Below are 60,948 nucleotides of genomic sequence, written 5' to 3'. Positions count from 1 at the left end.
GATTGGGGGGCAGTAGGGGGAATGTGGGGAAGGGAGGGGGAAGGAGGCAGTTGGGGGACGTGGGGAGGGGAGGGGGAAGGAGGCAGTAGGGGAATGTGGGGAGGGGAGGGGGAAGGAGGCAGTGGGGGAATGTGGGGAGGGAGGGGGAAGGAGGCAGTAGGGGAATGTGGGGAGGGGGAAGGAGACAGTAGTGGGACTGTGAGGAGGGGACAGAGGCAGTAGGGGGAATGTGGGGGAGGGTGAAGGAGGTAGTAGGGGGAATGTGGGGGAGGGTGAAGGAGGTAGTAGGGGGAATGTGGGGAGGGTGAAGGAGGTAGTAGGGGGAATGTGGGGAGGGGAGGTGGAATGTGGGCAGGGGAGGGGGAAGGAGGCAGTAGGGGAATGTGGGGGAGGGGGGAAGGAGGTAGTAGGGGGAATGTGGGGGAGGGTGAAGGAGGTAGTAGGGGGAATGTGGGGAGGGTGAAGGAGGTAGTAGGGGGAATGTGGGGAGGGGAGGTGGAATGTGGGCAGGGGAGGGGGAAGGAGGCAGTAGGGGAATGTGGGGGAGGGGGGAAGGAGACAGTAGTGGAACTGTGAGGAGGGGAGGGGAAGGAGCAGTAGGGGGAATGTGGGGGAGGGTGAAGGAGGTAGTAGGGGGAATGTGGGGAGGGGGAAGGAGGCAGTCGGGGGAATGTGGGGAGGGGGAAGGAGGTGGTAGGGGGAATGTGGGGAGGGAGGGGGAAGGAGGCGGTCGGGGGAATGTGGGGAGGGGGAAGGAGACAGTAGGGGGAATGTGGGGAGGGAGGGGGAAGGAGGCGGTTGGGGGAATGTGGGGAGGGGGAAGGAGGCGGTTGGGGGAATGTGTGGAGGGGGAAGGAGGCAGTGGGGGACTGTGGGGGGAGGTGATTGGGGGGCAGTAGGGGGAATGTGAGAGGGTGGTGATTGGGGGGCAGTAGGGGGAATGTGGGGGAGGGAGGGGGAAGGAGGCAGTTGGGGGAACGTGGGGAGGGGAGGGGGAAGGAGGCAGTAGGGGAATGTGGGGAGGGGAGGGGGAAGGAGGCAGTGGGGGAATGTGGGGAGGGGAGAGGGAAGGAGGCAGTGGGGGAATGTGGGGAGGGGAGGGGGAAGGAGGCAGTGGGGGAATGTGGGGAGGGGAGGGGGAAGGAGGCAGTGGGGGAATGTGGGGAGGGGAGAGGGAAGGTGGCAGTCGGGGAATGTGGGGAGGGGAAAGGAGACAGTAGTGGGACTGTGAGGAGGGGAAAGAGGCAGTAGGGGAATGTGGGGGAGGGGGGAAGGAGACAGTAGTGGAACTGTGAGGAGGGGAGGGGAAGGAGCAGTAGGGGGAATGTGGGGGAGGGTGAAGGAGGTAGTAGGGGGAATGTGGGGGAGGGTGAAGGAGGTAGTCGGGGGAATGTGGGGAGGGGAGGGGGAATGTGGGCAGGGGAGGGGGAAGGAGGCAGTAGGGGAATGTGGGGGAGGGGGGAAGGAGACAGTAGTGGAACTGTGAGGAGGGGAGGGGAAGGAGCAGTAGGGGGAATGTGGGGGAGGGTGAAGGAGGTAGTAGGGGGAATGTGGGGAGGGGGGAAGGAGACAGTAGTGGAGCTGTGAGGAGGGGAAGGAGCAGTAGGGGGAATGTGGGGAGGGGGGAAGGAGACAGTAGTGGAACTGTGAGGAGGGGAGGGGAAGGAGCAGTAGGGGGAATGTGGGGGAGGGTGAAGGAGGTAGTAGGGGGAATGTGGGGGAGGGGAAGGAGGCAGTGGGGGAATATTGGGGAGGGAGAGGGAAGGAGATGGTAGAAGGACAGTAGGGGAGGGAGGAGGAAGGAGCACAGTAGAGGAACTGTGGGGGGTGGGGGAGGAAGCAGTAGGGTGACTGTAAGGGGAGGAGAGGAAAGGAGTACTGGTTGTTTACTGAATTAACTGACGCCAATAGACCTGGGGACTGTGCCAGATAATGAGCTTGGCAGTTTCAAGATGGAAAATATCTTCCCAGTGGATGTACGCTGTGCTGACCGTTCTGACTTCCAGAGAATAGGCAGATTTCCAAGTCCAACTACAGATTTACACAAGAATACACACAGTGGAACCACACAGTAGCAACAATTTCATCCCAATGCAAGGGGTTCAGCGGAAATCTGAAAAGTTGAAATCAGGAATAATTATATTCACTGGTCGGTTAGTCGCTAACTAGAGGACACACATTTAGCTTCATCACCAAAAGAACAAAGGGAAAGGTCAGGAGTGTGTTTTAATACAGTAGGTCGTTAGAACATGCAGTCCCCTATCAGAAACAGTGGTAGAAGTATAATCCATCACGGCCATTAGGAACACAGGAGCAGGCGTAGGCCATTCAGCCCCTCGAGCCTGTTCTGCCATTCAATGAGATCATGGCTTAAAAGGCAAGTGGATAAATATTTGAGGAAGAAGCATTTGAAAGGGTACAGGGAGAGGGCAGGGGAGTGGGACTGATTGGATCGTTCTCTCAGAGAGCCGGCACAGGCGCGATGGGCCGAATGGTCTCCTTCTGTGCCTTAAAATTCTGTCATTCTATATCTGAAATAAAGTGCAGCCGGGAACTCTCAAATATGGAGAAGGTGAATATCGTTGAAGGAGCTAATAGATTAACGGGTACAGTGGTGTAATGATTATGTTACTACAGCTAAGAATGTACCTCCCTCTACGGAGATAATGGCACATCTCACTGATAGTCGAGGGGGTCATTCATGATTTAAGTTGTGCAACATTCCTCTCAACGCTGGGACTCGTCAACCAGAACTTGCTCCTGACCCGACGTCACACACGACAATTCCTGAACTTTGGAATCTCATCTGCCGCAGAAGTTTTCCGAAATGCCGATCGGGAGACACTATTACGGCACAAATACGTTCGCAAGTGATGGTTTGGTGTACGAGGTCCACACCAGGGGGCCATAAATTCACCGTCAACATATCCCAGCATAAACGTTGGGATCCCATAGGCATGAATCTGGGATCCTCATCGGCGACCCCGCCAAAGTTCACGGGGTCAGAGGGCAGTCCCTTCATTTCAATGCCACCGGCGGATGCCTGCGCCACAGGGGTGCAGCTAGGGCGGCCCGCCTTGCTCTAGAAGCTGCAAACTGCGGCAGATGAGTGGTCAACTGGGGGTGGGGGGAGGGGTCCCACTCCAGAGACTGAGCACATGACCTAGGACAACACTTCAATGCAGTACTGAGGGAGTGCTGCATTGTCGGAGGTGCCGTCTTTCGGATGAGACGTTAAACCGAGGCCCCGTCTGCCCTCTCAGGCGGACGTAAAAGATCCCACGCCCGCTATTTCGAAGAAGAGCAGGGGAGTTCTCCCCGGCGTCCTGGTCAATATTTATCCCTCAACCAACATCACGAAAAATCAGATTATCTGATCATTATTGCCATTGCTGTTTGTGGGATCTTGCTGTGCGCAAATTGGTAGAGGTGTTTCTCTACATTACAACAGTGACTACACTTCAAAAACAAGTACTTCATTGGCTGTAAAGCGCTTTGGGAGGTCATGAGATCGTCAAATCCAGTGTCATTCTGGTGAATCTGTGTTGCACCCTCTCCAAGGCCTTTCTGAGGTGCGGTGCCCAGAACTGAAGGCAGTACTCCAGATGGGATTTGACCAAGGCTCTGTACAACTGAAGCATAATCTTACTCCCTTGTGATTCAGTTGAGATGAGTTGGCCTGCCTGCAGCACATACTGTACCGTCTTTGTTACTGCCTATACCATAATATTCATATTCATTGCCCGGGCCTCCTCCCCGCTGATGTCATCCCAAGCTCCGCCTCCTTGTAATCAAGGCCCACCCTGCTTTCCAGGCTTGTTTTGCTAATTGTGAGACCGAGACTCCCTACTGTTAAAAGCATTCTCTCCGCATTCCCCTTTGCTGCTTTGCCTCACACACCAGCTAGGGTTGTCAACTCTGGTTGGACATATTCCTGGAGGTGTCATCACATGACCCTCCCGCCTCCGGCTGCCCCGCCCCCACACTCCTCTTATTGGTCGCCCGACATGCCCATTCTCCCAGCGCACCACCTTCCAACGGCCAATTGGACAGCGAAACGACTCTTCATTACCCGATTGGATGATTCTTGACTGTCAATCAAACTGCCTTTTCTCCCCATGTCCGAAATTTTTATAACTAATAAACAAAAGCGTTCAAAGACAATTTAAAAATAAACACAATTTTTAACCGCCCCTATGATTTTTCTCCCTAGGGTGCTTTGCTCACAGCAGTGTCCTGGAGATTGGTCTTTAATTCCTGGAGACTCCAGGGCAATCCTGGAGGGTTGGCAACCCAAACACCACCCACAGTCAGGAGCCGGGCATCCCACTCCCAGGACTTGGTGAGCAGTTTTGGAGCGGGCCGGGAGGAGGGAAGGAGAGATGGGGGGAGGGGAGCAGAGGTGGGGGGAGGGGGGAGGAGAGACCCAACGTTACTCTCACTCACTGCAAAGGAAACACTCGGCCTCTATTTTGTGCCAGGGAGCTCTGGGGGTGGACGGTTTTTGGTGCGACTGTGCTGCCCTCTGACACGGTGCAGTGCAATCATTAGCAGAGATTACGCACACACAGGAACAAAAGGAGGCCATTCAGCCCCTCGGGCCTGTTCCGCCATTCAATCAGATCCCGGCTGACCTGCACCTCAACTCCATTTTCCCACCTTTGCTCCATATCCCTAGAGACCCAACAAAAATCTAACAACCTCAGTCCTGAAAGCTCCAATTGACCCTCAGTATCCACAGCCTTTTTGCGGAGGTGGGGGGGAGAGAGTCCCAGATTTCCACTACCCTTTGTGTGAAGGAGTGCCTCCTGATTTCGCTCCTGAAGGGCCTGGCTCTAATTTTAAGATTATGTCCCCCCTCCCACCAGAGGGAACAGGAGGAGGAGATCCCCCCTTCACTGTAGTAATGGGAAGCAGTAATTTTAAAAATAAAGACCAATAAGTAGCTTACAAAGGACGCAATTCTACATTTAGACCCGGTAAGCAGACTGTAAGGAGGGTGATTTTAACTCCCAAGAACGGGTGGGTTGGGGGGCGGGTGAGAGTTGAAAATAATTGTTTTTTTTGGGTCGCAACTGCAAAATTTTCGGATTTTGCATTCCCGGTGGGAAGCCTGTACTTTTACGCACCCAAGTTACACCCGGAAATAAAGCCGGGTTGCGGCCGCGACCCAAAAAAACAATTATTTTCAACTCCCACCTGCCCCCAACCCACCCATTCTTGGGGGTTAAAATCACCCCGAGAGTGAGATTGGAAACGGGCGGGATCACAAAATGGGCAGCATCACATCACTCGCCCATTCTACACCCGGCTCGATATTCAATCCCGCCGACTTCAATATCGGTGTTTGTGGTTTCGTCTCTCCGCCCCCCCCGTGCAATTTCAGCCCCCAAAGTCTGTGAGTTTCCCGCTCTAACTGTAACCCCAGTTACGACTGATCCATCACATGATGTTCATTTCCAGTCGTGTTGGTTTGAGTGGCAGGATGCTGCTCTCCCCCCCTCACTATGTTGAGGTTGTATGTGGCTGGAATTAGTGGGTTAACACTTTGTACAATCTGTGCGTTGAGCAGGTCCGTGTTCTTGTGTCTGCGCTGCCTGTACCACGCTCGGAGCTGGGAGTGATACTTAAATGACGATTAAACACGTTGGTCAGGGTTTTGACTCGGAGCCGGGAAGGGGGCGGAGAGGGGTCGAATCGCGGACGAGAAACCCGGAAGTGCGGGTTTCCCGGATGTCCTTACGATTTTGACGTAAAAGACCTCTTTTATTTTTTTTTGTCGGACTGACCGGCCTGATTTACAGGCTGGTCTCAGTCGGACAGGAGCAGAGCAAGGAATAGGACATGAAGGGGTAAGTCTTAGATTGTATGGGTGGCATGGGGGGGGCATGGGGGCATCGATGGCATAGGGGCTCCAATGTGCATGGGGGCACCGATAGGCATGGGGGCACTGGGGGGCATGGGGGCACCAGGGGGCATGGGGGCATTCATGGGCAAGGGGGTCAAGGGAGGGATGATCGGTCATTGGTCTACCCCACAAGGGGAAACATCCTCTCTACATCGACCCTATCAAACCCCTTCATAATTTTAAAGACCTCGATGAGGTCACCCCTCAGTCTTCTCTTTCTAGAGAAAAAAGCCCCAGCCTGTTCAATCTTTCCTAATAGTTATATCTGTAGAAATGCATAAAGAGATACTTGACCATAGTTTCAACATATCCTCTCAGCTCTGGTATCACCCTAGTAAATCTTTTTTGCACTCTCTCCGGTGCCTCTACATCCTTTCTATAATATGGAAACCAGAGCTGTTCACAGCACTCGAAGGCAGATGGGGTTTGAGCTAATCCCTGGCCTCTGCCAAGGCCTGTTAACCAGTTACTAGGAGACAGTTGAGAGTTGTCCCTGTTGATGCTTCCACTGAGCTCCATCCGACAGCCTAACCCGGTGAAGTCATGAATGCGGCGGCTGATACAAGGGGCAGCCATTGCTCAGTGACCCCGCCCCCCTTTTTAGAATTTACTGACTTCATCAAAACAGGGTTGATAGAATCTCTGTAAAATGAATGAGAGCAGTTTTACCAGTTAAAGGGGCAGTGTCACCTCAAAAGAGAGCTGTCAGATAGGCCCCACATTTACCAGTTAAAGGGGCAGTGTCACCTCAAAAGAGAGCTGTCAGATAGGCCCCACATTTACCAGTTAAAGGGGCAGTGTCACCTCAAAAGAGAGCTGTCAGATAGGCCCCACATTTACCAGTTAAAGGGGCAGTGTCACCTCAAAAGGGAACTGTCAGATAGGCCCCACATTTACCAGTTAAAGGGGCAGTGTCATCTCATCAGGGAGCTGTCAGATAGGCCCCACATTTACCAGTTAAAGGGGCAGTGTGACCTCATTAGGGAGCTGTCAGATAGGCCCTGCGTTTACCAGCTAAAGGGGCAGTATCACCTCAAAAATGAACTTTCAGACAGGCTCAACTTTTACCAGTTAAAGGGGCAGGGTCACCTCATCAGGGAACTTTGAGGTAGGCCCGGATCTCTGAGCAGACCATTGCAAAAATTCAACCACGAAACTGCCAGGTTGACCACCAGATACAGTCAGCACCGAGGGGCCTCAATCAGCAGAAGCATTCCATCAGGCACTGGGCACCTCATTGATGCTGGAGGGACATTACTGCTCTCAAGACGGCTGCTGTGTTTGCTTACATCACAAGAAAGGCAGTGTTTCACAGCAATTTATTGTATGCGAAGGCACTTTGTGATGTGTTCATGAAGTTCTCATGCCGGGGAAACAGCAAGAATGACCTTGCTACATCCATCTATATATTAAAAACACAGGGGGATAATTGTATCTTTCGGTGACAGTGTAAAACGGGCAATATCAGATCAGCCGCCCATTGTCACATCACCCGATTTTCATTTCCGTTGAAGTCAATAGAAAGGAAAATCAGACGAGGTTTATAACAGGCAGCTGACCCAATATCGTCCGTTTTACACTGCCGCCGAAAGTTAAAATTTCCCCGTGTTTACATGGGCTTCCTGTTGTCGCAATTTTTAGTCGTCAACAACTTGCATTTATATAGCGCCTTTCACTTAGGAAAACATCCTTTCACAGGAGTGCTTTTAAGGTAACATTTAATGTTAAAACTGCCTATGTAAACATTTAGAATGTTTACAAACAGTTGCCTGTGACGGTGTGATTTCAGGCTTCGGCCAGTAGGCGACGGTGTGGAGCCAGTTTCTGAACTCTCCTTGCCCTCCTGTATGTAGGAAAAACCTTTTATCCATTGAGTGACCACAAGCAATACCATGGGCAGTTTATTAGTCACGCTGTCAATGTGATAAGTACCTTAGAGGGACGCTCTGTGGAAATGTTATCCCCTTCAATTCTTAGTTACATAGGAACATAGGAACAGGAGTAGCCCTCGAGCCCGTTCCGCCATTCAATGAGATCATGGCTGACCTGTGACCTAACTCCGTACACCCGCCTTAGCCCGATATCCCTTAATACCTTTGGTTAACAAAAATCTATCAATCTCAGATTTACAATTAACAATCGAGCTAGCATCAACTGCCATTTGGGGAAGAGAGTTCCAAACTTCTATCCCCCTTTGCGTGTAGAAGTGTTTCCTGACTTCACTCCTGAAAGTCCTGGCTCTAATTTTTAGTCTATGTCCCCTAGTCCTAGACTCCCAACCAGCGGAAATAGTTTCTCTCTATCTACCCTTTCAGTTCACCTCAATACCTTGAAAATTTCTATCAAATCACCCATTAATCTTCTAAATGCCAGGGAATACTACCCTAGTTTGTATAATCTCTTCTTGTAAATTAATCCTTGGAGTCCAGGTATCTTTCTAGTAAATCTACACTGCTGTCCTTCCTAAGGTGTGGTGCCCAGAACTGAACACAGTACTCCAGGTGTGGTCTAACCAGGGCTTTGTATAGCTGTAGCATAACTTCTACCCCCTTGTATTCTAGTCCTCTACATATAAAGGCCAGCATTCCATTAGCCGTTTTGATTATTTTCTGTACCTGTCCATGACATTTTAATGATCTTCTGTCCACCCCTTCTCTCCTGTCCACCCCTCCCCCGCATCCTGGCGCATAGTTCAGTGAACCCATCCCTGTATCCCAGCAAGTAGCCACCCTGTGTATATGAACCCAGATAGTGTCAGCAAGATACTGAACCATGGGGGAGAGGCATCACACCTAGTTCTGTCATTGGTCAAGATCTGTACACAGGCAGACCACTGGATGGCTCCCTTCCTCGCTCAAGGGCACTGAGGCCAACTCTACCATCCCAGCAGGGGCGCTACTGGCCTGTGCTGCTCAGTACCACGCCAGGCTGTGCATTATATCAACCGGGCCAGCGTTGCCCCTTTAAGAAGGAGCAGTGTGGGAGTAGGCTGCGGCCTGGTGCTATTCAAGCCGGCAGTATCCCATCTGTCTTCCTGCACGTCCAGTTATATTTATAGAAAGAATCGTCAGCTTCGAAGCCAGAAATGTTAAGTGGATGTCAGTTTGTTACAGTTGTGGGATCTGAGGAAATGATTTCGAGTTTTGTTTTGAAGTGCTGCTGCAGTATGTTGCCTTGGCCAGCTGGTCCCAGTGCTAAAGAGGAAACATCAATCTTACACATTACCCCTTTCGGGGCCTCTCGTGACAACAAAAGAATTTGCATTTATGCAACAGTCTGCTTATCAGGCTTAAATGTCAAATGGCGGCCCTTGTAGTCACCAGGAGAACTATGCTGTTTATTACTGTTTACTTTTCAAATGATGCTCTTTTCTTCAGTTCTGTATGTTTGCATCAGTGTCAGTCGTAGCTCAGTGGGCAGCTCTCTCGCCCCTGAGTCAGGTGGTCGTGGGTTCAAGCCCTCGCTCCAGAGACGTTAAGCACATAATCGAGGCTGACCCTCCCAGTGCAGCACCGTCAGAGGTGCTGTCTTTTGGATGAGATGTTAAATTGAGGCCCCTTCTACCCTCTGAGGTTGATATGAACAATCCCATGATACTATATGAAGAAGAGCAGGGGGGAGTTCTCCCTGGTGTCCTAGGCCAACGTTTATTCCTCGACCAATATCACCAAAAAAAAACAGATGCTCTGGTCACAATCACATTGCTGTTTTTGGGATCTTGCTGTGCGCAAATTGGCTGCTGCGTTTCCTACATTACAACAGTGACTACACTTCAACAAAAAGGTATTTCATTAGCCGTAAAGCGCTTTGGGACATCCTGAGGTTGTGAAAGGCAGTATATAAATGCAAGTTCTTTCTTTTTAATAGCTGCCCAGGCTTGAACCCATGACCTCCTGACTCAGGCAGCTGAGCTACGGCTAACAATTACCAGGACTTTGCCTTCTATCAGTAGTTACGCTGTAGGGAAATGAGGCCCTAACCTGAGCGAACACAACGGGGGTGGGCGGAGGGTGAAATTGGTCCGTGCGAAATGGGCTCACGGTGAATTTACAGCCTGTTTTACACGGTGACCTATTTTCTTTTCCGATGATTTCAATGGGAAAGACAATCGTGGTGTAAAATGGTGGAGTGGTGTAAAATGGGCTGCCGATTCGCTACGAGCTTGTTTGGTGCTGCTGAAGTAGACGAATTTCACCCCAGCAATTCAGTCAATTGTACCACCCAGCCACAAACTGAATTATTCCTCGTCACGGTGATGACAAATAGTTCAGAGTGTTTCGTTCCACACTTTGCATACTGTGCAAATCCCCATCAGTCAGTTACACCTCTTATCTTCACTGAATCCATCTTTTATTTATTGCTGCTCAACCACCTGCTGTCTGCTTCATGTTTCATTATTTAGCAGTCTGACAGTTGGTGCGATGTATCTGAACTTGGTTGTGTTGGTGTTTGAGATCTCGGGCTTCTCACCCGCAGTGTATCCAGCAAAGTAATTAACAATAAATTCTTTTTAATCGTTTACTAAATTCTTTAGTAGTGTATTAAAACTAATGGGGGATAATTTTATATCTCTCCCGATTGACTCCAATGGAAATAAAAATCAGGAGAGGCGTAAAACGGGCAGTCGGTTTGCTATCACCCGTTGTACACCAGTGCACAAAGTCAAGATCTACTCCCCTCCCTAACCCCGGGGAATCAAGGACAAGTTTACTCTTTTGGTGAAAGGGGGTTAGAAAGTGGGGATAAATGGACCCGACTTAAGGGGGGCAATTTTAACCTAACCCGCCTGTCGGGAAACTGACACAATCGGGTGCGATGTTGGTTTTACAAATTGAAGTTAACGGAGAGTAATATTGGGCGGGTGTAAAACCAGGGCTCCACCCGATCCCATGGGTTTCCCATCGTGTGAGTTAAATTAAAATCACCCCAAGATTTTTTTTAAAGGTACCTGGCGCTAAATTGGGCCGTGTAGCGCCCGTTGTTTCGGCGCTGCACGGCCTCTTCGACATCCAAGATGGCATCTTGGATGCGCACGCACGTTTCCTGCGAGACACGCGCCAGATGCCATCTTGGTACAGGAGTTAGCGCAGGCGCAGATAACGAACGCTGGAATCATGTAAAGTAGGGAGAAAATAGCTTCAATCAGTGTGCAACGCTGATTTAAAGTGACAGACACCATTTTGGGACTTAACGCTCAACTCAACGCACAGTCTTAACCCCGACCATCTGAACATGTCTTAGAGTGCCTGGAGGACCCCCCACCAGCGCTATTTAAAGGGACCATGCAGGATTTACAGGTTAGTGGCTGGATTGTTGCCTCTGGCTGCCGAGACATTTGTAACTGTTTTTGGAGGTCTCCTAGACTTCAATACTAGGACACGGGGACATAGCCTAACATTTAGAGCCAGGACGTACAGGAGTGAAGTTAGGAAATGCTTCTACACGCAAAGGGTGGGAGAAGTTTGGAACGCTCTTCTCCAGACGGCAGTTGATGCTAGCTCAATTGAGAATTCCAAATCTAAGATTGATAGATTTCTGTGAACCAAGGGTATTAAGGCATATGGGGCTAAGGTGGGTATATGGAGTTCGGTCACAGGTCCATCATGATCTCATTGAATGGTGGAACAGGCTCGAGGGGCTAAATGCCACTGCCACTTGCTGCCTCATGATGTGCGCCACCTTCTCCTGCAAGAAAGCGAGGCGTGTGTCTGGGTGATGTGCCTCTCATGGTTGAATGGCTGCCAGTGTGTGTGGCCTGTGAGTTGTGGGTGGGCGGCTTGAAACAGTGGTAATGTGTAAGGGTGAGAGGAAGCATCTGAGGGAAAGAGTTTATGGGTATGTGGGTGATGGGGGGTGTAGTGTGTGGTGCAGTTGGTAGGAGACGCCACTTGACAGTTGACCTCACTCACCTTGACCACTCATGTGAAATCATTCAATTTCTTCCTGCACTGCGTCCATGTTCATGATGCTGTGCGCCTGGCATTGAATTTGTCCTCTGCTGTCTCCCTCTGTCTTATGAGTATATGTCTGGAGGGCCTCTTGCCCCCCTGCGGATATAGGATGTCCCTCCTTCTGTCCACCTCTTGCACTCAAGGTCTCGAGTGCATCAGCAGAGAACCTTGGTACACGCTCTCTCGCAGGCCTGGTACCAACTCAGATCGGCAGATTGGTGAGGTCTGGTGTGCAGATTGGAGGATGTGGGATTTAGTAGTGCGCAACCTTTATTCATTGGGCGCTAAATTGGGCCGTGTAGCGCCCGTTGTTTTGGCGCGACATGGCCTCTTCGACATCCAAGATGGCATCTTGGATGCGCACGCACGTTTCCTGTCTGACGTGCGCCAGATGCCATCTTGGTATGGGAGTTAGTGCAGGCGCAGATAACGAACGCTGGAATCATGTAAAGTAGGGAGAAAATGGCTTCAGTGTGCAATGCTGATTTAAAGTGATAGACACCATTTTGGGACTTAACGCTCAACTCAACGCACAGTCTTAACCCCGACCATCTGAACATGCCTTAGAGAGTCTGGAGGACCCCCGACCGGTGCTATTTAAAGGGACCATGCAGGATTTACAGGTTACTGGCTGGATTATTGCTTCTGGCTGCCGAGACATTTGTAATCTTTTTTGGAGGTCTGCTACACTTGAATACTAGGACGCGGGGACATAGCCTAACATTTAAAGCCAGGATGTGCAGGAGTGAAGTTAGGAAATGCTTCTACACGCGAAGGGTGGGAGACGTTTGGAACGCTCTTCTACAGACGGCAGTTAATGCTAGCTCAATTGAGAATTCTAAATCTGAGATTGATAGATTTCTGTGAACCAAGGGTATTAAGGGATATGGTGCTAAGGTGGGTATATGGAGTTCGGTCACAGGTCCACCCTGATCTGATCGAATGGTGGAACAGGCTCGAGGGGCAAAATGACACCGCCACTTGCTGCCTCCTGATTTGTGCCAGGTTTTCCTGCAAGAAAGCGGGATGTGTGTCTGGGTGATGTGCCTATCATGGTTGAATAGCTGCCAGTGTTTGTGGCCTGTGAGTTGTAGCTGGGCGGCTTGCAATGGTGGTAATGTGTAAGAGTGAGAGGATTGAGTACAGATGGAAAGAGTTTGTTGGTAGGTGGGTGTTGGGGGGCTTAGTGCGTGGAGCAATGGATGCGGCTAGTGGTGCAGTTGGTAGGGGACGCCACTTGACAGTTGGCCTCATTCATCTTGACCCCACATGTCAAAGCATTGAACTTCTTCCTGTTCTGCATCCATGTTCATAATGCTGTGCGCCCAGCATTGACTTCATCCCCTACTGCCTCCCACAACCTTTTGGGTGTATGTCTGGAGGGCCTCTTGCTCCCCCCCTCCCCTCGCGGATATACGATGTCCCTCATTCTGTTCTCCTCTTGCACCAAGGCCTCTAGTGCATCAGCAGAGAGCCATGGTGCACAGAGTCCCAGATCAGCAGATTGGTGAGGTCTGGCATGCAGATTGGAGGATAAGGGATTTAGTGGTGCGCAACCTTTATTCAATGTTTTAACGTAACTCATCAGTGTGTAAACATAGGGATGGGACCTGTATCTGTGCTTTACGTGTGCGATGTCTGATCTTCGTTCAGACTCCGTGCAGGCAGCAGGCTGTTATATTCAGAAAATAATAGGTACCAGCTACTTTTAAGAGATTCAAGCTTCCCCCTGCTGGTGGAAAGTGAGAATTGCACGGCATACTCGTTCAATGCTGATTTCCAACGCAGATTGCAGGTAAGTCCTCAGGGCTGACGAAAATCTTGTCCTGCCTGCGCCGGGACCATTGGACGTGGGGTAATAGCGGATCGTGCTACTCCCGCCCAAAAACAGAGGCCCTATCCAATTTTTCGCCCAATGTTTTAACATAACTCATCAGTGTGTAAACATAGGGATGGGATCTGCATCTGTGTTTTACGTGTGCGATGTCTGATCTCTGTTCAGACTCCATGCAGACAGTCGACTGTTATTTTCAGCAAATAACAGGTACCAGCTACCTTCAAGAGATTTCGAAGAAACATCTTCCCTTTAAGAGGTGGAGCTCCCTCTGGTGGTGGAAAGTGCGAATTACATACATTCCACATGCAAGACCTGGAAAGGAACGCAGATTGCAGGTAAGTGCTCCCTTGGGACCAAACTTGCATTTTGCCTGCCCAGGGTCCGTCGGGCACGGGGTGTTAGCGCATCGCGCTACCATCGCCCAGAACGGACCCTGAACCATTTTTTCCCCCACTGTTCTGAGGAATTGGGAACTTTCCCAAATTGCCAGCAGTTTTATTATTGAACTAAATTCTTTTCCTAATGAATTTGCATTTCAGTATTTATTTGCCTCCACCTTCTTTCAAAGCCACCATTTGGTTCTTCTACCAAATATCTTAAATCTGTGTCCTCTGGTTACTGACCCTGTTGCCATTGGAAACAGTTTCTCCCTGTGTACTATATCAAAATCTTTCATAATCAGAGGTGAAAGAAACAGAGGGGGAGATGAGGAGAAATGTTTTTACGTAGAAAATTGTTATGATCCGGAATGCGCTGCCTGAAAGGGCGGTGGAAGCAGATTCAATAATAACTTTCAAAAGGGAATTGGATAAATAGTTGAAAAGGAAAAATTTACAGGATTATGGGGAAAGAGTAGGGGACTCAGCACTGCCCCCTCAGTACATTACAATTACAGGATAATTGAATAAAGTCTCCAAAAAATAACCAAAGGTGCAAAAACATGTAGGACCTTGTCGCAGACTCCATCAACAACACCAACTTGCGTTTGTACAGTGTTTTAATGTAGAAAAACATTCCAAGGCGTTTCACAGAGGCCTAATCAGACAAAAATGGACACCGAGACAAAGCAGGAGATATTAGGAGGGGTGACTCAAAGCTTGGTTAAAGAGCTGGGTTTTAAAGACGGACCTAAAGGAAACGTTCCAAAGGAGGGTACCCATCCCAAGCATCAACCGATCCCTCTCCCAACCAAACCACCGGCACATCCATCCCACATCACCAGCACTCCCTGCCAAAGAGACATATGGGAGTTTTAGTTAAGGTCTTAAGGCAGTTTTCAGCTCTCTGCCCCTAATATTATCCCCTTCCCTTCGTTCGGTTCCATTTTTAAATGTTGTTCCCTGTAATTTCTTACAGTTCTGATGAGGACTCTACACCTGAAACATTAACTCCTCTGTTCGCCCCACAGGTGCAGACTGACCGCCCGAGCGTTTTCTGTTCTTGTTTCAGATTTCCAGCCGTTTTTATTGCTTTCTGTTGATTTCCCGATCGTTTATTACCCTGACAGTGTGCGGAACGGTGTCAAAAAGGGTTTCGTGCCCTGTGCTCCCTCTTTGTGACTGAGCACCTTTTGTCCTCGTGTGTTGCCCCAGGAAGCCTCAGAGAGCAGGCGTAGAGTTTAGATCCATATTCCCGTGGCTTTGACTCTGTCTCAAGCTGCTGAAACAATCCAATCTTTGTGTTCTGATTTCCACCAAAAGGACTAAAAACCAGGTCATCCCAAACCCCCAGGCCCACAATATTTACAGGAAAAGTGGCAAATGGCACTGGGTTCCCTGGACTTCGAGAACTGGATTTCCAGGGGATCCCGGGCTGTAGGAGGGACTGGATTGCTAGGGGATCCCGGGCTGTAGGAGGGACTGGATTACCAGGGGATCCTGGGCTGTAGGAGGGACTGGATTACCAGGGGATCCTGGGCTGTGGGGTGGACTGGATTACCCAGGGATCCCGGGCTGTAGGGTGGACTGGATTTCCAGGGGATCCCGGGCTGTAGGAGGGACTGGATTACCAGGGGATCCCGGGCTGTAGGGTGGACTGGATTTCCAGGGGATCCCGGGCTGTAGGGTGGACTGGATTTCCAGGGGATCCCGGGCTGTAGGGTGGACCTTTTTACCAGGGTGTCCCAGGTTGTAAGATGGACAGTGTTACCAGGGGCTTCCACAGTGCAGAGTGAACATCATTAATGCAAAGAAATGATATCAATGCACAAACAGGGCTCCGTGACTCACAGATGTTTTTTCAAAAAAACCTACCAAAATAATACACACCAGGATAAATTATGTCCCTTTAAAAAAAAAAGATTAATCTTCAGGCTCCGAGTTCTTCAGGCAACTTCCAAGCTTCTTCTCAGCCTCATTATGAGCCTCACATGGGTGGGGGGAAGCAGTGAGGGAGCAGAAAGGAAACAGCCTCGGAGAGCCAGCCTTGCTACAGGACGTGGAACTACATAGAATTTTACAGCAAAGAAACAGGCCATTCGGCCCAACTGCTCCATGCTGGTGTTTATTCTCCACACGAGACTCCTCCCAGGTTAAAATTAACCCCAGATTTTTTGAAAGATATTTTTCTGCAGTATGGGATGAGGAACTGGGAGCTTTCCGCAAATTGCCCAAATCAGTTTTACTATTTAACTCTAAATTCTTCCCTTAATCAAATTGTGTTTAAGTATTTATTTGCCTCCGCCGTTTAACAAATTGTTGTTTATTATAAATTTTAGCGCATTCCAGTGTGAAGGGCCATGCAAGCACTGGATAACAGTTCCTTCAGGACAAAACTCCAAAATGGTTATGAATGTAGGACGGAGAGTACTTAATGACAGTCTGTAATATTGGTCTAAGCAGTAACTGCAACAGCACATCCCCTTCTGTCGCTTTCTCTCCCACTCCCTTTCCCTCTCCATCTCTCTCTGTCAATGTCTCTCTCTATCTGTTTCTCAATCTCTCCCGCCCTCCAGGTAGAATCTTGCCTTCTATTCCTAAATCACCACCTCCCCATCCCCAGGAGTGAGAGGCCCGTGGCCCAGCCCTTCAAAATCCTTACAAGAGGTCACTTTTGCTAAGATTCTGCAGCTCTCCTTCAACAGGTCAAAGACTCAACAGATTTATAATCAAGGAGACCATAATAAGTGTATCTCAATCTGTTGGTCGCCTTTGTTTACAAGTATACATTGAAAATGAATGGTTGGGAAAAACCATGAGTTCAGAGGTGCAGCATTTCCTGATATCTGATCCTGGGTATATCAGGAGAGCTGAAACGGAAAGTCCCAGCCAACCTTTATTTACAATGGCTCGATACACAGAACCCAACAAGCTGAGCGTTTGGAGAAAACTTCCGAGCTTCCAGCTGGTGACTCAGCACTGCCCTCTGCTGCCCCTTCAGTGCATCACACATACGGGCAGAAGCTCAACCAATGAATTAAGTCCACAAAAATAACCAAAGATGCAAAAAAAAAACCTTGTCGCAGACTCCATCAACAACACCAACTTGCGTTTGTACAGCGTTTTAATGTAGGAAAACATCCCAAGGCGTTTCACAGAGGCCTAATCAGACAAAAATGGACACCGAGACAAAGCAGGAGATATTAGGAGGGGTGACTCAAAGCTCGGTTAAAGAGCTGGGTTTTAAGGACGGACCTAAAGGAGACGTTCCGAAGGAGGGTCCCCATCCCTCTCCCAATCAAACCACCGGCACATCCATCCCACATCACCAGCACTCCCTGCCGAAGAGTCAGTTGGGAGTTATAGTTAAGGTCTTAGGGCAGTTTGCAGCTCTCTGCCCCTAATATTATCCCCTTCCCTTAATACAGTTCCATTATTAAATGTTGTTCCCCTGTAATTTCTTACAGTTCTGATGAGGACTCCACACCTGAAACATTAACTCCTCTGTTCACCCCATAGGTGCAGACTGACCGCCCGAGCGTTTTCTGTTCTTGTTTCAGATTTCCAGCATTTGGGTTCCCAGGGGATCCCGGAGTGTAGGATGGACTGGATTACCAGGGGATCCCGGAGTGTAGGATGGACTGGATTACCAGGGGATCCCGGAGTGTAGGATGGACTGGATTACCAGGGGATCCCGGAGTGTAGGATGGACTGGATTCCCAGGGGATCCCGGAGTGTAGGATGGACTGGATTACCAGGGGATCCGGAGTGTAGGATGGACTGGATTCCCAGGGGATCCCGGAGTGTAGGATGGACTGGATTCCCAGGGGATCCCGGAGTGTAGGATGGACTGGATTCCCAGGGGATCCCGGAGTGTAGGATGGACTGGATTCCCAGGGGATCCCGGAGTGTAGGATGGACTGGATTCCCAGGGGATCCCGGAGTGTAGGATGGACTGGATTCCCAGGGGATCCCAGAGTGTAGGATGGACTGGATTCCCAGGGGATCCCAGAGTGTAGGATGGACTGGATTACCATGGAGTCCTGGGCTGTGGATTGGTCTGGATTACCATAGGATCTCGGGCTGTAGGATGGACTGGATTATCAGGGCGTCCCAGTACTGAAGGGCTGGGCCACGGGAAGGCAGAGTAATGGGCCCTCTCACTCCAGGGGAGGGGAAGGGGTGATTTGGGAATATTGGGCCAAACCAGGAAGATTCTATCTGGAGGGCAGGATGGTGACAGAGAGAGAGAGGGACAGAGATTTGAGGGGATTTGCAGTTACTCTTAGACCACCATTACTGGAGGCAAATAAATACTTAAACACAATTTGATTGAGAAGAATTGAGAGTTAAATAGTAAAACTGATGGCAATTTGGGGAAAGCTCCCAGTTCCTCGTGCTGTACTGCAGAAAAATGTCTTTCAAAAAACCTTGAGGTTAATTTTAACCTGGGAGGAGGCTCGTGTGGAGAATAAACACTGGCATAGGCCAGTTGGGCCGAATGGCCTGTTTCTGTAAGGTAAAATTCTATGTAATTCTATGTAATATATCAGGGCCAGCTCCACGAGAATGTTTCCCTTCTGCTCCCTCCCTCATCCCTCCCCCCCTCCCCCCCCACCCATGTGAGGCTCATGATGAAGCTGAGAAAAAAGCTTGGTAGATGCCTGAAGAACTCGGACCAGGGAGATTAATTTTTTTTTTAAAAAGAAACATCATTTAATCTTCAATGTATTATTTTGGTAGGCTTTTAAAAAAAAACTAGGTGAGTTACAGAGACCTATTTGTGTATTGATGTCATTCCTTTGGATGGGACCCCTTTAAATTCGGCCCTTCCGACTGCCGCAGGATCTCCCCCCCCCCCCCCCGCAGTAATCCAGTCCATCCTACACTCTGGGATCCCCTGGTAACCCAGTCCATCGTACAGCCCAGGATCCCCTGATAACCCAGTCCATCCTACACTCTGGGATCCCCTGGTTAACCAATCCATCCTACTGCCCAGGATCCCCTGGTAATCCAGTCCGTCCTACAGCCCAGGATCCCCTGGTAATCCAGTCCATCCTACAACCTGAGATCCCCTGGAAATCCAGTCCTCGAAGCCCAGGGAACCCAGTGCCATTTGCCACTTTTCCTGTAAATATTGTGGGCCTGGGGGTTTAGGATGACCTGGTTTTTAGTCCTTTCGGTGGAAATCAGAACACAAAGATCGGATTGTTTCAGCAGCTTGAGGCAGAGTCAAAGCCACGGGAATATGGATCTAAACTCTACGCCTGCTTCCTGGGGCAACACACGAGGACAAAAGGTGCTCAGTCACAAAGAGGGAGCACAGGGCACGAAACCCTTTTTGACACCGTTCCGCACACTGTCAGGGTAATAAACGATCGGGAAATCAACAGAAAGCAATAAAAACGGCAAATGCTGGAAATCTGAAACAAGAACAGAAAACGCTCGGGCCGTCAGTCTGCACCTGTGGGGCGAACAGAGGAGTTAATGTTTCAGGTGTAGAGTCCTCATCAGAACTGTAAGAAATTACACGGGCACAACATTTAAAAATGGAACCGAACGAAGGGAAGGGGATAATATTAGGGGCAGAGAGCTGAAAACTGCCCTAAGACCTTAACTATAACTCCCAACTGTCTCTTAGGCAGGGAGTGCTGGTGATGTGGGATGGATGTGCTGGTGGTTTGGTTGGGAGAGGGACCGGTTGATGATTGGGATGGACAGGAGACCCTCCAGGTTGTCCCGGGAATGTAGGATGGACTGGATTTCCAATAGATCCCGTGTTTACGGGTTGGACTCTCCTGCTCTACAGTAACACAAGGTAATAACAAACACTGACTCACACAGACACGTACCAAAATAGGTTCCTTTTAAAGAAAAATTAATCTTCACGGTCTGTGTTCTTGACGCATCTACCAAGCTTCTTCTCAGCCTTGTTATGAGCCTCACATGGGTGCGGGGAGGGTGGGGTGGGGGTAGCAGGGAGGGAGCAGAAGGGAAACATCCTCGTAGACCCAGCCCTGATATATTACGTAGAATTTTACAGCATAGAAACAGGCCATTCGGCCCAACACATCTATACTCCACACGAGCCTCCTCCCACCCCTCTTCATCTTACCCTATCAGTATATCCTTCTATTCCTTTCTCCCTCATCTGCTTATCTAGCTTCCCCTTAAATGCATCAGTGCTATTTGCCTCAACTACTCCTTGTGGTAGCAAGTTCCACACTCTAACCACTCTCTGGGTAAAGAGGTTTCTCCTGAATTTGCTGTTGGATTTTACATTATTATATACATTATTCCATACAATAGTGGGCCAATTCAGACACAAGACAGAATACAGAGAGATCCAATCAAGTAATCATCATCAGGTAAAATATTAGTACAGTTGGTGCTGGTGATCAATATTTTATAATTCCACAAGAATGGAGGAATAAGGAAGGGTCATTTACTCAATCACATTTGCTCTGAGATCCAACTCCTGCTCCAGAGCCCAGTGGAGTGGGAGGGTTAAATTTCTCTAATGTTGGATTGGCCGTCGCTCCTGAAGTCAATGGAAAGTCAGTTCGGGCGAGAACAAGCAGCCGATCCAATATCGCCCTTTTTACACTATCGCCCAAAGTTAAAATTACCCCCATCGATACTGAATACGACCGAAATTGCAAAAGCAAAAACAAATGAATGAAACAGACTTTTTTAAAAAAATGGTGAGAAACTATTAAATGTTGGTGTTCAGAGAGATCTGGGTATCCTGGTACAAGACACAAAAAATTAGCATGCCGGTACAGCAAGCAATTAGGAAGGCAAATGGTATGTTGGCCTTTATTGCAAGGAGGTTGGAGTACAAGAGTAAGGAAGTCTTGCTATTATTGTGCAGGGCTTTGGTGAGACCTCACCTGGAGTATTGTGTACAGTTTTGGTCTCCTTATCTAAGGAAGGATACACTTGCCTTAGAGGGGGGTGCAACAAAGATTCACTAGATTGATTCCTGGGATGAGAGGGTTGTCCTATGAGGAGAGATTAAGTAGATTGGGCCCATACTCTCTGGAGTTCAGAAGAATGAGAGGATTCTGAGGGGGCTTGACAGGGTAGATGCTGAGAAGTTGTTTCCTCTGGCAGGCAAGTCTGGAACAAGGGGGCATGTTCTCAGGATAAGGGGTCGGCCATTTAAGACTGAGATGAGGGGGAATTTCTTCACGCAGAGGGTTGTGAATCTTTGGAATTCTCTACCCCAGAGGGCTGTGGATGCTCAGTCATCGAGTATATTCAAGGCTGAGATGGTAGATTTTTAGACTAGGGGAATCAAGGAATATGGGGATCGGGCGGGACAGTGGAGTTGAGGTTGAAGATCAGCCATGATTAGATTGAATGACGGAGCAGGCTCAAGGGGCCGTATGGCCTACTCCTGCTCCTATTTCTTATGTTTTTACGACTCTCCCTCTGTGGCTGCAGTGACTGTAAACTTTTGTACAAAGAATACGTCATAAAGTTGATTCAAACTTTTACAAAACCAGAAGCGCCTTCAACACAGCCGCTGAGAGCTGGGAAACAGCCATTGTGGACCCCCCCCCCCCTGCACACCCTCCCCTCCCCACCCCTCTCAAACAGAAGTGTGACCAAATCTGGAACCCGCTAAATCTGCGATTCTGGCGCGCTCCAAGGGGCAGATCTTAAAGTCAATAGAAATAAAGATGGGGAGTGACGTGAGATGGGCTGCCGACTCTCTGTCACCCATTCTACACCATCGCGCAAAGTCAAGATCCACCCCCAATATTCTGAAGGACGTCAGGAACTCGCAGCTGATGGGGCTCTGACGCCACGGCTACATTCCGAGGAGCCAACCAATGGCGCTCGCTGGCTGGCTCGGGACCCCATGATCATGCCCGGTGCTATATCGCACCTCAGCGTGTCCCATGGGCGGTACGTGTCCTTTCACTGCAGCCCCCGTGTAAGTGCACGGGTTTCACGGCCTCTAACCGTTCAAATGGGGCCGATCGTCACATCTGGGCTCTCGCCTTTCTCCCACCTCGATACCCGGTGTCCACCTCTTCCTTCCGGACCAGGAGGTCGATCCAGTTCCCTGTCGAATGCTTCAGCTCAGGCACTTCACTTTCGCTCCACTTTCTGCACAAAAGCATATATATTCATAGGCGGTGCCTCGCTAGTGTCGGGTTCTGGTGCTGGTGTGTTTATGGGCCCAGACCAATGCAGATATGAGTACGTGACCTCACCATTGATGACCAATTCCTGACCCTGTATGGAACAGAAAAGGGAAGCTTACAGAATGTTGAAAATGCATAATGGGTCAGTCAGCAACTAAAAGAGGAAAGGGAGGTTTACCGTTTTAGTTAACGTCTCATCTTTCAGAAGCTCTGATGTGGAAAGTTGTCCGACAAGTGGGTACAAAACGGCTCAGCTTTTGCCTGTCTACGCACGGGAGGAACATAGGAACAGAAGGAGGCCATTCGGCCCATTGCGCCTGTGCCAGCTCTTTGCTAGAACAATCCCACTGTCCTGCTCACTCCTCAGCTGACAAGACAAGATTGCTAACAGTGAGGTCCTGGCTGGAGCTGTCCTGTCAGGGATTGAGGACATGCTGATTTGCTCTCAGTTGAAGCGGTCTTGCTATCTCTTCAGGATCTCTGATAACCTGGTGCCCCCTTCTACTCCCAGTTAAAATAGGACAAACATTCCCTTGGAGGGACAGGTCAATCATTATAAGGGAACCTAAAAAGTTTTGACGTCAATGCGGAATCCTGGGAGGAGCTCGCTGCAGATGGGATAAGGGAACCGAATCATCATTCACCAAAACCGTTGCGACTTTTGGAGGCAGCCCGTGCAGGAGAGAAGAAAAAGAGACGGTAAAGTGACAAGCAACCTGCAACGACATACTCCAAATTCACCTGTACTAAGTGAGGTCGCATCTGCCTCTCACATATTGGATCAGCACTCCCAATAAAAGCCCATGAGAGAGGACCCACCACCCCAATGCTCCAAGCTACGACTTGTTCAAGTTGTCCTCGCCATTTCCATGGGCAATCAGCCGCAAAGTGGCTACTGTACTGATAATTCTTTGTTTCGCTATATTTATATATATATAGACAGCACCCCATGAGCCCTTATCTTGCTTAACAACCTTTTACGTGGCACCTTATCGAATGCCTTTTGAAAATCCAAATATACTATATTCACTGGTTCCCCTTTATCTACCCCGCTAGTTACATTCTCAAAAAACTCTAATCGGTTTGTCAAACACGATTTCCCTTTCATAAAACCACGTTGATTCTGCCTAATCATATTATGATTTTCTAAGTGCCCTGTTACCACTTCCTTAATAATGGATTCCAGCATTTTCCCGTCGACTGATGTCAGGCTAACTGGCCTGTAGATCCCTGTTTTCTCTCTCCCTCCTTTCTCGAATAGCGGGGTTACATTCCCAGCTTCTCTAGTCTCTCCACATCACTGAAGTCCCTCATCCAGATTTCAATTCGGAATTCACCAGGGAATTCTCTTGGTACAGGTAACAGGGGGAAAAAAGGCTTTGGGATCTGTTCATATTATCTGGACTGTTTTGTAGTAAGTCAGACATTAGGGGGGTGACTTTAACCCCCAAGAACAGGTGGGTTGGGGGGGCGGGTGGGAGTTGAAAATAGTTGTTTTTTGGATCGCAACCACAACCCGGCTTTATTTCCGGGTTTAACGTCGTGGGTAAAAGTCCAGGCTTCCCACTGGGAATGCAAAGTTTGAAAATTTTGCAATTGCGACCCAAAAAAAACAATTATTTTCAACTCCCACCCGCCCCCAACCCACCCGTTCTTGGGGGTTAAAATCGCCCCCTCGGAGAATCAGGCCCCGGGGAGGAAGAATCACATTTGTGAAAATTGATAGTGCTTATTTTTTTGAAAAGAATCGCGAGCCCTGCTAACCCACTCCCCTCGTACCTCAGCCAAGGCTTGCCTCGTTCCTTCAGGCTGAGCAGACGGTGTTTCTGTGACGACTGAATCACGGGGTGGATGACGACCTGAATTAAAACATTCAGACAGGAACACAATTTCTTGCATCGCATGTATGATTAAACTTAAAAGATATTTACAACGTGATAAAGACACTCCTATATAAAGAGATGGCAGAAACAGACAGCCACACCTGCAGTGTGACACTGTTAATACTTTTTAATTGGTCACTGTATGTTCCAATTTTGTATTCGGTAATTGGACTTATTTTAATTTCTTTCAGCCATGGATAGCATTGGTTGGTTATCAATTAGTAACATAGGAACAGGAGGAGGCCATTCAGCCCTTCGAGCCCGTTCCGCCTTTCAATTACATCATGGCTGATCTGCACCTCAACTCCATTTACCCGCCTTTGCTCCATATCCCTCGATACCCTCACCCAACAAAAATCTATCGATCTCAGTCTTGAAAGCTCCAATTGACCCCCAGCATCCACAGCCTTTTGGGGAAGAGAGTTCCAGATTTCTTCCACTCTCTTGTGTGAAAAAGTGATTCTTGGTTCCATTTTTAAATGGCCTAGCTCTAATTTTAAAACTGTGCTCCCTTGTTCCTGATTCCCTATAATTACAACAGGCACCAAGCCCTAATCTCTGGGGTTACACCGACAGTTAATGGTTAAAAATCGGTCCGACCTAACAAAGTGAGACTGTAAGAATTTCCATAATTAGGTACAAAATCAGTTCCTCATTTACCAATATTTGTTGAGCATACATTTTAATTGAACACACACAAAAATTGGCACTAATTCAGAAATGCCATAATTGTGTCTTACTGTTCACCACCAAATAGCTTTGGTGGTGTAATTCTTCTGCACCATCATTTTCAGTAGCAGTGTAACACAACTTGTAAAAGTGCAAACCCATCATGCCCAGTAGTGTAAATCAATAGTTCACATCCAGTAGTCGTGCAAATCAATGGTTCATGTCTATTTTAGAAGAGTTAAGATCTCCCCTAAACTAACAGATAGAAGACTATCTTACCAATGCCCTAAGTGTTCATTCGCCCAACATCCCAAAGGCTTCCCCTTCATTTCTTTAAGACTCACTCCCTCTACCTACAAGCCCGAGCTACAGCCCATCGATCTATCATTAAAATATCAGCTCACAGTGAAGGATATTAGCCAGGGGCCACTGGTGAAATGAGAGAGCCCATGTAGTGCGCCAGGAGCGAAAGCCCCACGGCAATCAGCTCTGGGCATTCTCCGTTCAACAGCGATCCACTCTCGGACCATCACCCTGACCCTCCCCCCCCCCCATTCCTTATAGGCGGCATTTTGGAAGGGAAGCCCTCTACCCTGCCTGGAAACACTCAGGACCAATGGGGAGAAGGGAGACCAAGGGCATCCAGAGCAACCGTATACCAGATGATCATCTAAAGTTGGAGTGAAGGACGGGGAGGAGGATCGGGGCCGTGAAGAAACTGAACGACACTCACTCCCCACCCCACGGGCTGAACACAATCTCTGAATGGCCGCTCGCCAGTTGGTTCATTCTGTGGCATTCTGACTATAGGTTGTAATTTCAACTGTGGGCGATCGTGTAAAACCAGCAATAACGATAACCGGCGATATCAAATTAGCCACCCATTACATGCTCCCGCCCGGAGCAAATACACGTGAACAGATTGCCGTGGGGCATTCGCTCCTGGCGCAGTACGTGGCCTCTCTCATTTCACCAGTGGCCCCTGGCTGATATCCTTCCCTGTGAGCTGATATTTTAATGATAGATCGATGGGCTGTAGCTCAGGCTTGTAGGTAGAGGGAGTGAGTCTTAAAGAAATGAAGGGGAAGCCTTTGAGATGTTAGGCGAATGAACACTTAGGGCATTGGTAAGATAGTCTTCTATCTGTTAGTTTAGGGGAGATCTTAACCCTTCTAAAATAGACATGAACCACTGATTTGCACGACTGCTGGATGTGAACTATTGATTTACACTACTGGGCACGATGGGTTTGCACTTTTTCCATTCAACTCAATAGCAGTGAAAATTGGGCGGGGTAGGTATAACAGACGGCCAAATCGATATTGCCCATTTTAGACCATCAACCAAAGTTAAAATTAGCCCCTATTAAACTAACCAGAGCCAGGAGAGGGACTTTTGTTGTAACTTCTAATTGTTGTAACTGTTGCAACTTCTAATTACCAAGAGCAGCCACTTACCTCTGTGTGTCCTGATCACCAACAGGCACAAGCAGGTGATGATGATAATGAGGAGGCACACGGCAGTGGACACATTGATATACAGGGTGTTCTCCCACTTGTCTGGGCCCGTTGTGCTGTTTTCCGCTGACCCTGAAACACTTGGGGTAGTAGAATACTCACTGGCTGCAAAAAAAAAACACTTGGATTATTCTAATATCTGGGGCCAAAAGGACCAGGGTTTAACGGTAAACCTATCAGCAATGACATGGTTATCAGGCGCGAATGTAGAATTACTTATAGTTAAACCCTGGAAAATTGGGGTCAATTCGATTAAATAAACACGATAGGGGTGAAATTGGGCGCGGGCCGGGAAGCGAAACAGGCGGTAACTCATCGGTCGCCAGTAACAAGCACCGCGCGATATTCAGTCCTATTGTCTGAATCACTGAATATCGGCAAACGCGATTCCTTCTGTTTTAAGTCCCCGGCCACGTCCAATTTCCACCCCATTTCCCAATACTGATAGTTACACGTTGAAATAATTGTACCACGTATCCCGTGGGTGAAATAGACAGACTGTGAATTCCTACCTGTCTCTGGATAGACTGTTAATGTCACATTTCCTTCACTGGCCGTTTCCCCACCGCGAGAAACAGATATCACATACACGCCGCTGTCATTGGACTGCAAATCCCGCAGCAATAAAGATCCATTCTCCGGGTAGATGTGGACTCGGTGCTTGTAGGCAGGACCGTCTTGCTGGTGATCTGAACAGTTATAACCGGATTTGTCAGGGGTTAGAGAGCAGTTTAATCGGGTCAGTGTCGCGCATGGGGTATCGCTGGGGAATAAAAACCACTTTATCGTTAAAATGGAGTATTTTAGTGTGAGCGTGGAGTAGGAGTAGGAGACGGGGAGGAGGACAGACTGGTTCACGGTCCCATTCACTTCACTCTGATCGACTCTCACAGTAACTCGGCTTCCAGAGGCTGCAACAAAACAGAAACAAAAGTTAAATGAGTTTGTAATCACATAATGCAATGTTCTCCCATCAGTAAGTCACCCGACGTTTCCGAAAGAAAAAAACAGAGAAGGACTGAGACACCCAGGCAGCGGCTGTGGAGATATCGAAAATCAGTCGACGTTTCAGATATTCCTTAGGGAGATATTCGGCCAGAATTTACTGTAAGCCGGTGAAGGAACAGAGCCTGCCTTCCCTTCGCCCGATTAATTTCCATGAGCTTTTGCACAGCGAGTTGCTGTAGATGCCAGATGGCAAAGGCGAGGTGCCCTCTACAGGGCATCTGGGACCTGTGTGAACAGGGCAAGCAACTGTGTATCTCCTTAATCAATCAGATTGAAGGCCTGTTAATGAACAGCACAGAGTCTGAAGTGTAAGTTAGAACAGTGAATTCAATATCAAAACCAGGCACAGAAATAAAGAGAGGGGGAAAAAAATGGATTAAAAGAGAGAGAGAAAAAGAGACAAAGAAAAAGTTTTTTAAAAAGTTAATTTAAATATTTGTTTCTTTTAGATCTCCAACAATTAAAAGTTGAAGGAATGAGACTCCACGCTTGTAAGAGTTAATTTTCAGTGGTAGAGGTTGTTTGGCAGTAATTAAGACTTACCACGCCGTTAAAAAGAGACTGAAATAGACTGAAACAGACGAGCCCTAACTTTCTGTGAGTTTAGTTTGTATCTCCCATGCAAGTACAGGAACCTCACTCTGTTCGATGGATTCAAACGGTGAGTCAGACAGCGAGAAACATCTCAGACAGCAACTTCTGGATTTCCGCGTTTAACCACGCATCTGCCCCTCGCCTGAAGTTGCTGTGCGATGTGTGCATAAATAGCAGTGAGTGCTGTTAGCCTCACCGATATTTTGACAGTAAATTCTGGCCCGTTACAGATGGAACAGCAATTAAAAAGGAACAGAACAAGGGAAAGTGGGAGGGGAACGGACAATAACCCACATACAGGAAAAATAAAACCGGTAAAACCTTTAGGCGGGGAACAGGAGATGGTTTAATGGCAGAACTGATACAGGCAGGAGACAAAAGGAAGCAGAATGAATGAAATCAAAGACATAGAGGGGTAGATCTTGACTTTGTGCAACAGTGAGCTGGAGAGTCAGCAGTCCCTTTATATATCTCCCCATTTTTATTATCATTGAAGTCAATCGGGAGTGATGTAAAGCGGGCCACCGACTCACTATAACCCTTTTTACACTATCGCACAAACTCAACAACAACCAGTCTGCCTTGTGAATGGCTTTTATTTCTCTAATTACACCTCCTTTTGTCTCCTGCCAAAATCACCCATCACTTTACAGGTCATTCTGTTTATTTCCCTGTGTGTGGTTGTGCACTTTCTCCCCATTCCCTTGTTCTGTTCCTCTTTAAATGCTGTACCATCTGTAATATATTTCAATTTTTACTAATTCTTAGGATGCAGCCATTTATTGCTCATCCCTAGTTGTCCAAAGAAAATCCTGGTGGTTTGAGGTTTGATACAACCGAGTGGCTTCAGAGGGCAGTTAAGAGTAAACCATGTTAGTGTGGGACTGGAGTCACATATAGGCCAGATTGGGTAAAGGGAATTAGTGAACCTGTTGGGTTTTTAACCACAATCCGACAGCTTCACAATCTCTTTTACTGGTACCAGCTTTTTAAACTAAATTCAAACTCTCAAGGTGGGATTCGAACTCACATTCTCTAAATTATTAGTCCAAGCCGCCTGGATTACTAGTCCAGTACCACAACCACTACACTACCTAGCCGTCTATACCCAAGATGCCGATTGACTTGTGTTCTCTCCACAGATGCTGCCTGACCTGCTGAATGTCTCTACCATTTTCTGCTATTGATTTAGGTTTCCTGCATCTGCAGTTTTTTTTTACTTTTTGTTAACCCAACATTTCAGTTTCAGCTCACAGAACTGACTTACTAAATTTGGGAGACTCAGCCCTCCGATCATTGTAATTGTGACAGTGGGAAGATTCCCTCAGGTCTCTCTCTGTGTCAGTGACATTATAAACACTATGGGAAGATTCTCTCTGGTCTCTCTGTGTGTATCAGTGACATTATAAACACAGCAGGAAGGTCCCCTCTGATCTCTCTCTCTGACACTGACTTTATAAATACAGCGGGGAGATTCCCTCTGGTCCCCGTTCATTAAGTCTTTAAGTTCATTACACACACAAATCATTGGTTTACAGTAATAACAATTATAAACTAGAGATTACAGTTGATGGTATAACATGCAAACTCTTAATATAGTCCAGTGGAAACATTAAAATAAAAGGGTTAATAGTTACATTAAAAGCAGACAGAGTACATAGGAACATAGCAACAGGAGTTGACTATTTAGTCCCTCGAGCCTGTTCCACCTTACGATTTAAATCATTACTAAATCTATACTTCAACTTCATTTACCTGCCCTTGATCCATATCCCTCATTACCCTTATTTAATAAAAATCTGTTGATCTCATGATTGAAAATTTCAATTGACCCAGCATCCCCAGTGTTTTGGGGGAAGAGAATTTCAGATTTCCTCCACCCTTTGTGTGATAAAGTGTTTTCTCATTTCACTCCTGAATGGCCCCGCTCTAATTTTAAAATTGTGCCTCTTTGTTCTGGATGTCCCCACCAGAGGAAATAGTTTCCCTGTATCTACCCTCTCGAATCACTTTATCATTTTAAACACAGTTTAGATTAGATTAGATTACCCCTGATAAGAATATGGTTTAAAACAAGCACAGTCAAGTCTCCCGTCTCACATCGGATCCAGGCAAGAGAGCAATACTGGTGGGGGCGAGGACATGAGAGAGTCTGCACCCAGACAAGGGATGTGGTAACCAAGGACCTACGCGTTCCTGAGAGGAACAAACAGTTTACAAAACAGAGATGAAGATTGAGGTAATTAGTTACGCTACGTGAAACAGCTCATCTTGAGTTGCTAAGGTGGCGTCAGCCTGGTGGGATAACCAACAACTAAGAGATGCTTACGTGCAGAACATAGCAGCTGAATACTATAAAGATAGGGCAGGCTCCCTCCCAAAAGTTAGAGCTCTCAGGACAGTTGGAAGTCCATGGCCAAAAGGCAGCCTATGAAGGACGAGTCTGATCAATCCTGAGTCCGCAGGAACCAGGTTGTATTAATTGCTCGTCATTTAATGTAATCTGAAGACAGTTTATTAATACACTGTAGTAAGTCAATATTAAAACTTGGTGTTGAATAACCACTCGGACCTGAATTGCGCAGAAATTCTCGTTGAAGGACTAACTACCCTTTGTTGCGACAGTAACGGAAAAACCCGCCTACACACCTCAACTGTCTAAACTCAAGGGAATACAAACCAAGCTCATGCAAACTGGCCTCATAAGTTAACCCTTTAAGTCCCAGTATCATTCTGATGAATCTGCACTATAACCCCTCCACGGCCAACATATCCTTCCTGAGGTGCAGTGCCCAAAATTGAAGGCAATACTCCAGATGGGGTCTGACCCAAGGCTCGATACAACTGAAGCGTAACTTCCTCCCCTTTGTGTTCCAGCCTCCCTTGAGATAAAGGCCAACATTCCATTAGCTTTTTTTGATTACTTTTTGTACCTGTGCACTTGATTTTAGTGATTTGTTTACGTGGACACCCAAATCCCTGCTTTTAAGGTAGGTTGTGATTTAACTCAAAAACAAAAGAATTTGCATTCATATAGCTCTTTTCACAACCTCAGGACAGCCCAAATCCCGTTAGTTTGTAATCACAAAACACCTGTAACGTCAGGACAGAGTTAGGAAATAAGAACTTGCATTTATACCAAACGTTGTATTTCCTCAGTGCATCCCAAAGCATTTTGTCTGCGGAACAACAATGGGCCAGAATTTTCTGTAGCAGGGCATCTAATGGCGTCTGCCGTTAATTAGACTTGCCCCCTGCATGCTTCAGATCAAAAAACATTTAGCCCACAAAGTTGCTGAAAGTGTGAGCTGGTAACAGGGCAACAAGGGAAACAGTGCATCTGGGACCGTAGTGAACAGGGTAAAAAACAGGGTATCTTCTTAATCAGTGAGATTTAAATATTGAGAAATAAACAGCGGAAGGACTGAGAAGGAGAGTGAATTAAAGGGAGTGAATTCAATATCAAATCAGATACAGAAAGAGAAATAAAGAGAGGGAAAGAAACATTGGATTAGGAGAGAGAGAGAAAAGAGACAGAAAGGAAAAGTAAGAAAAAAACAATTTAAAATTTAAAATTGGACATTTTCAAAATCTCCCCCAAAAATTCAAAACCTGAAGGAATGAGACTCCACATTTATAGTAGTTAATTTTTGGTGCCAGAGAGGTTGATTGGCATTTATCATGTCATTAAAAGGATACTTACACTTATAACGGGAAGACTTAACTTTCTGTGGTGAGTTTAATGCGCAATTAATGGGAAAATACAGCAAGTTCTTAAAAAAAACAGGGAAGCGAAGGGTGAGATGCTGTTTTTGCAAAGTTAACGGTGGAGCAGGGCAATTCGGATAGCGACTTTTGGATATTCACATTTAACCACGCATCTGCTCATCACCTAAAGTTGCTGTACCGTTTACCCATTAATAACGGCGAGTGTTATTAGCCTTGCTGTTACTTTGACAGCAAATTTTGGCCCAACGACTACACTTCAAAAATAACAACTGTAGCAAACACCACAGCTAATTTGGCTACACACTGCAAATGAGATAAACGACCATCTAGCCTGTTCTAGAGGCATTAATTGAAGGATAAATTTTGGCCAGGACACTGGAGAACTCCCTGCTCTTCTTTGAATAGTTCCACAGGATCATTTAACTCTAATTGAAGTGGTAGAGGGATATCGACAGTGTAGCGCTCCATCAGTTCTGAACTGAAGTGACAAGCTAGATTATATGCTCAGATCCAACTGTTCTAATTAATCCAATTTATAAAACACACACGAACATCTGACACATTAATAATTAAATAACCATTGAATAAAGACTTGTGAGAGGTCAGTTAATTCATTAATAAATCCCAGCTACAGTTGGGAGTTCAGGTAACTCACAGTGTTGAACAGCAGATGGTGATGGGGATTCTACCTATTCACAGAAGCCTGACTGAATGAGACTGAAGATCTCAGGGATGAGTTCAGCTTCATTTACTTTAGATCAGTGAGTGAATAGAATCATAGAAACACAGAATGGTTACAGCACAGAAGGAGGCCTTTCGGCCCATCGAGCCCGTGCCGGCTCTTTGTAAGAGTAATCCAGTTAGTCCCATTCCCCCACTCTTTCCCATAGCCCTGCAATTTTTTTCCCTTCAAGTGTTTATCCAATTCCTTTTTGAAAGCCATGATTGAATCTGCTTCCACCACCCTTTCAGACAGCGCATTCCAGATCATAACAACTCGCTGCGTAAAAAAGTTTTTCCTCACATCGCCTTTGGTTCCTTTGCCAGTCACCTTAAATCTGTGTCCTCTAGTTCTCCAACCTTCTGCCAAAGGGAACAGTTTCTCTTTATTCACTTTATCTAAACCCATCATGATTTTGAACACTTCTATCAAATCTCCTCTCAACTTTACTGCTCTAACTGGAACAACCCCAGCTTCTCCAGTCTACCCACGTAACTGAAGTCCCTCACCTCTGGAACCATTCTAGTAAATCTTTTCTGCACCCTCTCTAAGGTCTTCACATCCTTCCTAAAGTGTGGTGCCCGGAATTGGACACAATACTCCAGTTGTGGTTGAACCAGTGTTTTATAAAGGTTCAATATGACTTCCTTGCTCTTGTACTCTATGCCTCTATTTATAAAGCCCAGGATCCCGTATGCTTTTTTAACTGCTTTCTCATCCTGCCCTGCCACCTTCAAAGATTTGTACGCATATACCCCCAAATCTCTCTGTTCCTGCACCCACTTTAGAATTGTACCCTTTAGTTTATATTGCCTCTCCTCGTTCTTCCTGCCAAAATGTATCACTTCGCATTTCTCCGCGTTAAATTTCATCTGCCATGTGTCCTCCCATTCTACCAGTCTGTCTGTCTATGTCCTCTTGATGTCTATAACTGTTTACTACACTTCCAAGTTTTGTGTCATCTGCAAATTTTGAAATTGTGCCCTGTACATCCAAGTCCAAGTCATTAATATATATCAAAAAAAGCAGTGGTCCTAGTACCGGCCCCGGGGGAACACCACTGTACACCTCCCTCCAGTCCGAAAAACAACCGTTCACCACTACTCTCTCTTTCCTGCCACTTACTCAATTTCGTATCCATTCTGCCTTTTAGTCCATGGGCTTCAATTTTGCTGACAAGCCTATTTTGTTGCACTTTATAAATTGCCTTTTGGAAGGCCATATTCACAACATCAACCATATTGCCTTCATCAACACTCTCTATTACCTCATCAAAAACCTCAATCAAGTTAGTTAAACACAATTTGCCTTTACCAAATCCATGCTGGCTTTCTTTAATTAATCCAAACTTGTCCAAGTGACTAGTAATTTTGTCCCTGGTTATCATTTCTAAAAGTTTACCCACCACCGAGGTTAAACTAACTGGCCTGTAGTTGCCGGGTTTATCTTTACACCCTTTTTTGAACAAAGATGTAACATTTGCAATTCTCCAGTCCTCTGGCACTACCCACATATCTAAGGAAGATTGGAAGATTATGGCCAGCACCTCTGCAATTTCCACCCTTATATCCCTCAGCAACCTAGGATTCATCCCATCTGGACCAGGTGACTTATCTACTTAGAGTACAGTCAGCATTTCTAGTACCTCCTCTTTATCAATTTTTGGCCCATCCAGTATCTCAACTACCTTCTCTTTTACTGTGACTTTAGCAGCATCTTCTTCTTTGGTAAAGACAGATGCAAAGTATTAATTTAGTACCTCGGACATGCCTTCTGCCATCTCCTTTTTGGTGCCTAATACGGTCCCATCCCTCCTCTTACTACCCATTTATTATTTATATGCCTATAGAAGACTTTTGGATTCCCTTTTATGTTAGACGCCAGTCTATTCTCATACTCTCTCTTTGCCCCTCTTATTTCATTTTTCACTTCTTCACTGTACTTTCGATATTCAGCCTGGTTCTCACTTGTATTATCAACCAGACATCTGTCATACTCCCCATTTTTCTGCTTCATCTTACTCTCTATCTCTTTCGGCATCCAGATAGCTTTGGTTTTAGATGCCCTACCTTTCCCTCTCATGGGAATGTACCGAGACTGTACCCAAACCATCCCCTCTTTAAAGACCGCCCGTGTTGGATCACAGTTTTGTCTTCCAATCTTTGATTCCAATTTACCCGGGCCAGATCCATTCTCAACCCACTGAAATTGGCCCTCCTCCAATTGAGTATTATTACTCTAGGTTGCTCCTAGTCCTTTTCCATAACTAGTCTAAACCTAATGATATTATGATCACTGTTCCCTAAATGCTCCCCCACTGACACTTGCTGCACTTGACCCCCCCCTCATCTCCAGAACCAGATCCAGCATCGCCACCTTCCTCGTTGGGCTGGATCCCGAATACACGTCAGAAATTCTTTCCCCTCTTTGCCCTTTACACTATTACTATCCCAGTCTATATTCGGATAGTTGAAGATGGATGGGATCCCCGCCCTGATTAAACACAGTCAACAAAACAGTCACACAGTCAAAGGGAACTGAGAAATATAATTACATTTATACTAGAAGAGAAAGGGGAGAAAAAAAAACTTACCGGAGAGGGAAATAAAATAACTGATGAAAAGGAAAATATTGGTGAATTTAAAGGGATTTATTCTCCCGTACATAGTGCGCTCCGACATCACAGTAAAGAGAGGGAGCTACACGTAACTCAGCTTCACCGAGACTCGGCCCTCAATAAACAATGTCACCTCATTCAATGCCGTGGGGTACCAGCTATCACAGTGAAGAATAACGCCGAGGAGAACTCAATAAGAAAAGAGGAACAGTTACTCATGTGATTCAGTGTCTGGGTTTACAACGGAAGTGGCCAGAACAAAGTCTTTGCATTATGTCAGAAATCAAAGTTTTAAGATTTAAAAAAATAGCACCAGCTCAGCGTTGGCGCCGCGTTTTTTTTTGCTAACAAAGATTTTGCAGATTAATGTGTCAGAATTAAATGAAGTGACAATGCTAACGGAAAACCGGTGCAGCTGATTTACGTGTAGGTTCAGCTCCCTCTCTAAACCACAGCACTGGGCAGCTCCTATACGTGTGACAGAGAGCCTTCAGTTACTTCATCCCACAGATACCGACCAGGACACATATGAAAGCGTCTTGATGTATCTTCATGCGTGCAGTGCTGCAACTTTATGCTGCAGACCAGCGCCGTAGCAAAGACTTAAAATAAAACGCTCCCTCGAAAGAAAAAAACTTAAGTTATTTTTGCGTGCATGTAGGACTTAAAACATTTTTATTGTGATTGATTTTCGGCTCTCAGTTGCTGCTGTGTTGACCAGATCGAGTAAAGTAAACTTTCATTCAGCTCCTGGACTGGACAGCTGGTAAGAGAAGGCAGGGGTAAGTTTTGAAAGATTTCCCACCACTAATGCAGTTGGAAATAGTGGCGTGGGATCTTTTACATCCTCTGTTTAACTTTTCATCCAAAAGGCGGCACCTCCGATAGTGCAGCACTCCCTCAGTACTGCACTGGGAGTATCAGCTTAGATTTTATCACCTGGAATGGGAACTGAACTCACAACCTTGTACACATCAGAGAAAAGAGTACTATGGACTAAGCCACAGCTGGCTGTGTACAAGCTACATTGCAAATGTGCCCTGGCCAACATTTATCCCTCATCCAACATCACTAAAATCAGAAGATCTAGTCATTTCTCTCATGGCTGTTTGTGGGATCTTGCTGTGCGCAAATTGGCTGCTGCATTTCCTACATTACAACAGTGACTACACTTCAAAAGTACTTCATTGGTTGTAAAGTGCTTTGGGACAACCTGAGGTTGTGTAAGGCGCTATATAAATGCAAGTTCGTTCTTCTAGTTCGTGACCTGATTTCCGGTCATTTACCAGGTTGCCATTCCCGGGGATTTTTTTTTGTGCATTTAGTAAGATGTGTCAGAATATGAAAGGCACCAATATCCAGGAAGAAAATAGCCACAGTGGTAGTTTGGAAACAGAAGTGGTTGCTTTTGCAAAATGATTCAACTTTCACAGGAAAAAAAATGGGTTGTTGGCAATAGACATAGTAAAACATGCAATAAGAGTCAAAGGATAAGGGTCAGAACTTACTGAAAAAATATCGGTGTGTGAACAACACACAATGTGCAAATCGGCCAGCAAGTTCAGGGGATTAAGAGATACAGTGTGAGTTGCGAATCACCAGAACTTAGTGGTCGATTTAAGCAGCTCTGCCATTTGCTTCACACAATCGGCATCTCGCCCTTAGCCTCCCCGTTCTTATTAGAACTTGCTGGATTTGCATGTTGACTGCCCATTATATTTGCCACAGAAAATTAAGTCTATGGGGAAAGAGTGGGGGAATGGGACTAATTGGATTGCTCTTACCAAGAGCCAGCACAGGGCTCAATGGGCCGAATGGCCTCCTTCTGTGCTGCAGCCATTCTATGATTCTATGAATTAATAGTCCAAGTACCCTTTTAACAACATGATAATTGTTAATGACTGCCAATCAACCTCTCTGACCCAGAAAATGACCAATTTAAACTGTGGAGTCTCATTCCTTCAGATAATGAATTGTTGTTGGAGTGTTTTAAAATGTTAAATTTTACATTTTTACATTGTTTTTTCTTACTTTTCCATTCTGTCTCTTTTTTTTCTTTTTATCCAGTCTTTCTTTCCCTCTCTTTAGTTCTCTTTCTGCACCTGATCTGACTCTAATTCACCCTCTTCCATTGTTCCCCAGTTTCTTTCTCAGTCCTTAAATCTCGTTGGTTAAGGAGACACACGTTTGGTCCCATTATTTGATGTTTAAGACCTGTCGGGGAGGGAAGTCAGGGGAAAGGTTTAAAAGGGAAGGTTCATTTCTGTAACAGAGCTCAGTGACTCAGATGTCACAGTAAAGGAAAAGGAGCAGATCAGAAAGGGAGAGAGGACCAGACAGGGGTCAGTTACCATTCTGTTCAATATTTGAAGTTCTACACTGACAAATATTTTAGGTAAATCTATTATAGCAGACAGGGGTAACGTTGGCATTGTGTAAAACGAGTGATATTGGATTGGCCGGCTAGTTTTCCTTTCCATTAAAGGCAATCAAAGGGGAAATCCAGTGGGCTGTATAATGGATGGTCAATTCAATAGCACTTAGTTTACACCGTCGCCCAAAGCTAAAATTACCCCCAAACACTGTCAACGATTTTCCGAGGCATTACTTCTGGTGAGTTCCTATTTTTAAAGATCTCAGGATAAGGGGGTCACTGGCAAGGCTGGCATTTATTTTCCATCCCCGGGCCATTTTAGAGAGTGTTTAAGAGTCAGCCACGTTGGGACTGGGATCACATACAGGCCAAGGATGGCAGGTTTCCTTCCCTGAAGAATTAGTCAACCAGTTGGATTCCCCACTTTGCAGGTCATTTTATTTCTCTTGGTTGTTGTACGCTCTCTCCCCTTTTCTCTTGTTCTGTTCCTTTATAAATGCTGTACCATCTGTTTTTCTATCTCAGATCTGAGGAAGGGTCTCTTTTACTCATTCTTGGGATCCCTAGTTGTCTTAAACGGTGGTGTTTTGTGATTTGATACAACCCATGTTAGTGTGGGACTGGAATCATATTTAGGCCAGACCAGGTAAATGGAATTAGTGAATCAGTTGGGTTTTTATGACAATGCACTATTGCTGAAGACCAGCTTTTCATTTTAACCTGAATTAAAATTCTCAAACCACCATGGTGGGATTTGAACTCACGTTCTCAGGATTACAGAAAGACTTGCATTTATACAGTGCTTTTCATGACCTCAATATGTCCCAAAGCGCTTTACAGCCAATGAAGTACTTTTGAAGTGTAGTCACTGTTGTAATGTAGGAACCAGGGCAGCCAATTTGTGCACAGCAAGCTCCCACAAACAGCAATGTGATGACCAGATGATCTGTTTTACTGATGTTGGTTGAGGGATAAGTGTTGGCTAGGACACCGGGGAGAACTCCCCTGCTCTTCTTCGAAATAGCGCAATGGGATCTTTTACATCCAACTAAGAGGGCAGACGGGGCCTCGGTTTAACATCTCATCCGAAAGACAGCACCTCCAACAGTGCAGCACTCCCCCCAGTACAGCACTGGGACCATCAGCATAGAATTTGTGCTCAAGTCTCCGGAGTGGGGACTTGAACCCATAACCTTTTGACTTAGAGGCGAGACTGCTACACTGAACCAAGGCTGACACCTCCCATGAGTTCAGTAACATAACCACTGCACTAAAATACCCTGTTAACTATTTAAAACAGTCCTCCCAAAAGGAGTTTAGAGCCCATTGTTAGCGTGCAGTGTCTGAATGCTGCAGGCTTCGCTTGCAGCCGTTCCATTTGCTGCACTGAATACCGCACCGAGAGCCACAGGCTGCATCCTGTGTACAACTGCTTCGTGCAGTGTGGAAACCCCAATCACCTCATTACTCTTGTACCTCACGCAGATCCTCTGTAAATCCCTCAGCAAGGGCACTGTTTTCAATGGGACCGTACGGGAGTCAGACCAACAAATCACATTACTTGTCTTTTGGAATGAGACCGAGGCCCCGCCTGCCGTCTCGGGTGGATGTAGAAGATCCTGCAGCATTATTTCGAAGAAGATCAGGGGGAGTTCACATGGCAAACATTTATCCCTCATCCAGTGTCACTAAGAGCAGCTTAATGAGTCATTTATCTCAATGCTGTTTGTGGAACTTTGCATGCGGAAATTGGTTGCAACGTTTCCTTACGTTATCACCATGACTACACTGCAAAGGTACTTCATTGGCTGTAAAGCGCTTTAGGATGTCCTGAGGTTGAGAGAGGAACTATATAAATCTTTCTTTCTTTTCTGTGAAAAATCAGCCCCTACCTCAAGTATTGGAGTATTTCATCTCATGATTGGCTGAATATAACTTTTGATGAGGGGATTTGCTATCTCCTATATCTTAATCTTATGGATTCTAAAAACTAATTTTGAAATAGTCGTCATTAAATATTCCAGCAAATACTGCGTCTGGCCCTTCCAGATGTTGCCAAATCATAGGCACCAACTGGCAAACAAGCTATTTCCAGAATCTGAATTAGAATCACACAGAAAATCTCAGCAATGTGTCAGCCAGACCTTCATCTCACATCCCAACCAGAACCCCTAACCAGTATCCCAGCAAGAATCCAAAACCTACATCCCCCGTGAGAACTCCTAAAGAGCATCCAGCCTAATCTATATCCCAACTAAAACATCCAGCCCACAGCCTGGCCAGAACCTCCATCCCACATCCCAGACAGAAACTCCATCCCAGTCAGTACTTCCAACCAGTGTCCCAGCAAGAATCCACAACACACGTCCCAGTCAGAAGTGCCAAAGAACATCCCAGCCAGAGCCTTAATCAGCATCCCGGCTAAAACCTTAACCAGCACACTGGCTATGACTTTAAACAGCATCCCAATCTCCATCCCACATCCCAGCCTAAATATTTAAAGTTTAATATCTAAGATAACTTATTTTCAAAACCATTTAGCAATGTTATGATACAGTATAAAACACGGGCTGGTTTTTTGCTATTTAAAAGCTCCGACCGTGCAAATGGAATTTAAAACTGCCAGAAAACAGTGTGGGAGAAAAAAAAATTGGACAAGGGCCGTTTTTGGGCGCGGGTAGCGTGATGCGCTATTACCCCGTGCCCAATGAACCCTGCGCAGGCAGGATGCGAGTTTCGGCCAGCCCAAGGGCTCACCCACAATCAGCGTTCCATTCCAGGCCTTGCACCTGGTATCAATGCAATTCACACTTTCCACCAGCAGGGGGAGCCCAATCACTTAAAGTAAGTGGGGGGTGATTTTAAACCCCGAGAACGGGTGGGTTGGGGGCGGGTGGGAGTTGAAAATAATTTTCTTTTGGGTCGTAACTGTAAAATTTTCGGACTTTGCATTCCCAGTGGGAAGCCTGTACTTTTACGCGCCGACGCTAAACCCAAAAAAACAACTATTTTCAACTCCCACCCGCCCCCACCTCACCCGTTCTTGAGGGTTAAAATCACCCCCAGGATGTTTCTTAAAGGTAGATCGTACCTGTTATTTGCTGAAAATAACAGTCTACTGTCTGCACGGAGTCTGAACAGAAATCAGACATCGCACACGTAAAACACAGATTCAGGTCCCATCCCTATGTTTACATACCGATGAGATATGTTAAAACATTGAATAAAGGTTGCGCACTACTAAATCCCACATCCTCCAAACTGCACGCCTGACCTCACCAATCTGTCGATCTGAGTTGGTATTCCTGCAAGTGTGCGTGTACCAAGGTTCTCTGCTGTTGCACTAGAGACCTTGGTGCAAGAGGTGGACAGAAGGAGGGACATTCTATATCCGCAGTGGTGGGGGTGGGGGGCAAGAGGCCCTCCAGTCATATATCCAAAAGGCAGTGGGAGGCAGCAGGGGATGAAGTCAATGCCAGGCGCACAGCATCATGAACATGGATGCAGTGCAGGAAGAAGTTCAATGCTTTGACATGAGTGGTCAAGGTGAGTGAGGTCAACTGTCAAGTGGCGTCTCCTACCAACTGCACCACACACTACACCCCCATCACCCACATACCCATAAACTCTTTCCATCAGTACTCAACTCTTCCAATCTGATGCTTCCTCTCACCCTTACACATTACCACTGTTGCAAGCCGCCCACCCACAACTCACAGGCCACACACACTGGCAGCTAATCAACCATGAGAGGCACATCACCCAGACACACGTCCGTTTTCTTGCAGGAGAAGGTGACACATATCAGGAGGCAGCAAGTGGCAGTGGCATTTAGCCCCTCGACCCTGTTCTACCATTCAATGAGATCATGGTGGACCTGTGACCTAACTCCATATACCCCACCTTAGCCCTATATGCCTTAATACCCTTGGTTCACAGAAATCTATCAATCTCAGATTTAACATTCACAAGTGAGCTAGCATCAATTGCCGTTTGCAGAAGAGCGTTCCAAACGTCTCCCACGCTTTGCATGTAGAAACATTTCCTAACTTCACTCCTGCATGCCCTGGCTCTAAATGCTAGGCTATGTCCCCTAGTCCTAGTATTCAAGTGTAGGAGACCTCCAAAAACAGTTACAAATGTCTCAGCAGCCAGAAGCAATTATCCAGCCACTAACCTGTAAATCCTGCATGGTCCTCCAGGCACTCTAAGACACGTTCAGATGATTGGGGTTAAGACTGTGCGTTGAGTTGAGCGTTAAGTCCCAAAATGGTGTCTATCACTTTAAAATCAGCGTTGCACACTGATTGTAACCATTTTCTCCCTACTTTACATGATTCCAGCGTTCCTTATCTGCACCTGTGCTGACTCCTATACCAAGATGGCGTCTGGTGCATGTCAGGCTGGAAACGTGCGACCGTGTCGGAGAGACCGTGTAGCGCCGAAACAACGGGCGTTACACGGCCCAATTTAGCGCCCATTCTGTCAGTGGTCCTCCGCTTTAAAATTCTGAAGGGGTTCAATAGGGTGGATGGAGAGAAACTGTTCCCACTTGTGGGTGAGTCCAGAAGCAAGGGTGCATTAATATAAGCTAACAGATCAAATATAGCATTTAGGAGGAATTTCTTTGCACAGAGAGTGATGAGATTGTGGAACTCGCTGCCTTATGGAGAGGTTGAAACAGATTGCACTGATGCTCACACGAGGGAGAAAGGAATAGAGGGATACGGAGGGCAGGGTGGGAGGAGGGAATTAAAGTGGGAGGAGGCTCGTGTGGAGTTTAAACACTGGCATAGACCAGCTGGGTCGAATGGCCTGTTTCTGTGCTGTAGATTCCATGCCGTTCTATGTAGAATATCCCGGTGATGGTGCTCACGATATGCCAAAGCTGGCAACCAGGCATTTTTGAAAAATCTGCTGCAGTTATTTAAAGAGCTGTCAGAGAAAGATGAGGCAGTTTTGTATTGTAGGAAATTGAAATGATGAGGGAATATTCATGCTCAGTCCTGAGCTGGAGTTAATTCTGCAATCGAGCAGCTACATGCCTTTCTTTAGAGTATCTGTTCAACGTGAATTTTGCTGCAAATGTCACTGGTTCAGTGTCAGTGGGAAAAATTTGCGTGGGACTGAGACACAGACTGAGTCCCCACACCACCAACCTCAAGGCCTATAGAAGGTTTGCTGCATTACACTCATGGGGACTTGAATTTAAATAAACATTTCAATACATGTTACACAGTTAGACAACACGCACAATTTTTAAAACATGAATTGTAGTTTAATCCTTGTTTCTGATTTCAAAACTCAGAGGCTGCTTCTGTCTATCAGAACAAATCCTTTAGTTCTAGTGGGTCCAGAGCTATAAATCAGCCTTTCAAACATGAAGAACAACAAATTTTGCATTTATACAGCATCTTTAACGTAGTGAAACGCCCCAAGGCGATTATCAGACAAAATTTGACACTGAGCCACTTAAGGAGGTATTAGGACAGGTGACCAAAAGCTTGGTAGGTTTTAAGGAACATTTTCAAGGAGGAGAAAGAGAGGTAGAGAGCGGGAGAGGTTTAGAAGGGGAATTCCAGAGCTTAGGGACTAGAAGGCTGAAGGCACGGCCGCCAATGGTAGGGCGATGAAAATCGAGAAATGGTCATGGCAGGGAACTGGACAGTACAGATTCATTGTGCTGTTTAACCACCTTGCAGTTTCCTGTTCTCTAGAGCTGGTATTAACATCCTTATCTTTTATCTCAGGGGTTGAGTGGACGGGAAGCCACTTAAGAACAAAATAAGCTTTACTGTAGGCAGGTCTTGACAGTGTCGATTTCAGCAGGTGAACCAAAGAAATCTTATGGAGTGAACTCACCCAGTGGAAAGCTGAAGCGATGAGTTTTCCTCAAATTAGTTTTATGTTAAAATAAAATGAAAATAGTGAGAATGACACCGCAGTTTCTAAAGGTGGAAATACAGCCGATTGTGACTTGATGCAATAGATTTTGGGTTTCAAACAGTCTGGAATGTGAGTCAGGTGGTCAGAGGTTTTTAATGGAGAAAAGTGAATTCAATTTTTAAACACCTACATGTTAAAAAAAGCGCAACAAAAACATTGCCAGTGAGAAGAAAGGCAGTCATAGGAATAGCTGAGCTACAAGGTAACTCTCTTATGGAGGCAATTTTAACCTAACTCACTGGGTGGGAATTCCACAGAATCGGTTGGGATACCAGTTTTACACCCCACCCAATATTGCTGTCCACAATGGAGAATAAACTCGGGCAGGCCGTGAAACCAGTGTTGCATTCGATCCATCAGTTTCCACAAGGGTGAATTAGGTTAAAATTGCCCTCTTTACATAGACTTACATCAAGTCTACAGCATAGAAACAGAGCAAGCCCAACTGGTCGATGCCGGCATTTATGGTCCACACAAGCATCCTCCCACCCTTACTTCATCTCACCCTATCAGCATATCCTTCTATTCCTTTCTCCCTCATGTGCTTATCTAGCTTTCCCTTAAATGCATCCATGCCATTCGCCTCAACCACTCCTTGTGGTAGCGAGTTCCACATTCTAACCACTCTCTAAGTAAGAAAGTTTCTCCTGAATTCCCTATTGAATTTATTGTTGGCTAACTTATATTTATGGCCCCTAGTTTTGGTCTCCCCCAAAAGTGGAAATATCTTCTCCACGTCTACCCTATCGAACCCTTTCATAACCTTAAAGATAGTTTCAGTTTATCTCCCAAAACCTTCACAGTTACGATGCAGGCTCCACGAGGAGAACAAGTCCCGTCTGAGCAGATATCTGCATATTTGTTCTCTGCAGCATATGGATTAGCTGAGCCAGGTGTATAATGATAATCCTAAATCGCGCTAAAGGGATTATGTGCGATGCCCGCCACTGTGTTCTGCCATCACCTCAGGAAACAGAAGAATACCACACTGCTAGATTATTGCTTACAGCCTAAAGCTATTCACAGGTAAAGTAAAATATTAAAACGGAAAGATTGGCAAGGTGCTGTTCAGTATTGCACGTACCAAGAGAATTAGACCCAGTCAACAAGGGGTTAATATGCCTGACTACAGTGAAGATGTTTTACGTACGCACCGTGTTCATTGTGATTTCGACCAAATGCACATTTACCGCTGTTCCAGAATTAAGTTAAATTGCTTCTTCGGCAGCATCTCCCAACCCCTCCATCACCTAGAAAGGCAAGGGCAGTAGTTGCATGGGAGCACCATCACCTCCAAGTTACACGCCATCCCAACTTGGACATGTATATCGCCGTTCCTTCATCCCAGTACTCCCTACCTAACAGCACTGTGGGAGCACCATCACCTCCAAGTTACACGCCATCCCAACTTGGACATGTATATCGCCGTTCCTTCATCCCAGTACTCCCTACCTAACAGCACTGTGGGAGCACCATCACCACACGGACTGCAGCGGTTCAAGAAGGCGGCTCACCACCACCTTCTCAAGGGCAATAAGGGATGGGCAACGAATGCCAGCCTTGCCAGCGATGCCCACATCCTGAAAATGAATTTAAAACAGAAGAGAAAGCAATGTGCACATGGTGTAACGTTATTTTATTTTTCAGGAGGTTAATGTGGGTTCACTATGCTTCCTGTGTGACTACACAGGAAGTTAATCGAGTGTTTCTATCAGTAGCCTGATTCAAGTCTCCACTAGCCTTCTGCCCATTCTACTGCACAGTGCGAGGGTATCAGTCTCTAATCCTATCTACCATGTTGTCAGGGGCCCTAACTGTTCCAATTAACGTTAAAATGCTTTGCTGTAAGAAGAAAGAACTTGCATTTATATAGCGCCTTTCACATCCTTAGGATGTCCAAAAGGACTGGGCAGCAATTGAGTTATTGCAGAAGTGTAGTCACGGTTGTAATGTAGGCAAAGTTGGTAGCAAGGTCTCACAAACAGCAATGAGATGACTGTCTAGTTAATCTGTTTTTGTTGGTATTGGTTGAGGGATGAATGTTGGCCAGGACACTGGGAGAACTCCCCTGCTCTTCTTCAAACTGTGTCATGGGATATTTGATGTCTATCCGAGCAGGCCTCACGTTTAATTTCTGGTCCACAACACAATTAACTGGGAGGCTGAATTTGGAAGTAAAGATCCATGATTCACTGGTAAAGCTACAAGTTTATTAGTGATAAGCTGAGCTAACTAGCTCTTTAATACGTCTGATAGATTTGTTAGTCAAGCTGCTAACTTGTCATGGAGTCTAACCCAAATTAACCTTGCCAACTTTATATCAGTCTTGGACATTGAGCGTAATGTCAACTTGTAATAAGTAGATGCTGAGTTATCAAACATTCGTTGCCCATCCCTAATTGCCCTTGAGAAGGTGGTGACGAGCCGCCTTCTTGAACCGCTGCAGTCCGTGTGGTGATGGTTCTCCCACAGTGCTGTTAGGTAGGGAGTACTGGGATGAAGGAACGGCGATATACCTGTCCAAGTTGGGATGGCATGTAACTTGGAGGTGATGGTGCTCCCATGCACCTACTATCTTGAACTGCCTTTAGAACCTTGGTTTTACTAATTCTGTCAGAAATACAGTTAATTGTATTATCGTAAGAGTGTTAATAAAGAAACTTTAGTTCATGCCTGGCTTTGATGACTTTGGCAAGAAGAGGTTAACTCGTTAATTCACTCATGTGCGGGTCCTATGACGGGTGGTTGGTTGTGTCAATGCTAATATAACTTGGACCATTTAATGTAAGGCAGTTCCAGCAAACAAAATTTCAAACATCTTTTAATTCCCAGACGTGGACAGTAAATCCCCAGGCAATTCCCTGATGATGAGTTAAGGGAAAAGCATTACGGATTCATTCTGGTCCCTTTTCAGGTAACATACCTTGTGAGGTTTAAGGGCTTCTTAACCACATTGTCCTTAAAATCTGAATTGCATTCCTGTCTCCAACCTGATCAGTATATTGTCTCCTTAGGTCTGTTGTTTAAGTTATTCCTCTTTGTGTACTATTTGTTTGGCCCCTTCCTTTTCTATTCTTAATTTAATGAGTCACAGTTACTGCTATCTGAGTAGAAAACGGAGCTCTGGCTTTAAATCCTGGCAGTGAGATACTTGTGTCTGATGGCTGTAGGCGGCCCCTCCATCACCGTATGGGTTATGGGAGCCCTTAAACCCTCTGTATCGGACTAACCACCCTATCGGCTGGTATAAAGATGATTATGGCTGTGGAAGGAGCGTTCACTTCGCGGCCTGTCGGATTGTTAATCAGCCTGCGAAGAATCCTTTCACTACTTCACCCAGCCTTCCACCTTGCACCCTCCGTAAACTTGAGCTCATCCAAAACTCTGCTGCCCGTATCCTAACTCGCACCAAGTCCCGTTCACCCATCGCCCCTGTGCTCGCTGACCTACATTGGCTCCACAATCGTTCCAACATTGGCGGCCATGCCTTCAGCCGCCTACGCCCTAAGCTCTGGAATTCCCTCCCTAAACTTCTCCGCCTCTCTAACTCTCTCGCCTCCTTTAAGACCTATTTCTTTGACCAAAGCTATGGTCACCTGTTCTAATATCGCCTCATGTGGCTCAGTGTTATATTTTGTTTGATAATCGCTCCTGTGAAGCTCCTTTGGATAAATTACTACGTTAAAGGCGCTATATAAATGCAAGTTGTTGTTCTTGTTCTTGTTATTCTCCAAGGGACGAGTGGGAAAATACAAAAACAACATCGCCATCCTGTCAGACTGTTAATCAGCCTGCAAACCCTTGCACTACTTCACACTATCATCCGAGGGAAGAGTGTGAAAACAACAACCTCTTTTGCTGCTATCTCATTCTCCAGAATGCATTTACGAGTTCCCTTACCAACACAGGACTTCAGTGCCAAGAGCTTATAGAACTTATTTTGCCTCCTCATCAACTCCAGATGCTAAACTCACCAATCGACACACTTATTAATGAAGCCTATAGGTGCTGTAGCCTTATGACCCCTGCCTTTAGTTCAGCTAAGTCCTGCTGTGCTGCTCCAGCTGTTTCATCCGACACATACGTTACTGTCAAAGTGTACATCTCACATCTCAACACTGCAACCTTCCCTTGTTACCTAGCGTTCTCACTTTAAAGTCTTCTCTTTAAGACAAAGCGCCTTATTAATTCCTCCTTTAAAACAAACCATCTAGCTTGTTCTGGACCCAAAAATACTTGAAGAAAAGATGAGAGTCAATATCACCAAAAATTAATTAAAATAAAGGATGACTGATAATTACAGATGTGCGTAGGGGAATGGTCCCTTACTAGTTAAGGGGAAATGAAAGACGTGCACAGAGGCATGGTCCCTCACTATATGGAAACTCTGAATACAAATCTATACAACACACTTGATCAATACTGACTCTGTACAATTACATGTGGTTAAGTTCTGTGCAGATGCAAAGCATATTCACAGGTCATGGCTTCACACTATGGGCTTCTCTTTTCATGCTTCAAGACTTGAGAAACCAAGACCCTTATCTCGAGCAAGATCTGGCTGCAACATCATTCATAACCATTAAAGATTCACAAGTGTGATAATTTCTGATCAACAGCATTGCCTCTGCTCTTAAGTGAAAATAGTTAGTTATGTTCTGGGTAAACACTTGATGGGTTTCACTTTTTTTTCGGTCGCTGAGTTCAACAGATTCACACAAATAAAGATAATTGGCAAACACTGTTTTCCATTTCGACAGAGGCGACAGCAGCGTTGGGAGAAGGCAATGGAGTGATTGAGAGGGACTGTGACGAAGGAATGGGAAATGCTGGTGGCTTTAGCCTTGATAGGAGGGTAGCATCTTCTGGGAGTTAATAGGCCTCTCGCTTTGGGAGGGAAAGGGTGGCCCAGGTGTAAAGGAACGTGTGTCTCAACCAACATCACTAAAAAATAGATGATCTGGTCTCATTGCTACTTGTGGGATCTTGCTGTGCGCAAGTTGGCTGCCGCGTTTCTACATCACAACTGTGGCTACACTTCAAAAAAGTACTTCATTGGCTGTCCTGATATCGTGAAAGGCGCTATATAAATGTAAGTCTTTCTTTCTTTGTCAGATACTAATGATGGGATAATTATTTTCACTCTTAAAAATTATTTAGAGTAATGGACGTTTGCAGCACAGAAGGAGGCCATATAGCCCCCTTCTGTGGCAACAGGAAACAGGACAAAATGCGTCATGAGACGCTGCCGCTTTAAAAGAAGCAAGATTCTCCTCCAACCTTCCCCCCCCACCGCCAACTCATTTCAGGCAAAGCTATGGCCTTTTTTATCATGAAAAATGTATTGCTTACAATTAAAGGGACATTGTCATTCAGTGAAAAGGGGCCTTTATGAGATAAGCAAGGGCAGGTACTGACCTGCTGTGCACCCACCAATTCTCCATGTACCTACTCATGTCCCATCCGTGCACTGCACTTAAATGCGTGCATGGCACCGCCTCTATGCACTGCACCCCAAACAAGCACCAGATCTCATACATGCACTGCACCCCATGCGAAAACAATATACTCCGTGCATCCCGAGCAAACACTGTGTGCCATATAAACAGTGCACCGCATGCAAACATTGTATCCCATGCATGCACCGCACCCCATTCATATACCGCATCTCGTGCATGTACTACACTCCACGGATGCACTACGTCCCTGCTTGCATTGTACCCCATGCACGCATCTCAACCCACGCACACACTGCACGGCATTTCATGAGCTGTTGGCATCATCGTATCTTTGACCATCTACCACAAGTTATTAAATGGAAAACAAATTGAAGAGAAAACACCCACATAAGTTCATAATGTCGTTAATGTAGCACCATAAACCTTCGCTGTTGACCAGTGTGTTTGACACTAAGCTTGGTTCTTGGAGCATGTTAGTTTAGGTTGTTCGAGGAGATGGGCCCAATGTCTTCAGTCCTGTCTGTCTGAGCTGTGTTTCGCCCCCAGGACCGCATAGCCGTCTATGTGGGATGCCTGCGACATGGCTCCACCAAGACATTCCGACCTCTGAAATAAACTTGTAACTTTTGCTAAGCCCTAACCGCAGACAAAAGTCAAGCATAGTTGTGAAATGTCTCTAACATAAGATATGAACTGCGTTGAAGTGTGAGCTAACATGTGCTGTTTGGCACTTGAAACATCGCATTAACAGGCAGTGGTGTGAATTCATAGTGTGAATCCACCAACCTGCTATTGGTGCACCAGCAGCTTGCAATGAAGGCACTGAGCTGCTGTGCACACACCAATTCTCCATGCACCTACTCATGTCCCATCCATGCACTGCACTTAAATACGTGCATGGCACTGCCTCTAAGCACTGCACCCCAAACAAACACTAAATCTCACATATGCGCTGCACCCCATGCAAAAGCAGTGTACTCCATGCATCCTGGGCAAATACTGTGTGCCATATAAATACTGCACCGCATGCAAACATTATTTCCCATACATGCACCACACCCCATTCATATACCTCATTTCATACATGTACTACACTCCATGGATGCACTACATCCCTGCTTGCATTGTACCCCGTGCACGCATCTCAGCTCAGGCACACACTGCACCCATGCAGTGCATGCAGGGGGTACCGTGCATGCATCCCAATCATGCACTGATTCCCCTCCTACATACATCACCCCACTGTGCCACTGAGTAGGGGGTAAACTGGTTTGCTATGGTGATTATCTTCACTGCAAATTCCTTTTTTTTATTCGTTCATGGGATGTGGGCGTTGCTGGCGAGGCCGGCATTTATTGCCCATCCCTAATTACCCTTGAGAAGGTGGTGGTGAGCCGCCTTCTTGAACCGCTGCAGTCCATGTGGTGAAGGTTCTCCCACAGTGCTTTTAGGAAGGGAGTTCCAGGATTTTGACCCAGTGACGATGAAGGAACGGCGATATATTTCCAAGTCGGGATGGTGTGTGACTTGGAGGGGAATGTGCAGGTGGTGTTGTTCCCATGTACCTGCTGCCCTTGTGCCCTTGTCCTTCTAGGTGGTAGAGGTCGCGGGTTTGGGAGGTGCTGTCGCAGAAGCCTTGGCGAATTGCTGCAGTGGATGGTACACACTGCAGCCACTGTGCGACAGTGGTGAAGGGAGTGTATGTTTAGGGTGGTGGATGGGGTGCCAATCAAGTGGGCGGCTTTGTCCTGGAAAGATGTCGAGCTTCTTGAGTGTTGTTGGAACTGCACTCATCCAGTGGAGAGTATTCCATCACACTCCTGACTTGTGCCTTGTAGATGGTGGAAAGGCTTTGGGGAGTCAGGAGGTGAGTCACTCGCCGCAGAATATCCAGCCTCTGACCTGCTCTTGTAGCCACAGTTTTGCTGTATACATGCACTGCATCCCTACATGCACTGCATCCCTGCAAGAACTGCACTCATTCAAACTCTGTACCTCATGCATGAACTGCACCCCATGCATGCACTCCACTCCATACATGCACAACTTCTCTGCTTGCAATGCACCCATGCTTGCATCTCACCCTATGGAGTCATTGCACCCCATGTAGTTCATGCATATGGTGCAATGCACCACATACATTAATTCTGCCACCTACATACATTAACTCGCCGTCCCACAGAGTGAGGAGAAAACAGGTTTGCTCCTGTGATTACCTCCAAAATTGCTCATCTTGTGTTGTCTACGTACACTGCACCCCCTGCATGTACTGCACCTTGTGCTCACACTACATCCCACGCATGCACTGCAGCCTGTGCATGCACTACACCCACCGTATGCACACACTAGGGAATACAAGCCTAGTCTATGCAACCTGTCCTGATAATTTAACCCTTTTAGTCCCAGTATCATTCTGGTGAATCTATGTTGCACTTCCTCCAAAGCCAATATATCGTTCCTGAGGTGCCGTGCCCAGAACTGAATGCAGTGCTCCAGATGGCATCTAACCTGTGTTTTATACAACTGGGTCAAGGAGAGTTCTCTAGCTCTGAGTCAGACCTGAGCACCAGAGAGACTTTTAAAAAAAATACATCACTTGGAGTCCACCTTAGGGATGTGATAACTTTATTTGCACAAGCAAACTACAGACAAAATCCACACACGCAATGGGACAGAAACTCTATTCATGTCACAGGATGATTAGTGGGCAAGTTATACATGCACTGCATCCCTACATGCACTGCATCCCTGCAAGAACTGCACTCATTCAAACTCTGTACCTCATGCATGAACTGTTGTAATTGGATTGTGAATGGCAGTGGGGTGTCTGCCCACTCTCTAAGTGGGTGGAGAGGTGATTGTTATGCAGGGAGGGAGCAAAGAATAAAATAAACATGGCTTAAAGGCACAGTGCCCACCCCCACCTTATTCGGGGGGTTTCAGAAAGACACAGGAGCAAGAATTCTTTGGGATCCCACCTCACTGCCAGGGCCTCGGAGGCAGCTAGCCCCTTAGTAGAAAATCTCATGTGCATTGCCTGTTATTTCCCACCCATTGGTGGGTTGGGGGCGGGTGGGAGTTGAAAATAATTGTTTTTTGGGTCGCGACCGTAGCCCGGCTTTATTTCTGGGTGTAACTTGGGCGCGTAAAAGTCCAGGCTTCCCACTGGGAATGCAAAGTCCGAAAATTTTGCAGTTGTGACCCAAAAAACAATTATTTTCAACTCCCACCCGCCCCCAACCCACTTGCTCTTGGGGGTTAAAATCACCCCCCATTATTAATGTCAGTAGATGGAAAATCGAGGGCAGAGATCTGAGCATGAAATCTTTACTGTATCTGGGCAACACAGAATGGCAGCAACTGGGGACCAGGAATCAATCCCATGGTACTATTCGAAGAAGAGCTGGGGAGTTCTCCCCAGTGTCCTGGCCAATATTTATCCCTCAACCAACATCACTAAAAACAGATTATTTGGTCATTATTACACTGCTGTTTGTGGGATCTTGCTGTGTGCAAATTGGCTGCCCCGTTTTCTACATTACAACAGTCGCTACGTTTCAAAAGTACTTAATTGGCTGTAAAGCGCTTTGGGACGACCTGAGGTCATGCGAGGTGCCTTATAACTGCAAGTCTTTCTCTCTTTCCTTCTCTCTTTCTCTCTTTCTTTCTCTTTCCCCTGCCCCCTCCAGTCCAGAAACCATCACCTTTTCAGTCACTATGTAACCTTCTTCACAGCTGAAGCCTAGCGCTGTTACTTGTGGTTTCAGCAGACACAAGGCCTTTGGTACAATAGGAAATGTTAACATTACTAAGCTGCTGATTACATGTTAGTGTGAGGTTCATAGGGTCTCCTAGTTCTGAGAACCCAAGTGCAGGAGGTTTGGCACCGTGAGATAGCTGACTGAGGAGCCCAGATGCGGCAACCTCACGCCCGCGCCTCGCAGCAGACACTTGAGCCTCGGAGATGATGCACTCCATTCATCTCAAAGGTCGTGGGCAGGCTGTTCGGCTCCTGTAAACCACCGACAGCCCGAGGCCTTACACTGTACAATCTTACTTAATTTAAACACCCAAGAAAAGCATGAGATGGGACAAGTTGACTTGAGGGCCATTCATTTTGCAGACCGTGTGCGACCTGCCCTGATACAAACGATGATACCAAAAACCGAGAGGTTATAACTATCAGGAAAGACTGAACAGGCTGGGGCTCTTTTCGCAAGAAAAGATAAGGCTGTTGGGTGACCTGATAGAAATCTTTAAAATGAAGACGGGGTTTGACAGGGTAGACATAAGAGAAGATGTTTCCACTTGTGGCCAGGGGCCATAAAAAGAAGGTAGTCACTAATAAATCCAATAAGGAATTCAGGAGAAACTTAACTCAGAGAGTGGTGAGAATGTGGAACTCGCTACTACAAGGAGTAGTTGAGGTGAATAGCGTAGATGCATTTAAGGGGAAGCATGATAAACACATGAGGGCAAAAGGAATAACGGGGTAAACTGATAGGGTGAGATGAAGTAGGTTGGGAGGAGGCTCATGTGGAGCATAAACACCAGCATAGACCAGTTGGGCCGAATGGCCTGTTTTGGTGGTGTAAACGCCACGTAATTCTATATCCCTTGCTCTGGTTGTGCTGCATCTTCACACTGACTCCAAACAGTCCAGAACACACATTGACGGACAAAGCTGACCTGGAGGGTGATTTTAACCCCCAAGAACAGGTGGGTTGAGGGGGGGTGGGAGTTGAAAACAGTTGTTTTTTGGGTCGCGACCGCAACCCGGCTTTATTTCCAGGTTTAACGTCGGTGAGGAAAAGTCCAGGCTTCCCACTGGGAATGGAAAGTCCGAAAATTTTTCAGTTGCGACTCAAAAAAAACAACTATTTTCAACTCCCGCCCGCCCCCAACCCACCCGTTCTTGGGGGTTAAAATCACCCCCCTGATGTCTGAAAGCACTGGAGCCGAGTGGTGTCACGTCACCTCCAAGTAACATTAGGAACAGGAGGAGGCCATTCAGCCCCTCGGGCCTACTGTACCATTCAATTCGATCATGGCTGATCTGCACCTCAACTCCATTTTCCTGCCTTTGTTCCACAATCCCTTGATACCCAACAAATATCAATCAATCTCAGTCTTGAAAGCTCCAATTGACCCCCATCATCCACAGCCTTTCGGGGGGATCAGAGTTCCAGATTTCCACTACCCTTGGTGTGAAAAAGTGCATCCTGATTTTGTGCCTGAATGGCCTGGCTCTAATTTTAAGATTATGTCCCCTTGTTCTTGATTTCCCCCACCAGAGGAATTGATTTCTCCGTATCTACCCTATCAAAACCCCTGAGAAGTTTTCTCAAGCCACTCTGCGAATGCACTGGCTTCAGTGTAGCTTCAGTCCGTTGTCAAACCGCATTCTAAACACGACCAGATGGTACGTCAGGCAGTCTGACAAGTATTAAAACTTTGTTTGGAATCTTTATAATGCTATGAGAAGGTGCACTCTCCTTCCCCCTCTCTTTATATTAAAAATTGGCCTGGGAAAGAGAGATCTGTAGTGTAACAGGAGTCTCCACAGTCATCAGGCAACTTTCTCACATCACTAGTCACAGTATAACTTTAGCTAGGAACTTATTCCAACCATTAACTGTCCTGAGAGAAACTTCTCTAAAACTGACCTCCGCTCTCCAGAGACGAGCGAGAAAAATTCCTGAATAGGAATAGTCCCTGCCCGCAGCAGATAGTCATTGCCCGCACCATACAGTCCCTGCCCTCACCAGACAGTCCCTGCCCCCACCATACAGTCCCTGCCCTCACCAGACAGTCCCTGCCCCCACCATACAGTCCCTACCCTCACCAGACAGTCCCTGCCCCCACCATACAGTCCCTGCCCTCACCAGACAGTCCCTGCCCCCACCAGACAGTCCCTGCCCCCACCATACAGTCCCTGCCCTCACCAGACAGTCCCTGCCCCCACCATACAGTCCCTGCCCTCACCAGACAGTCCCTGCCCGCACCAGACAGTCCCTGCCCTCACCAGACAGTCCCTGCCCTCACCATACAGTCCCTGCCCGCACCAGACAGTCCCTGCCCGCACCAGACAGTCCCTGCCCGCACCAGACAGTCCCTGCCCTCACCAGACAGTCCCTGCCCTCACCATACAGTCCCTGCCCGCACCAGACAGTCCCTGCCCTCACCAGACAGTCCCTGCCCTCACCATACAGTCCCTGCCCGCACCAGACAGTCCCTGCCCTCACCATACAGTCTCTGCCCGCACCATACAGTCCCTGCCCGCACCAGACAGTCCCTGCCCGCACCATACAGTCCCTGCCCGCACCAGACAGTCCCTGCCCTCACCATACAGTCCCTGCCCGCACCATACAGTCCCTGCCCGCACCAGACAGTCCCTGCCCACACCAGACAGTCCCTGCCCGCACCATACAGTCCCTGCCCGCACCAGACAGTCCCTGCCCGCACCAGACAGTCCCTGCCCGCACCATACAGTCCCTGCCCGCACCAGACAGTCCCTGCCCGCACCATACAGTCCCTGCCCGCACCAGACAGTCCCTGCCCGCACCATACAGTCCCTGCCCGCACCAGACAGTCCCTGCCCACACCAGACAGTCCCTGCCCGCACCATACAGTCCCTGCCCTCACCATACAGTCCCTGCCCGCACCATACAGTCCCTGCCCGCACCAGACAGTCCCTGCCCGCACCATACAGTCCCTGCCCGCACCAGACAGTCCCTGCCCTCACCATACAGTCCCTGCCCGCACCAGACAGTCCCTGCCCGCACCAGACAATCCCTGCCCGCACCATACAGTCCCTGCCCGCACCATACAGTCCCTGCCCACACCAGACAGTCCCTGCCCGCACCATACAGTCCCTGCCCGCACCAGACAGTCCCTGCTCTCTACAGACAGTCCCTGCCCGCACCAGACAGTCCCTGCCCGCACCAGACAGTCCCTGCCCGCACCAGACAGTCCCTGCCCGCACCAGACAGTCCCTGCCCGCACCATACAGTCCCTGCCCGCACCATACAGTCCCTGCCCGCACCAGACAGTCCCTGCCCGCACCATACAGTCCCTGCCCGCACCATACAGTCCCTGCCCGCACCAGACAGTCCCTGCCCGCACCATACAGTCCCTGCCCGCACCAGACAGTCCCTGCTCTCTACAGACAGCCCCCGCCCTCCACACACGGCCCCCCGCCCTCCTCACACGGCCCCCCGCCCTCCACACACGGCCCCCCGCCCTCCTCACACGGCCCCCCGCCCTCCACACACGGCCCCCCGCCCTCCTCACACGGCCCCCCGCCCTCCACACACGGCGCCCCGCCCTCCTCACACGGCCCCCTGCCCTCCTCACACGGCCCCCCGCCCTCCACACACGGCGCCCCGCCCTCCACACACGGCCCCCCGCCCTCCTCACACGGCCCCCCGCCCTCCTCACACAGCCCCCCGCCCTCCTCACACGGCCCCCCGCCCTCCTCACACGGCCCCCCGCCCTCCTCACACGGCCCCCCGCCCTCCTCACACGGCCCCCCGCCCTCCACACACGGCCCCCTGCCCTCCACACACTGCCCCCTGCCCTCCTCACACGGCCCCCTGCCCTCCTCACACGGCCCCCTGCCCTCCACACACGGCCCCCTGCCCTCCACACACAGCCCCCTGCCCTCCTCACACGGCCCCCTGCCCTCCTCACACGGCCCCCTGCCCTCCACACACAGCCCCCTGCCCTCCTCACACGGCCCCCTGCCCTCCTCACACAGCCCCCCGCCCTCCTCACACGGCCCCCCGCCCTCCTCACACGGCCCCCTGCCCTCCTCACACGGCCCCCCGCCCTCCTCACACGGCCCCCTGCCCTCCACACACAGCCCCCTGCCCTCCTCACACGGCCCCCTGCCCTCCTCACACAGCCCCCTGCCCTCCTCACACAGCCCCCTGCCCTCCTCACACGGCCCCCTGCCCTCCTCACACAGCCCCCTGCCCTCCTCACACAGCCCACTGCCCTTCACCCCAGGTGTCAGCAGCCCATGAACCTTCTCACTGAAGGGGGTGCCACTGTATTGATTTTACCGTCCGGCTCAGTTCCTGGAAACAGCCGTCTCCACGACACGTAACCAGGGCACCGTCACATCAGACGGCCTGGCATGGCCACAGATGCCGAATAAACTCCCGTCCTTTGAGTTGTTAAGTGCACCCCGTGTGGTACCGCACACAGAAAACCTTTCTTCTTTCGTTTCTCAGGTTAAGTTCCTCTTTTCCTTTCCTTCCCTGTGATCTGCTTTCAGGGGTTGGGTTCTCACTTGCGTTAAGACTGAGAGGGCCTGAAATTCGACTTGGGCTGTGACGCAAAACGGGTGGAACCTCACGATGATGGTTCTTATGTGGCTGATGGTTCTTTGATGAAATAACAGAGAGGGTGGATGAGGGTAGTGTGGTTGATGTGGTGTATATGGACTATCAAAAGGCATTTGATAACATACCACATAATCGACTTGTAAACAACACTGAAGCAATGGGATTAAAGGGGCAGTGCCTGCGTGGATACGTCATTGGCTAAGGGACAGAAAGCAAAGAGTAGCGGTGAAGGGTTGTTTTTCGGACTAGAGGGAAATATACAGTGGTGTCCCCCAAGGGTCGGTATTTGGACCACTGCTTTTTTTGATATATATTGATGTCCTGGACCTGGAATTGTTTCCCTTGGAGCAGAGAAGGTTAAGGGGAGATTTAATAGAGGTGTTCAAAATTATGAGGGGTTTTGATAGAATAAATAAAGGGAAACCGTTTCCAGTGGCAGAACGGTCGGTAACCAGCGGACACTGGCATAAGACGATTGGCAAAAGAACCAGAGGCGACATGAGGGAAATAATGTTTATACAGCGAGTTGTTATGATCTGGAATTCACTGCCTGAAAGGGCGGTGGAAGCAGATTCAATAACAACTTTCAAAAGGGAATTGGATAAATCCCTGCAGGGGTAAAATCTGGAGGGCTATGGGGAAAGAGCAGAGGAGTGGGACTAATTGGATAGCTCTTTCAAAGAGCCAGCACAGGCGCGATGGGCAAAATGGCCTCCTTCTGTGCCGTATGATTCTATGAGTCTATGGTTCTATGATTCTATGTGACTGACGGTTCTGATGGTGTATCATGGCCCCCAATATTCGGATGTCCACCATCCACCGCTGGAAGTGTGGTAGGACGTGACTTAAGTCCCGCCCTTATGCTCAGGCGCTGACCCTCGACAGGACATAGTGTGATATAGGTATCAACCGTGGCTCAGTGGGTAGCACTCTCACATCTAAGCCTAAAAGGTTGTGGGTTCAAGTCCCACTCCAGGCTGAAACTTCCAGTGCAGTATTGAGGGAGTGCTGCACTGTCAGAGGTGCTACCTTTCAGATGAGGAGTCCTGTCTACCCCTTCAGGAGGACGTGAAAGATTTCACCAGCCACTATGTTGAAGAAGAGCAACGGAGTTCTCCCCAGTGTCCTGACCAATATTTATTCCTCAACCAAAGTGGCTAAAAATGGATTATCCGGTCACTATCTCATTGCTGTTTGTGGGACCTTGCTGTGTACAAATTGGCTGCTGTGTTTCCTACATTACAACAGTGACCACACTTCAAAAATACTTCATTAGCTGTGAAGTGCTTTGGGACGGTCCTGAGGTGCTTTAGAAATGCAAGTCTTTCTTTCCTTCTGACTTTCTTTTATGAATCCTGCCGGCAATAGACCTGCAATGACTGACGAGGCCAGGAAACGTCATGGGGGGAAGGGGAGGCACAGGGCATCGTCATGTAAAGACAGACTGCGTGTAAAGGTAACTGCCAGTAACCAGGAAGAGGTGTCAGTAACCAAGGAGTGGCAGCAGCAAAGCAGGAGGACAGGAGGAGAAGGAAAGCCACCAATTTTGGTGACAGTGAGTTGGAGCCTCTCCTAATTGCGATAAGGCAGAGGAGGGACACATTTTTGGGGGTTAGAGATTAAAAGAAACTGCAAACTGCGCTGCAAGAACTACTCGGAAGGAAGTTTTATTGTCAGTACATGAAACATCTCTAACTGGCAGGATATCCCTACAAATGTGGCAAACGGTTTAATGATCTGACAATGGCAGCAAGGTTAGGTGCGATGGCAGCTCCATGTCAAGGCTAATTACTACCATCAGAAAACCACAGAGGTGAGTGTGCACTGCACGTCCTAGGTGTTCCAGCACTGCACTGTGGGGTGTCACAGCGAGCAAGGAATTAACAGCTGCTGTTACTCTATCACCTGGACCTCTCCAAATAAAAAGAAAGAAAGAGAGAAAGAGAGAGAAAGAAAGAAAGAAAGAAAGAAAGAAAGAGCAAAAGAGCGAAAGAAGGAAAGATAAAGAGAGAGGAAGAAAGGAATAAAGATACAAAGAGTGAAAGAAAGAGAGATAAAGAGAGAGAAGAAGAAAGAAACAAACAAACAAACAAAGAGAAAGAAAGAGAGAGAGAGAAAGAAAGAGAGAAAGAAACAAACAAACAAACAAAGGAATAAAGAAAGAAAGAGAGAAAGGTAGAGAGAAAGAAAGAGAGAGATAAGGAAAGAAAGAAAGAAAGAGAGATGAGGAAAGAAAGAAAGAAAGAGAGAGAGAAAGAGAGCGAGAGAAAGAGAGAGAGAAAGAGAGAGAAAGAAAGAAAGAGATAAGGAAAGAAAGAAATAAAGAGAGAAAGAGAAAGAAAGAAAGAGAGATAAAGAAAGAAAGAAAGAGAGAAAGAAAGAGAGAAACTTGGAAAGAAAGAAAGAAAGAATCCCACAATTCTACCTAACACAATTGTGGGACCACCATCACCACAAGGACTGCAGCAGCTCAATGAGAAGGTCCACGACCACCGCCTTCTTAGGGCAGCTAGGGATAGGCAATAAATGCAGCCTTGCCATTGACGCCCACATTCTGAGAACAAATACAAAGAATAGAGGCTGTGCACCCTCCTTCACACAATGTGAGGCACATGGCTATGGCTGTTGCTGAGTCCAATTCCATTTTCCGTGGCACCATCAGGCAGGGCTACTCATCGATGCAGTGCATCCTGGAGCCAGTGGCAGATCCAGGAACATTTGCATCCATCCCCCATTACAAGGAGGCCTCCAGACCACCAAGTGCTTTCCACTTGGAAGCAAGTGGGCTTGGGAGAAAGGATGGAGAGATCGATGAGTACCCGATTCTGAGTTCCCTAGAGCAGCATCTCGGAGGGCTACAAGGATGCCAGGTGCACTCTCCCTCTGGGGTTTAGGGACCTTAGTGGTTCCGTTAGGAATGCTCTCCGAGTGGGATAGCAGGAGACCATTCCGAGGACCCTGCTCAGCCTCATGACAGCAGCTCCAGAGCGGTCTCTAGATTGTCCCCTCAGGGACCTTCACAAGTAAGAGTAAGTCTGGAGACCCAGATTGCTGAGGAAACAAGCCCAGAGACGCAGCACTGCTGTGGGACCATTCCAGCTCTGAGGGGAAGGCCACCTCTGTCCAAAGAGGCTCATTGTAAATGTAACCAACTACCCACATTACAGACCCCAGACCTCGGAAGTACGAGAAGGGGGCACAAAAAAGCCCTTAAACCCACAAGGGATAAACATACGGGCGGTCGTAAGTTTGCATTTTACCAATTTGTTCCACAACCATGATGATGTGCTGCATATTATTATTAGATCTGTATTTCACCATCACATTATAAACTGGAACTGCTAGTGCAAATAACATTTGTTGCATTAGATTCTTTCAGACAGTGGATCTCAGGGTTTGGAGAATGGTGACCTTGATCTTTGAGACGCAATGGCAAGAGATGGATCTCACGTGACTGAAGGTTTCCCGATTAAGTCGGCTTCACAGCTCTCAACCTGCAACGGAGTCCAATGCTGCCCCAATGATACTCAACACAACTCCAGTCAGATCAATTCACACTCACCAATTCTCAACACAACTCCAGTCAGATCAATTCACACTCACCAATACTCAACACAACTCCAATCAGATCAATTCACGCTCACCAATTCTCAACACAACTCCAATCAGATCAATTCACGCTCACCAATTCTCAACACAACTCCAATCAGATCAATTCATGCTCACCAATTCTCAACACAACTCCAATCAGATCAATTCACGCTCACCAATACTCAACACAACTCCAATCAGATCAATTCACACTCACCAATACTCAACACAACTCCAATCAGATCAATTCATGCTCA

The 60,948-nt window shown here is 47.4% G+C and overlaps 1 protein-coding gene across 1 annotated transcript; it reads right to left on the bottom strand.

Annotated features, from left to right (window-relative positions):
- Nucleotides 1-21,665: 21,665 nt before the first annotated feature.
- Nucleotides 21,666-35,122, bottom strand: LOC137305212 (hepatic and glial cell adhesion molecule-like). Its single transcript, XM_067974047.1, has 5 exons — nucleotides 34,947-35,122; nucleotides 26,814-27,212; nucleotides 26,242-26,406; nucleotides 24,012-24,091; nucleotides 21,666-22,323 (listed from the first exon to the last, which is right to left on the bottom strand). Exons 1-5 carry the CDS (start codon nucleotides 35,032-35,034, stop codon nucleotides 22,177-22,179), a joined length of 879 nt encoding a protein of 292 aa, XP_067830148.1. The 5' UTR covers nucleotides 35,035-35,122; the 3' UTR covers nucleotides 21,666-22,176.
- Between the last annotated feature and the right edge of the window lie 25,826 nt (nucleotides 35,123-60,948).

The sequence above is a fragment of the Heptranchias perlo genome, chromosome 39 (assembly GCF_035084215.1).
Source record: "Heptranchias perlo isolate sHepPer1 chromosome 39, sHepPer1.hap1, whole genome shotgun sequence".
Taxonomy (NCBI): Eukaryota; Metazoa; Chordata; class Chondrichthyes; order Hexanchiformes; family Hexanchidae; genus Heptranchias; species Heptranchias perlo.
The sequence above is the reverse complement of the archived record's forward strand: the minus strand, read 5'-3'. Positions and strand labels throughout refer to the sequence as shown.

What these genes read in the sequence shown, in the direction of transcription:
- LOC137305212 (XM_067974047.1), bottom strand. Translation starts at nt 35,034, where the DNA reads ATGTCGGAGCGCACTATGTACGGGAGAATAAATCCCTTTAAATTCACC. An exon ending in GGTGATCAGGACACACAGAG is followed by an intron (nt 24,092 to 26,241) that starts GTAAGTGGCTGC and finishes GTTTTAATTCAG; the next exon opens with GTCGTCATCCACCCCGTGAT. An exon ending in CGAGGCAAGCCTTGGCTGAG is followed by an intron (nt 22,324 to 24,011) that starts GTACGAGGGGAG and finishes TGTTCCATACAG; the next exon opens with GGTCAGGAATTGGTCATCAA.